Below are 69,805 nucleotides of genomic sequence, written 5' to 3'. Positions count from 1 at the left end.
CACTTTTTTTATCACTCACTCTTACCCCATCTCGTGCACCATTCTCTCCCGTCTAGTCATTTCACTAATTGAGTGCACTTGCACGACGATCTTCCCGGCCAAAGTGCTAACTCTGATGGCCACTTTATCTTATCTGGGCCGCAGTTTCGCTGCGATAAAAGCACAGTAGCTTGGCATTAGCTTTCGACTTGGCAAGTCAGTGATTTAATGGCCGGGGAATGCATCACACTGGAGAACCCGTCCACATACCCGGGCTTCCACTATAATTCCAATGGGTTCGCGAGCGGCAAGTACTACCGCTCCGGCCAGCGGATCTCCACCAATCGCCTGGTCCTGCTCCTCCTGCTGTTGAGCAGCACGCTGATCGTGCTCTATGCCTATTGGGATGTGATGGTGCTCACCGCCGGCACACTGCCCCTGGCCAGAGGCACTAGCTCCGTTGATAGCATGGAGTCCGGACTGGGCAACGAAAGCCTGGCCGAGAAGCTGTATCGGGAGGTGAGGGTCCTGTGCTGGGTGCTCACCACACCCAAATACCACAAGACCCGTGCCATTCACATCATGCGAACCTGGGGCAAACGCTGCAATAAGATCTACTTCATGACCTCGGAGCCGGACGACGAGCTGCCCACCGTGGTGCTGACCAAGCCGGACCGATACGAGGTGCTGTGGGGCAAGACCAAGGAGGCCTTCGTCCACATCCACGAGCAGATGCGCAACGAGGCGGATTGGTTCATCAAGGCGGACGACGACACGTATGTTAAATATTTCGATTCAAGTCTAGAACAAGAGTGGCATTTTCAGGGGATTGATAAGTGTATGGGCACCATACACTTATTCGTCACCATACATGTACATACATATATATTGTGTGGACAGTTTTATCATTTTTGTGTGGCTCTTGTAACTACTGCTGGTGGGTCGTTTAATTGTGGCCTCAAGTTTAATTATGAACCGAACTAGAATAGATAGCATTGGCGTTATCGTTGAACTTATCAATAGCTACCTCTTTTTGGAAAACCTGCGCTACATGCTCTACCCGTATTCTCCGGAGATACCTATTTATTTTGGGTTCAATTACAAGATGGTTGGCACACACCAGAAGAACGAGGTGAGGTTAACTGCCGCTGTTGGGCCACTGAAATGGGATTACATTACATATTCACTGAATCCGATTCAATAGTCGTACATGTCCGGCGGCAGTGGCTACGTGCTGAGCCGCGAGGCTCTCAGGATCTTCGCCGAGGGCCTAAACGACACCTCCAAGTGCCGCCAGGAGGACGATCACGCCGAGGACGTCGAGATGGGCAAGTGCCTGTTCAACCTGGGCGTGAAGGCGGGTGATTCCCGGGACGAGCAGCTGCGCAACCGCTTCTATCCCGTAGCTCCCTTTGGGGCCCTCCTCTCGGGCAACGTGGGCTTGGACTTCTGGTTGTACACGTACGCCTACTACAACGTGAGATCGGTGAGTTTGGAAGCAATCTTATCTAGTCAAATGTAAAATCATTCTTCGTTACCTGAAAAGTTGTATGTAGAGGTGCATTCGCCACTAGTTTCCAACCGCGTGAGGCAGTGTTTTTTGTTTTCGTGTTGCATTCCTATTCCTGGTCCGCACTTGATATTACATTTAAAACTATCTTCGTATTTTTGCAGTGCATGGACTGCCTGTCGGAGTACCCGGTGGCCTTCCACTACGTGAACAGCAAGCAGCTGTACGTGTACGAGTACTTCAACTACCAGTTCCAGCTCTCCGGAAGAGCGCCGGTGGTGGAGCGGCTGCCCAAGAAGATCCGGGAGGAGGAGCTGGTCATCCCCGAGAGCGACAATCCGATGTCCTAGGCAGGGGCCAGTCCTTCCGTCACTCCAGGATCAGCAATCTCTAGTTTTCCATCTATTTTCAGCCTTTTTTTTCCTGCGTGCTTATCGTATATTTAATATATTATGGGTATAAGGCGGACGTGCCAAGGCTGCCAGATGCTGTCCTGCTGCGACTCCTCCTCCTTGCCCGACCCGATCCACGTCCAAGTTTATCTATTCATGCATTTATTATTGAGCAGCTTGTGGCAGACGGACCACACGATGGCAGCCAAAGGACAATGGTGGCCAGCAGGGTGTACCTTCACTCTTTGTTCTCCAACGAGGACTTCAACAATGCTGGTCCAGAAAATCTTATTGGTCGCCACTATATTGGTATCAAATTAAAACTTAAGTGTAATGAAAATAACTGCAATCTCTAATAAGTATGTTGAATGGTGAAAATTAGAGTTGCCAGCTTAAAGCGTTGCATTAATGCATTAAATTATTTGCTTTAGGCACTGAAAATAAACTTAAACAGCTTTGTTTACAAAACTATAACTGTACAGCTTTAAACGATTACCAACACTACAGAAAACATCTAGAATAAATAACAATGCTTAACGCAACTTTTTCCCCACCCTGGTAACACCTTTTCAAGGCATTGTGCAACACTTGTCTTAAAAAGCTGAACGCAATTTTTTAAAATGTAAATATTATTTGTAAGGACTTGGGCAGGACCAAAGTGACTCCTTTTAACTATTGATAACAATACATATTGGGAATATGTTAGTTGAATGCACCTCGAATCCAAATACAATTATGTAACTTATTCATATTGGTAAGAGAAATTAATAATATATGTATTATTAATAACAGAATGTGTATTTAATTTATGAAATAATATTTCAGTAACATTTTGCAATGGCGTTGGTCTTATTCGAATTTTGTACACAATACGGCCACATGATTTTGTATCTAAGTATGCCCTGATTTTTATCTCCACTTAATCAGCTGTTCGTAGGAGAATTTTCACTATTGCATCGCGTCTTGACCAAACAAAATCGTACTATTTCTACTTGTTTCATACGAGCTCCTACCAAAATTGTATTTAACCAACGGATGATTAGCGATGAAGTCATCCTGTCAGCTTTAAACACTATGGACAAATCGAAAGTAAATGCTGGCGAGAACCGGAATTCGAGCAAGGACATGGAATTGGAGAAGAAATTGCGCGGAAATTCTTGGAAGGAGGGCTTGCCCAATAAGAGGACGAACAAGTCGGCGGAACTCTCAAAAAGGTATGCCCGTAGGAATGTGGGAACTCAGACGCCGGAGGGTGATTGGGACATTGCCGAAGTGGAAGAGCAGCAGGAGGATCGGTCTGTTTCGGGGGACCACTGCCCACTCTCCATTTCCCCCATTTCCCCCATTTCGCTAACAGGAAAGCATCGGCTGGCCGTCTTGTCACATCTGAGCCTCATCAACGCACAGTTGAAAAACTTGCTCCGTAAGGTGAGCCATTCCATTGCGCAGTCGCAGGGCCATCGCCGGTCCAAGCCGCCCGTGGTCGTGTCCACTTTGATCCGCTCCAGGCGGCCACCCAAGCTGAAGCTCCAAGATGTGAGGAAAGTGATCGCGGGCACGGCGCGCCATCGCTTGCGCCAGATCGTCGAATTTACTATCTATGACATCTGAGAAAACTACTATGTTGATTTTGTGGCCATATTTTTGTGCTGATATTGCGACCCAAATCATGGGAGTTGCATACAATATTTCCGATTGAGATTCAGTAACTTCTGACCGTGTTTCCTTAAATGTGATAATATTCTGGTATAGCTGGTGCTTTTCCCTATATTAAGTGCTGGTTGGCGGTTGAGTAGCCACTTCACCATTAGCTTCACCATTATTCATTGACTTATCCCAAAGTCCACTTCATCGCATAAGGGCACTTAACTCTCATTTTTGCAGGCTGCTAATTAAGGTCATCGCTCCATGCGACTCACACCCAACATTTTTGTGTGGAGCACAGGCATTTCAATAAATCGTTTCCTGGGGCTAATTAGTATGTTTGACCACCTACCGGCCGACATTTGTGCTCCTTAGAAGTGTCGGAGGAGTCGCGACAAATGCGAGTGGCATACGAATGCCAGTGGAATCAGAATGGAAATGCGAATTTTCCCAAAATGCCGGCAAAAATTGGACTAAAACACTTGCCGCAATGCGTGGTGTGCATTTTCTAGCGATGGGCGGTGCTCCACATTGCCTCACCCGGCGACCCACACAATTTCCGCTCGTAAAAGTGGTCCTCCGACTGGTCTGGCCATTTCGGGCAGTGGCTGTTGGCTCCTGGCCACTGTAATTAATACCAAAATAATTGTATTTGGATAACACAAACGTAATCAAGATTAATTGAGTAACAGCAGGTAGTTTGCATAATTAGAGCGCAGACAGTGGACTCCCCGTCGCCGATTCAGTTGCTCCTCCATCTCCTGCTCCTCCTGCTGCTCCCCCTCGTCGTCCTGCTCCCCCCAAAAGCATAATTTGCAATTTCAACGGTCTGCCAACGCCTCCTATTCCTACCCTCGCCGAGGTATCCTGTCCTGTCCACCTGCCACGCCCCCTGGCTGCCCAGCGGCTGGCTGCCTGTCTCGCTGGTGGCTCATTGGTTGGCAGGACAGGCAGCTGGATGCCTGGATCCCACAGTGGCTGGCGGCGGGTTCCGGAGCACAGCGGTTTTACTTTGAAGTCGGACGCACTTTGGCGACCAACTAGGTTTATAGTTTAAGCGGAGGATCGCACCAGAAATATCTAAGAACTACAAGTTGGTGGACATTTGGTTGCTTACCGATTGACTGAAAAAATAATAACCTTAGGTATTTGCAACTATTTTAGGCTTAAAGACTTCGTACTGAAAAGGAGTCCATTTCGTTTTCGGTTTTTTTGTTTTATTTGGCTTTTCTATAAATCGACCCACCGTTGTGCAATACACATGTGTGTTTCTTGTGTGTGTGTGTGTGTGTGCGTGTGCGTGTGTGTGTCTGTGTGGCACAGGGGGCACACAAATCATTTTCAGTTTGTACAATTTCTATGTCAACTTGTGTTGGCTTTTCTTTTCGTTTTTCGGCACTCCCACTCCGCTCACAAGTTCAGCTTGTTGTGCCACTTTTGTTTAGCCGCCTCACACACACACACGCACGCACACCCACTCGCTGCGACACGCACACACATGCATGCATGCTATCGTTGTTGCTCGACTGCACTTCCGGCCTTTTCGGCTACACCGCCATTGACTGTTCAACCATGCTGCATGCACACACACATTCAGGCCCACACACACATGCACACACACACATGCACACACACACACACACAGGCGCAGTATCGAGTTCGCCGGCATATCCGGGCTTTATGCCAGGCAATGGACTTTTACTCGGACAGTGGAATCAGACCGAAGTAAGCCAATGCACGGAAACATGAGAACTCCGCAGCTGAGGAAATGAGCACAAGCGTTCATTATCAATCATTCGAGTATCAATATGAACTGAGAGGGTATTTGATGTTAGGAAGTGCTGCCCATCTGAGGCCTCCTGAAATTAGGCAATAGGCAATCCCCACTGTGCCTGCCATGCACTGTTGCCTCTGCTTTTCGCCCACTTCTGTTTTTTTTTGCTTTGTGCTGAGGGCAGGAGGTCCTGTCAGCTTTTTCAGCTTCAAGCCAATGAAAAGTTCTCAGTTGCAACTGCAAATTATGTTGCCTGGTGCTGTTGATTGTTGCCACTGTTGCTGCAGTTGCTGCAGTTGCTGCTGTTGCTGCTGTTGCTGCTGACAGTGCCTGATAATGGCGTACAATGTTTATTTACTTGCTTTAACATTTTTGCTGCTGTTCATTTTACTTTATTTTGCCCGGCCACTCGCCTCCTTGCCCCTCGCCGCCCCCTGCTGCACATGCAACATGCTGACAATGAGACACATGAGCATTTGGCGCCTGATTGCATGCCCCACTCTTGCCCAGTGCGAGTTGCACTCTGCACTGAGAGAAATCCAGGGGAGGTTGCATTGTCCTTAGATTGCATCAAAGTATTATTCGGATAAGTATCATGATACAAATCAAAAAGTGATGGGGATGGTTTGCGTTGGTAATTAACTGTTATTCTTTCATCTTTGTGATCATTTTTATGGAAGTTATGATGAAAACTACCATTGGAAATACCGAATATTTGGCAAAAGTCGTTTTTCCGATTTTCCGACAAAAAATAATCAGTATTTTGGCCACAACTTTAAAAATAATTGTCTGAATATGGAATGTCATACATCGTTGAGTTCGTATTCAAATTCCCAATCGAACTGTGTTGAAAAATAAGAATTCCATTTTTTTTGATATTTTTTGCAAATTTTGATGATGTTAGACCTTAAAAAAATGACAAAAAAAACAAAAAAATTTAATTTTTCCAAATCCATCAAAAAGTGATAGGGATGGTTTGCGTTGGTAATTAGCTGCTCAAAACTGTTATTCTTTCATCTTTGTAATCATTTTTATGGAAGTTATGATGAAAACTCCCATTCGAAATATCGAATATTTGGCAAAAGTGGTTTTTCCGATTTTCCTACATAAAATAATCAGTTTTTTGGCCACAACTATAAAAATAATTGTCTGAATATGAAATGTTATACATCGTTGAACTCGTATTTAAATTCCCAAACGAACTGTGCTAAAAAATGGGAATTCTATTTTTTTTTATATTTTTTGCAAATTTTGATGATGTTAGACCTTAAAAAAATGACAAAAAAAACAAAAAAATTTAATTTTTCCAAATCCATCAAAAAGTGATAGGGATGGTTTGCGTTGGTAATTAGCTGCTCAAAACTGTTATTCTTTCATCTTTGTGATCATTTTTATGGAAGTTATGATTAAAACTCACATTGGAAATACCGAATATTTGGCAAAAGTCGTTTTTCCGATTGTCCAACATAAAATAATCAGTATTTTGGCCACAACTTTAAAAATAATTGTCTAAATATGGAATGCTACACCTCGTTGAGTTCGTATGTCAATTCCCAATCGAACTGTGATCAATAGGAATTCTATTTTTGTGCTAATTTTGATGATACAAAGAGAACCTGGTAATTTTTAGGAAACTTCTTCTTTCTGCCAGTGTACTTTTCAGCGTGCGGAAGTGGGAAAACTGCAATGGGTGTCCCTCGATGTGTGTGTAAGTGCTGCCATCTCCGTCGTGTGCAATGTTTGTTTGCTTTTTCGACTTTGACTTAACTTATTTGTTGCTCTTCCTGTTGCTGTTACTGTTATTATTGTTGCAGTTGTTGTTGTAGTAGCACACACCCACACATGTGCTCACCTACACACACACACACACACACACACTGACAGGATGCTGCCTCTGCCGCAGTCGACGCTGTAAAGTGTCGTGTTGGATTTGCGTAATTTATGCTCTATTTGCCTTTCGGCTTCATTTCACTTTTTGCCACTGCTCCTGCCACTTCTGCCCAAGTATTCACAGCAGTTGCAGAGTCCCCTTCCCCCTTTCAGCCCTCTTTCAGCCCCCTTTCAGCTCACCCAACCCATTGGGCGGGTGTCCTTCGCAGGACACACTAAGCTGCGTGGGCTTTTGGCTTTCGACTAAGCCAACTGTCGACGACAAAACGTGACCCTACGGTTGAGGATCGGGAGTTTCGGTGTAGGGTTTCACTTGGTGCAAAATGCAACTCAAAATGATATGCAACTCTGCTGAAATGAAATTTTGTGTGGCCTATTATTTAAATTTGATATAAACTAGATTTCATTTAAGTTTAAAGATCCCTAAGCCTTTAAAGTGCTACATTTCTTCAGAATTTTCGAAACTTTATTTCATTTTAATTGATTCCTAGCTTTGCTCAACGTACATTCTAAAATGTATCTTAAAGATACATTTTCAGCTCCTACTGGAGTAAAGCGGAGTAAATATATATATTTTCGCAATAAAATACATTTTTCACATCTAAGTTGACACCTGAGTTACTCATCTGGGCTCTGAAGTCCTGGCAACCTTATCTGGCTTGATCCTGTGCCAGTGCCACCCATCCGAGTGTAGCGCAGCCAGCAGGCGCTCCTCGGAATCCTGCCATCCTGCCATCCTGGCATCCTAGCCACCTACCTTTCGGTCCTGGCTTCATTATTTTTATAGCATTGCTCAATATGAGAACTCAATAAATTCTAACTCGCACAGTGCGGCGCATTTTCAACAGGCGATTAGTTTGCGAAGGTGCCAGGACTCTCTTCCGAGTCCCGAGTCCTGGGATTCGAGTCCTTGCTTGCGCAACAGTTGAGTGGGTGGAGTTGGTGGTGTGGTCTGGAGTGGCCCCTAATAGGTTTTACATAGCACACACGTTGCGAATAAATCTAAATGCAACAGAGCCAGGAAACTTGGTGAAAAATCCTTTGGCAAATAAAATTTACATGGGCCAAAAGGCCAGGCGGACTTTTTTCGATTTCTCTTCTTGTGCCTCGGCCCATGTGAATTTATTTGAAAATTTATTGAGTTTTCGTGTTAACCATGCATAATTAAGTTTTTCCAAGTGAAAAACTGGCTGGGCGTTGACTTGGCCCCTCTGTTTTTCCCCGATTTCGCCCCCGATTTCGCCCCCGATACCAGCCCGATTTCCCAGCTTTTCCGGTCGACTTTGAGCCCGTTGTGGGCAGGGCCTTGAAGATAGGCTTTTGGCTTTATTTACGAGCCAAGTGCATGACTTTATCCAGAACCTTCAGGCGCTGTGAAATTGTTGTTTATGCGTTTGCGGGCGGAAGATGGTGATGGGGTGGTGGAAATCAAGTTATCCCCGGCTGTCTTGGCCTGAAATTATTATTCCTGATTGCATTTATTTGCTTTATTTCGTTGCCGGCAAGTTCATCTATAATGCATGCATGTCCTTCCACCCATCCTACTCCGATTTTGCCAGCCAGCCATCCTGCTGCGTTCATCCTTCGTCTCTGGTGGCCTTTTTGTTGCTTAAGTGAAATGCATAAAAATCAAATAATTTTCCTGTTTTTCATTCGTACTCCCGCTACCACTCCGGCTGCTCACTTCTACTTTATTTCTTTTACATTTTTCTTAAATATAAATACACACTTTGTGCTCTCTTGAAGACGAGGAGAACGCGGTGCGGGGTGCGGGGTGCATGGTGGGGGGAGGGGCTTTTCCGAAGACAGCATTCGAAATGTTCAAAGTAATTTCCCGACTATAGTTGATAGTCCCGCTGCTCCGGCTCCCGTTTCTGCCGCAGCTTCAGCTTCAGCTGCTGTTCCTGTTGCTGCTCTTTTGTGCGGCAGCCTTAAACTATGCAACACATTTCCTTCAAGTAGCTTACCAGAGATGCACTGAAACAAACTCTGGCCACTGAGTGAATACCATTCCAAGCGAAAAAGCAGCTCGAGCTAGACAGAAACTGCATGGAAGTAGACAATCCACTCAATATTGAAATATACTAGACATACTTGGACGCCCTTGAAATAAGCCTCGAATAGCAACTATTTCTCACCGTGCAGACGCTGCTGTCCTGTCCCAGAATTGCAGCCCAGGTAAAAGGTAAAGGGGATGCCATAAGGAGGAGGAGGAGGAGGAGGAGGAGGAGAAGGCCCCCAGCCCCATTGGCATGCAAGCCGATTTTAGCAGCAAAAGAGCAGCACACACACTCTGCGACCTAATAGAGTTGAAATTGAAGCTTAAGTTTCCTTTTTTTTTTTTTGGAGCGAGGCAGATGGCAAAAGGGTTCCCGAGCAGTCCGACAAAGGACTCTTCAAGCTCAAAGGCATTCGACTGGCTGAAGTCCTTCTCAAGAGGGCGACATGGAGTTGGCAGTGCTGGAGGAAATATGCTTTGTGTGCTGCGCCAAATGAATGAAATAAACATTAGAGCCGCAAAATTAATGGCAGTATTTATGTGCAGCTTGCAAAACAAATCCAAGCCGTATGATAAATAAAATGGAGACCGAAATATCCAAAATGGCTCGCTCCCTACTAGAAAGCAAATTGTTTGCCTTTGGTTTCCATTCCGTACGACTGGTCTCAATTCTTTCAAGGCCTTCAGTCCGATTTCATTTAAATTTACTTCAGTTCGACGGCGAGGGGCGGGCGGGAATGGTGCTCAATCTTGTGCAATTTGTCAATTTTACAAACTATGACTGATAATTGAGTACCCTGCAGAAGTATATGTATTGTATTTCAAACTGCAGCAGTCCAAAAAGGACTCCCTGGCTCCGTCTTTTGTGTTCTGTTCGATTTTGCGATTGGCATTCGCCATTCATTTGGCTTGTTCTGTTTATTCTATTTGGCAAGCTGACAATTGTCCGTTTCGAATGGCATTTTCCATTAAGTGGCCCTTTTGTGGGCTCATTTAGTAATTACCCCAGCCTCGCTCGCTTTTATTTACCGCGAAAAAGTTAAACCCGAATGGTCAAACTCTTTACCAACTAGTTCTTCTCTATTTATTTAACTCCAATCTTCGGCTTCAAGTTGGCATAATTCTGCGTCATTTGGGGCTTGGGCTTGTCACACAGCCAAATCGAAATGTTATTTATATGCCGTACGTGAGCCGCCTGCTAGCACTTCCGCTGGCTGTCACGGGGCATGGGGTCGACCTCTTAATACCCTGCAAGAAATGGCCAGCTATGATCTGTGTCGCACAAAAATCGCAAGCATTTGGCTGCCCGAAGCAGCACAAATTTGTAAAATCATTTAAGAACGTGTCTAAAAGTATGCTGCAATAATATGTTTTTGGTCGGAAGCACTCAAATGTGTTGCAACGTTGAGTTACACAACTTTGCTGCATACTTTTAGACACCTGGGAAGCTCGCAGTGATTTCCTCGGAACAAAGTTCTTGCATTGAGTGGCGGAAGACCGCCTTGAGGATCCTTCATTTTAGAGACCTTTAAGTGCGCTTTTGGGTATTGTGTAGTCGCTACGCCCCAACTGCCATTTCCCGGGTTGCTCTGCATTTGAGTCTCTGGTTTTGGCTTCTGTGTTTCTCTTGATGACGACAAATGCGAGCGGAATGACGACAACGTGCACGGCTTATCGCTGCCATGGAGAAGGGGTGGGGGGTGTGTGGGGATCCACCCGCTGCCCCCAACGCAGTGGTAAGTCTTTTGTTTGTGATAAGATTTTTACGTGTCTACAAATTGGCCAGCGGCTGCCATGACATCTCGCTCAATTATTGCTTTTCGCCGCTTTAAGTCGGCCGGTTGCAAGGAAAACGGCGACGGGGTGTCCTTGGGTTGTCCACGGGACACCTGCAGCAGGCAAAAAGCCCGTCTTTAATTTCCCTTTGTTGCCCCTTGCAGCATTTAATTAAACACATCGGCAGAATGGGCGCAAGGCAGACTCCAGTGGGGCCATCATCATGCACTTGACTGCCCTTCAATGTCACTCCGATTTCTGGAGCGGGCTGGGAGCTCCTGCAGCCTGGATGCTGCTGATAAGTTCGGAGTGGAGCCAACTGGTGGAACCTGCATGGCTTCGCACTCAAGCCTTGCTAAATTATTCACACTCTAGCAAAAACAATAATCATACTCGTACACATTTTGAAGTTGCTAAGTAAACAAGTGTTTACCCAAGGAGTTCTAAAAAGGGGAATTCTTGTATTTTGAGTTATTAATAATTATTTGGATTTTTCTTCAAATTGATTATTGTAGCCTGTTTGGGGCGTAGCGGCAAAGTGCTGCAGTTGAAAGCAAAGTGTAATACTTCGAATCAATACTTTTCTGTCAGTGTTCCATTTAGCGCCATGAAAACCCCTCGCAGGTCTGGACAATCTCTTTTGAAATGTAGCCAATATGCCTGACTGCGATTATGGAGTCAACTGGCTTAGAAAGGATGCCTGCAGTTCCTCCATCCAGTGCTATCCACTTATGGACCTGCACGGGACTACAGGTGCAACGCCACACTCAGCAAAAAAGGCTTGTATTTAGATAGTTCATGAAACTGAACTTTCTAGCTGTTGCATTCTGTAGTAATTATGTTAACTTTTAGTTCGCTTTGTAGAGCAGCGTGGATGAAATGACTTTGGTTTTCCATTCTGCTAGCAGCTTGTTTTTCCATGTGTGTCAGTGGCTTTTCAAGCCATGCATTGTTTCCCGCGGAGGCCATAAAAAGAGTCTAGTAATTGATGCACAGCCAGGCGGTTTTGGGTTTTTCTTTGTAGCAGTTGACAGCCACCGCAGTGGCTGCACCACTTTTCACCGATGCACCACGAAAGTTTTGCCGCCGCTTTTCACTTTTCTTCTGTGGTTATTTTGCCGTTCTTTGAGCTGCGCTGCCGCAGTGTTTGAGCTTTGAGTGCATAATAAATATGCAAACTTTGTGATGGCTCTAACATTTTTTAGTGGCTGGCTCCTCGGCTAATCAATGCGGCCAAAATCCAAGCAAACGTGGCTGCCACTTGGCCTTTGCCCCCAGCCGTTCACAATGGCAACCACGGGGGGGGTGATGAAAGGACACAACGCCGAGCGCCACCCACTTGTGATGTTGCCATTTCTATTTCTATTTTCCAGCTTGCACTTCATCGTCAACGGGCCATCAATGGCAACGTGTCGCATTACTCAACATGGCTACGTGACTTAAATGCCATGGCGCCGCTGTCATTTTGCGGTGTCCCGCCCCTCTAGCCGTGCCACGCCCCCGCCACGCAGCTGCCCCTTTGTCAGTCGCCGGGCCAAGATACGAAACCCTCGCCACATTACGTAATGAATGAAAGAGCCACTTGACAGCTTATGCAAACAACGAAAAGGAATATTATACTTAGAATTATCTACAGCGGGGGTCGCATTTATAGTGGCTACAGCGCTAAAGTAATTATATTTTAATTTGAAATTTATGATAATCTCTAAAAACACTTTAAAATGCACTAATACTGATGGATGTTGGATAATATGATACGATATACGAATAAAGATCTTGTAGTCCCAACAAATTACTACTACTCCTGATGCGCATTCTATTTAAATAGAAAACTGTCACATTTTTAGTGCTTTTTCAATGGCCACAGCTGTGTTTGTGCGCATTTAGATCTGACGAGGAAATTATAAAAGAGATGGGCACGTGACGAGGGCAAAGGTGATTCAAACAAAGAAGCATTGAAATAAAAACTAATTGTAATCAAATTCCAATTAGGACGTGACTTATGGCGATGGTAGCGTGAAAAGCCAGTATAAAATAAAGCTTAAAACTAGATGGGCATTGAATACATCTTAATCAAGTGCTGTTTAGTTAAAGTAATAATTATAGACAAGTAACAAATAATTTTGTTACAAGTAAACGTTGGTCTTTTGGCGGCTTAAAAGAAATTATGCCCAGGTATCATTTAAAGTACTACAGCTCTTTTGCATCGAGTTCGGTAATAATATTGCCATCTCTGGCCGATTTCCCCACTCAACTTTCACACAATTTTCATTGCACACTTTTCGGCTTGACACACGCAGCTGTTGCTCAAGTTTGTGGAAAGCGGTGGAAAGCGGTGGAAAGCGGTGGAAAGTGGGAAAAGCAGCATGACTATGAGACAGTTTGCTTGGCTTGCTCTATAACTAATCTCGTTTATCACGATGGTCGTGTCACGCTCGCGTCGTTTGACCCACACGCCCACAACCTCTTTAGTTGGCTCCCACGTACAAGGATGCCTTCCTCTGTCCCGTTTCCCATTTCCCATTTCCCACTGCCCACTTGCCGGCTCCCAACTTTCGATTCCCGACTTTCCCAGATCCTAACCAAGTCTGGAGCGGCGACTGCAGTTGGGTTGACCATGTGTGACTTGGCCACGTTCATTGTCATTGTCAACATCTTGCCGCCAACGGCGACACGTAGCCACCATCCACCATCCACCAGCCACTCGCACTTGGGCCTCCCAGCCGAGGGCTCCCACCCACCACACTTGGCGCCACCCACTCTAACCGCAATTTGCATTGGCTGCTGTCAAACGCAGCCAGGCGACTGCCAATTTATGAATGGGCCAACAAGGCAACCCTTGACCCCTGAATCCGTTGGCTGTGCATGCCGTGCAGTATTTTATCCATTTTTTAAGCACAATAAAAATTGAATTAAATATAAATCAAAACTCTCGCCTCTCGGCCACTGCAAACAATAACCAAGGCAGCAGAGCCCCAAAAACTGACAGCAGGAAAACAATGAGTGAAAAGGTCTGAAATGGGTTTCCACGATGGGATGTAAAAACGAGAAAGCTGCCAAATATCTATAAAACTTTAAGTTTTAGCTTGATTTTAAACGTATTTTTAGTAAATTCTTTTTAGGGCCAGCCCTTGATTATAACAAATATACTCAGTTTTTCTAAATGTTCTTTTAGTAGCGTAGTACTTGCCTGCTACCATAACATTTTAATTAAAAATATAATTTATTGATTCAATATTAATTTAATGTGTAACTTAGAGAGCTCTTCGCCTAACTTATCCCCATGGCAATCCTTGATATAGTTCGTACAGATCTATATTCGTTTTGTGTGATTCTTGTAGTTTATGGATAGTTTTCTAAAATCGAGCCAGCTGCGCATATTTTAAAGTGCTGAAAACATTTTCGGATATTATAAAATTGTGTGCGAGGTGATGGGAACCGGGATTTTCCGGGTGCGCCATTAACTGGGGCCGTGAAAAGTTTTCAACTTTTCGCAACCGCAAAAATTGCCACATGGATTCGCACACGGTTGTCTCCGCTCGAGTGTCAGTGTGTGTGGGTGTGTGTGGGTGTGTGTGTGTGTGTGAGTGTCTCGGATGACCATGCCACGCCCTACGGCTGGGCTGTACGCCTTCCGCTTCGGCGCGACTCTTCAAATTGGCCACAGAAACCAAAAAGTGTCAGAAACGATTGCAGGCAACAACAAGAACAGCGCCAGCAGAATGCAACAAAATTGTTGCCACTCGTTGAACAAACGCCACGCCCCGCTGACTCCGCCCCGCCCCCCGCCCTCACTTACCCCCTGAGTCGGTTTCCCCTGGCTGTTTATGCTTTCTTTTTGGCGGCAGGCGACAAAAAATTACGAAAGCAATTGCATTTGCCTCCCTTTCCCATCCCACCAACTGCCACGCCCCCACGGTGGATTGACCCGCTCCGAAATAAATATCGCTGAAATACATACATACGTATTATACACGCGCGCTTAAAGGGCAGAAATGGGGTTAAAAAGTGATTTAATTTAATAACATTTGCGGACTTGGTCGTGACCTCTTGTTTCTTATGCAGTAGGAGTGATACGTAAATCAAAACCGAAACCCTAACAAAAAAAGGCAATAAACGCACTTCGAAATATACTAATAATATTTACATATGGAACTAGATTACTAGTATTACCAAAACTTAAGCAAAAATCGTACTGAATTAAGCAAATAGCTTACCGGCTATTGTCGTCTTCCTAAATATTCATATTGATATTCATATTCATCCAAGTTTCAATTGTGAATTATTGTATTTCCACTTAGCAATTCACCTGCTGAATAGTTTGGAGTGGAAATTCCCAAGCACGAAGCACCCATGGCGTATACGTTATATGTTTATATGCAACATCCTTTTCAGTTTTCCAGCTTTTTCGCCGGCTTTGTGTTTTTGCTTTCGGTGGGGAGGTCAGAAATAATCGAATAATCGATATATCCGCCTCCAGTACACTTTACTTCCCGGTCGAGTGCAGTTGTGTGCGTAACGTGAGTGGGCGGGTGTGCGAGTGTGTTAGTAAACTGCTGTGTGTGTGTGTGTGGGTGTGTGTGTGTGTGTGTCGGTGGACGCACTTGCACCGGCTGCACTGCAAATGCGTTTCAATAAGCAGCAGCCACCGCCATCGACCGGCTGTCCTGGCTGTGGATGCGGCACTGAGAGAAAAGTCTCACCTAACTTAAAAAAATATATTTTTTAGCTCACTTTCATTAATCATTATCTCATTTTTTTACATTTTTTTCTCATTCCCAAATGCTGTAACAATGCATAAGAACTGATCTTATTTTCAAAACAAATATGACTAATAAAGTATTATTATAGTATTATTCCTTCAATTTATTTAACTTTGAATTAGTCGTAGATGTTGTTCGCGTACACTTCACATAACCTCGCAATTTTGCCACAGTGTAGCACTGCAACTGAAAAGGGTTTTCCACGGGCAGAGAAAATGGGCCGGGAGTCTGCAGCCAAAGCTTTGTATAAAAGTCATATCCATTGCGTGTTTTTGTCGCGTTTTTTCAAGCGTGCTGTAATTTTTTTATGTCCCCTCGTCGAGCTCAGTGAGTCGCCAGGCCCCCCTCCCCAAATTGCCCCCCGCCGCCACTGGCTGTGTGTTGTGTGCGGCTAGACGCATAAATATTCTGATTTGGCAAAAATTATATGCCTGTACGTGCAGCGGGAAAGCGATTCAGACAGTGCCCGGCCAGGCCCAATAATGTTGCGAATTGGTGGAGCTTGGGGCTTGGTGCTTGGTGCTTGGAGTACCAGGACTCCCAGGACTACTCCAAGCTGTAGCTCTCGCCCGCTGCTTTATGACAGCGCATATTTTACAAATGGGCCAAAAGCCTGTTGCATAAATTTAGCGCAACAGAACAGAAAGTCGCCGCGGCCAGTCCTTGAAAAAGTGCTCGCCTTTAAGCCGTCCTGCGGAGTATTCATTTGCATGTTTCGCTGCCAGGACGCCCTTTTCCACACCTCCCCCCCCCCACGGACACACACACATACACACAGAAAAGGGCAAGTTTAAAGGGGCGCCGGAAAAGCGCAGAGTTTCCCGCGGTTCGCTGGGTGTCCGCGTTGCCGTCTTATCGCTGCCCTCATTGCCGCTGTCCTCCTGGCGTCTTTTCTATTTTGGAAGGGTTAAGGGGCAGCGGCGTGGGGGGGGTGGGGCCTTTATCTTTGGCCAGCCTGCCCCACAATGGGATGATATATGAGATGGAGAGTCCTGCTGGCAATTTAAATGCCCCGACTTAATATCGATTATTTCGGGTGTATCAATATATATGACAACTTCCTGGCTTTGTTTGTGCTGGAAAAAATATAAAAAATGTTTTCGCTTGAAATAATAAGCCATGTATACAAGGAACAGCAGTGTGCGCAACACTGCGTATGCGCAATATTATAGCAAGTTTTATTACTTGACATGTGGTATTTATGACTACTACCATTGAAATTAAGCGTCGCCGAAAATGAATGAACGCTTTGAAATGATGCATATAGTGGGTATATATAGACCAGTTTCTTTGCTCACTTTAATCGACTTTCAGCTTGGCCGACCCAAAATGTAAATGGACCTAAGCCTTAATATTTGATTGTTTCCAGATTTCGGATTCAAAGTTGCGGCCCCTCGAGAAGGCGTCTCCTGCATTATTAATAATTTTTTAGATCTTCAAAGTTGCGCCAAAGATTTTCTATACCCCCCGACCTCGAAAATCCGTCCTTTTCCCCTCTCGTTTCGCTGTGATTTATTTGGCTCGATGATTTATGCCGGTCGAGCGAGTGGCTGTCCCTTTTCCTCCACTCCCATTGTTTCAGATCAGAGCGGCCCAAAAGCTGCCCACGGCTCACTGCGGGAAAGCATACTTTGTTGGCCAGAATCATTTAAGGTCGCAAAATGAACACGGTGCAGATCCAGTGGATCAAGTATCACTGGAGCTTGCCAGCAATTTCGACAGATGGCGCCACTGCAAAGGTGTCGGAATTTTTTATTATTTGTCTGCCCTATTTGTAGTTTATTTAAAGCCACTAGGCTGAAATGTTTATATTGCTGCGAGGCGCAACAGATGCCGCTGAATGTGAAAAGAACAAGGGATAATTCTGCCGGGTTTACTTGGGTTTGTTTATGCAGTTTTGATCATCTTTATGATCATCTTGATTATCTTTATTTATAGCTACATAACTAGAAAATAGAGCCTGATTACATTAACCTATTTTACTTCCTGGCCTAAATGCACATGTATTGCAGTGCCAACAAAGTTCCAAGTGCAATGGCTGCCTTACTCAAACAATAGCAACTGATTGGGTGTAAAACAACTCATTGCCAGGAGTCTTTCGTTTGACTTGTGTGAAAGTTGAGTATCGGAAGTGATCAAGTTTTTAAGGAGTGTTTATCGGAAGACCCATAAAGTCTTCAATGCACTCTCTTCAGCATTTTTCTAATGGGTTAAATAACCTTTTATAAGTAATCCCAATGCGATGCCGGGTCGTTGGCTCGCAACAAAAGAGGCAAGAGACGTGGGCGGCGGCGAGGGGCGGGGGGCAGCCACTTGCGCGCGTGTCAGTGTCAGTTACAAAGTCTCCGCCCCCCCCCCCGCCCCGCCACTCCCCCTGCACACAATCCCCCCCCCCAGCCAGTGACTCCGGCTTAGATGTGTCTGCGCTTCCGCCATTGTCGCGCTTATCAACAGCATAATTTGTCTTGGCGTGTGGCGCCGTCACTCCTGGCCACACTGAGAGAAAAGTGTCAGTTTCACGCTTCTTTCACCTCTAATTGGAATATGTAGCTGCGTGGTGTGCCGCAACTTTCTTACTTAGCTTAGTTGTGCAACACTTACGGCATATGTTGTGTGCATTTCGCACAGTGTAGCCAAAGCACATCTCCCTTTCGCACAGCTGTGTCTGCGTCGCACTCCTCGCACTCTGCGGCCATCTCTTTCGCTCTCGTCCCAAGCCAAATTGTTGTTTTTCTCACGCTTTTCCGGGTTTCCGCTGCGTCCTGCTGGAATTCTCCCGGCAAAGTGGAGTTTTCCCCCAGCGCCCGAGCGTCGGCAATGTCATGTGTATGGCTTTCTTCTCGTCTCCGGGTTTTTGGCCATGAATTTGAGCTCCTAAGCGCCGCCATCTAGTCCTTGGCCCCCTTTTCCCACGCCACTGTGTCTCCACATTACATACGCAAATTGGCAGCTTGCTGGTTTTTGTTAGTTTCAGTTGGCCAAAGCAATTGCGACTTCTTTGCCGACACTTTTGATGGGTTTATGTGGGATGTACCACGCGATGCGGCAACTTGTGCACTCGCACTCGACTCCGCGTATAGCCCCATTTGCGGCACTATGACTACAAGGAGGCAAGTGGCAAGTGGCAAGTAGCAAGTGGCAAGTGGCAAGTGGATGTGGATGCCAGTTATAAGCATAATCAAAACAAATTGATCGAGTTGGCGCGATTCAAACTCGGACAGGGAAAACATGTTAGGCAACTGAATTGGGAAGCATGCAAGTGTTTTCAAATATGGGCCAGCATTCAATTTTCAGTTCGTTAAAAATATGTATCGCCTTTTTTTAGCCAAACATACAGTTTATTTAACATACTCAGATGTTATTATATAGTGTTGCACATAAATGGCCATTTGTAATTACTTTGATTAGCTGCCCCGCTCACCGTCTCGTCTCTAATATATCCCTCTCTTTTTCCCCACGCCTGCTCTCTCTTTCTTGCGGACAGACGCTTACTCTTTCGCTCTGCCGTCATGTTGACTTTGTTGTTTGCTTGCTTAAGCAATGAGTGCCTTAGCTTCCATATATCTCTGCTGATATCTTCTATCTCTGCCACGTAGCCCAAGCCCTGGCCCGCCCCCTGATTTTCCTCCGCCGCCCCTCGTTTTCCAGCCCCCCAGCACCCCGCGCCGCCGTGGAACGTGTAATTTCCTTTCAAGTTTGGTGTCGGGCTGGCAATTTGGTTGATTGCTTAATCGCATCACGATGCCGTCGTTGCGAAATCAGCTCACTGCCATTTCCCGAGCCACGCCCCCGCCTAACACTTTTCCGCCCACCCTAAGCCCCTCTCCACCTCCTCCACCCCCCACCCCCACACACCTAACTCTCACAGAACACACACACAGACACACCAACCCGAACGCATCTATACAAAAGATGTCGCGTATAATTTAATGACTTTGTATGCCTTGAATTTTAATGACAACAACAGAACAGAACAGAACAGGGTTGCCCCGCCTCCTTTCCCGCCCTTTGCCTATAGCTGGCTGAAAGGATAATGGATCAAGTGGAGGCGGCAGGCAAACAACAAGCGACACCACAAATTGCAACAGACCAAAGAAGGGGCACTGAAAGAAAGGGATTATTATTGAGATAGGTTGCCAGAGTTGCCAGGGGCTTACAAAATATTATAAAAGGGATAAAAATACAATTTAAATGGAAGCTAAAATCTATGACTAAGTAAGAAACTTGATATTTAAGTCGTAATATTTAAATATATGTAGAGGCTTCCAAAAAGCCAGCATTTAAAATCAAAAAGCCTTACTAAAACCCTATTTCCACTCGTGGAAAAACAAAAGTAAGGAACTCAAGATCCATAAATACTGATTTGAAAAAGATGTAAAGCGGCCATTCGTTTCGCGCAGTGCAGCAGCAGTAGCAGCCCAGCTCGAAGACGCAGGCCAAGATGCAGGACTCCAGCGGCAAGGTGGGTGGCAGTGGGTCAGTGGCGGCGGAAAGGGGGCAGTTGGACCAGCTGAGGGGCAAACATTGCCATGCATGACACTGGCTCCCGTTGTGTAGACAACGAGATTTGTTTTGTTTGCAGCAGCGATCTGACCAAGTCCTCTCCACCATCCCATCCATTTCTTGTGCCCCATCCCGCCCGGAGACTCCCTTTCGCGAGTGGCCAAGATTTATGGCTTTATTTGTTCATGGCCCGCCCCGCATCCCCCGCATCCCCCGCACCATGTGTCCCTCTGTGTTAGTGTTATTTTTTATGCGGACATCGCGATGCGACTCAAAATGCGCAATGGACGGCAGGGGAAAATGTATGGCGGAGGGGGTGGGGCTTTATTGGGCGGACAGATAATAGCCCCCCAAGAGATGAAACTAGAAAATCGAACAGCTCGAAGGGAACTTTGGATGACCTGCAGTGCAGTGGCAGAACTAGGGAAAATAGTTGGGAAGCGGAATGTATATAGGGAATATGCATAAAAGGGTAGCAAATAATAGATAACCATATTCAAATTGAGTAAGAACTAACACCACAATCAGTAAAATCCTGTTTAATCACATACAATTATAAAAGATCGTTGAATAAATATTTCTAAATTGAATATGGTATTAGGAATTGGATAGGAAAAGCGCTCATTCTTTTATTTTTGATTTCCAAGCCGTAAAGCCAAGCTCAAGACTTGTTTTTCGCCAAGGACACATGTTTCTACTATAAGGCACTCTGCCACACACACACATACATGCACAGGGATGCAGGGCATTCCCTCGACCTCCGCTTCCGGTTCTTCCTCTTGTTTTCTTTTCCATTTCTTTTCCGCTCGCCATGCTTTTTCCCTCTTGCCGTTTGGCTGCTCTGACTTTTAGCCCGGCTCTCGCTTCCTGTTTATTGACTTGTCTCTCAATTAAGTTAGAAACACCCACCGACCGCACACTAACAAGCCTGCACACACACACACACACACACACACACGCAGGCGGGGAGAAATGTCGGATGACATCGGGTAGCCGTGTTCTTTTCCTGCCCGTTGTCTCTGCGTCGTTGTTTTTGTTTTCTTCTCCGCTTTTTTTCTACGCTTTCCTCCCAGCGTTTCCAATCTCAATTAATTTGCTCATAAATTTGTTGCCAACTTGCCGGCAGCCCCCCTTTTAGCCCTCCGCGCCCGCCGAGCTCCAATGATGGTCAGACTGCCTTGAGAGTTGTCGCTGCTCGTCGTCCTCGTTGTCCTTGTTGGGTTTGCTCCATGTCCTGGCAACTTACTTTTGTACCCTACAGAGCAGGAAGTTCGCGATGCGGCAGGCACATATTACGAAGTACGAGTATAGATGCTTTATTTGAAAGCAATCCTTTCAAGGTGCAGCTTGGAAGATTATAAGATTTGTATCTCAAACTGACTGATTTCGTAGCATATCGTATCATGTCCGCTTGAATTTCATTTATGTAATGATCCTTTTCCGCTGTCATACAGTAAATGAAACCATATGATAGTGCTATAAAATATATTATATCGAATTTTGTCTGCTTAATAGTTTAATCAGGTGCGGTTTGTAAATCAACCGCTTTGTAACCTTTTTATTGAGTTCACTTTGGAGTAGATTATTATTACTTTTATGAATTAGTTTTACCACTTCCACTTAAGTTACACAGGGTATTACAGGGTATAGCTTTAGCCAGCTGGTTTCCATTTTTGGTCTCTACCAATTCGGAGGAAACTTCGGCTGTATTTTTCTTGTTTTCCTTTTTTATTGTAATGCCATCTTATCTGGCTCGGCTTCTTGTTCTCCTGCTTCCTCAGCTCGGTTGATGTATTTGCCTTGGTTTGCTTTGGGGCTTTCCCGCTTTTCCCGCTTTCCCTCGCCTTCCACGATGGCCTTGTTTTTTAGCCTTTCCTTTATGTATTTTAATTTATGCTCGGCTCTGTCCTCCTTTTTTATATGTCCCGGCCAACGTTGATTTCTATCTATTGAGATTGAGACAACATTCTACTTAAGGACAACAGAGGGAAATGCCGGGAAAAAGAAAGGCGAGTGCGGGAAAATGTCGTTTTTATGGCGCTTAATTAACTTGGCTACCATTTTCTAATTGCTTTTGCTGTCTGATTGACTTTTGTTTATTTATTGTGATTAGAAAATTGCCTAAACAGCGGCGGCCGCAAAAAAGGTTTTTCTTTGCCCTCAATGGGGTGAATTTTCCGGCCCCAGAGTATGGGCACGTATTTGCTGCTCCATCCGGATTACGGATGACTTTGAGTAGCGCTAATGATCGCACAGCCCCACATCCACTTAAGAACTCCTTTATATCCCCGGTTTACCAACCAAAAAAAAAAGAAAACAAAAAGTGAAATGCTCTCCTTTCCGGGCTCTTTGTTTCAGTTCCTTTGGCTTCCACTTTCCACTGACTTTGAAATGCGCAGATTTATTGCGACAATTTGTTTAATGACAGGCATTTATTTTGATGGCGCCGTTTCGCATGTGTGTGCGTGTGCGTGTGTGTGTGTGGGGGGCGCAAAGGGTTCCAGTTCCCTCACAGACATCTAATGAGTGTTGGTCCTTTTCGGCCCTCCTGCCCGCATCCATGCGCCCGTTGCCACTGACAATTTAATTATTTTAAGCCCGGCATCCTTCTTCACACCCCCGCTGTGCGCGTATCCTGCGGATGTGGATGTAGATGAAGACATCCGAAGTAACCAAAGTTTTTCTCCGAGTCACTCTGCGCGGGCTGAAAGTTTTGATTCTTCTCCGGGGATTTTCCGGTGCGGAATGGAGTGGCTGGGAGAAAAACTGCAGCATCGGCTGTTGCTATTCCAAATAATTAGATGTTCAAAAATAATTAGATGTCATAAATACCTTTTGCGTGAATTCAAGTTAGACTACACCTGCATCTCGTCCAATTAGGCCCAGCAAGTGCCTTTCAATCGAGTTCCAATCCCTTATCCGGTTCAAATTAGCCACATATCATTTGCACAGCCCTTGCCTGTCAGGATCCTACGGAGGCGAGGTCCTTCGTCCTTTTTGTATTCTGAGCTGCTAAGCAGGCGGCGAAGGAGAACTCTGCTTATTTGTAAACGATCAATCATGCAGTGCAAATGTGATGACACCGAAAGGGGCGGCAGCTCGGGGGCGGGGCACGTCGTCTTTATGTCCTGCACATCCTACCCGCAGCGACAATTTATGCGGGGTACGAAGGCGCATATAATGATATATATATACATGTTTTTTTATACAGCTGGGTGTAATAACGAGCAGCAGCTAAAAAGCAGCTGCACTGCAAGTAAAGTCTGCAAGGCGTGAACTTATTACCTATTTGCCAAATTGGTTTAGAATGCGTTCGGTTAGAAGAAAACAGAATAAGCATATTGGTTTGCTTATTCCGATTCACACAGTGAATATTAGTTAGCTAGTATGTATTAGCTCCTGCGATTTTCAGTGTATAAGGAAGCTATAAGGAATGGGCTGAAGCAGGACAACCAAACAACTGAACAACCAACAACCGAGCAACCGACAACGACGATAGTTGTGGCACATATGAAGACAAGGGTCTGTCAAATACAAGTTTCTGGCGTGGCCCAAAGCCCACGCCCCCTTTCTCGGACGCCCATCCGCCCGTTGCCGCCCCACGAGCGCAAAAAAGCAATGTGAAAAAATGGAACCAAGAAAAATTGAAGATGTTTTTAAAGCCGGTACACAGGCCATACTGGCAGACAGGGTGGCCAAGGGGTGGTGTTTTGCCGGGAGGGCGAGGGTCAAGGGGTGGCAACAATATAAGAAGCCACACACACACACACACACACACACTGCTGCCTTAAATTGACAGTACACAAAACTGTCAAAAGCAGCAACTGAAATCGGGGAGGGGTGTGGAAAAGTCTGCGAAATATATGCGCGTGCTTTGTGGTTGAAATATTTTTTAAGCACCCCAGCTGTAGAAGAAACTGAAAACTTGAAGCCCTGAACGTATAGGCCGCTAAAAACACACAAGGAATACTTTGCGTTAGATAACTTATTTTCGTTCCCATCAGCATCCGCAATGATGCCAGTCACTGCTCTCATAAAAAGTGATAAACTTATAAGCAGGAACCATTGCTTCTCCGTAGCAAATCGCGAAAGGAATGAAAGTGAGTCCAGGAGCAGCGGCAACACTTCAGATTCGCTGGGTGGAAGACAAACATTTACATTAGTCTGCCAACTAGGCAGGAACTTGTTGGAGCCAAACACACGCATGCACACACTCTCCACAGACAGCGAATAAATGAAGTTGCTAACACACACTCCATAGCCCCACAGCCCCTCATCCCCCAAGCTGCGCAGACGACAGCCACTTTTTTGGCAAACAAATGCGAAAACAACGACAAACTACGCAAAAAAGTATGCTATACAAATATGCGATGTGCGCTGCCTGCTCGTCGGTGTGGGTGTAAGTGTGCGAGTGTGCGTGTGCGGTTGAGTGTTTACATATATTATAGACGGAAAAGAAGGCGGGCAGCTACTGCGTTTTAGAACGCCACATTAACTACATAACATTGGGCAAGCTGCGGAAGGCAACTACACAGGGAGAAAAACTACGCCTGCTTCGGCATTACTGATTAGCATAGTAATTGCATCAACGAGATGAACCGATTTTGTAACATCATATTTGGGAACACGAATTGGCGATGATAATGCGAATCAGGCAGTGCACCTAAAATGCAGGTAAATTGCGCTGTTTTTCTCAGTTTGCAAAAAGGGCTCAGCACGAAAAGAAGGACGAGTGATAAAAACTCACAAGGCAGCAGCAAAATGGTCGTCATCCTCAACATCGTCAACATCGTCGCTTGTCGCAAGAAAAACAAGCTGCAAAACGGAGCTTACACAGGACTAAAAAAACAGGGCGCAGACAGAAGGGATATCCTTAAAGCCCAGCAAGAACGACTGCCAAATGATCTACCAACTCAGGCGGAGTTTCGAAATCGTAGTGATTTGATATGTCCGATACTTTGGCCTAAAATTATCGCTGATACACATATTGCTGCGGTAATATTAGTGGCAAGCCTAAGCCCAGGTATCAAATCCCCTTATAAATACAAATACACCCGTTTCTGCCATGCCATCACCTGCGCACTGCGGTTGCCATGAAAACCCTTCTGGCTGCCTTCGCCTTTGAGGCGAGCGCCCTAAACGCTCCGCATCGGTGGCAGTGGCAGGCGAGAGGCGAAGTGGAGCAACTAATATTCCGTAATTTCAGCTCCCGCCTAGGTGCCCCCGTGTCCTGCGTCCTTCGTCCTCCGTCGTCCTGGTGCCCAGCCGGCGACTTGGGCTGGCAAATGCCTCGGTTGCCATAGACGCTCGAATTTGGCTCATGACCAGGTCATGACTGAAGGAACTTTTGAAAAGATCTTCATATTTTCGTATCTTATAAATAATAATATTGTTCATTAAAATGAGCAAAGCCTATAGCTTCTTATGCCGCAATGTCTGGTGAAAGTAATGTGTACTAACCTCAGCTAGTCCAGTCCCAGTTGGGTTTTGGGTACAATGTGTGTTTGTAAATTCTAGAAAACAGTGGAATGTTTTCCCCTTCACCAGTGGAAATAGCAAACAGCACCCCTTAACGTGGTCTTTGCTATAAAAATATACAAAAGCACAGATCAGATGTGCATGGCATTTTTATGCCGGCATTTAGCAATTTTGGCTGCTTTGCTCGTGTCCTTTGGCTACATGGAAATTCAAATTCTGATGTCCTCCCGCCCGCTTTTCCGCCCACTGACATCATCCCTTGTGTACTTTTATTCTGCCTCTTGCCGGTTGCCCATTTTTGTCAACGTAATGATGCGTTATGCTCAGACAGCTTAGCCATGGATGCGTTTTGTTTTCTTTGGGGATGGCTCTTTGTGGGGAGGCGGGGTTAGGGGTGGTGAGCTGAGGTGAGGGGGCGTGTCAAGCGGTTTGCTGAGTTTGCTTTTAATTTCCGTTTGATTTGCGCCACTCCCACGCGCTGGCAGCTGGAAAAACTTTGAGGGCGTTAATGAGGGAGCAAAGAAAAACTTTGACTGCATGCCACACAGATACCGTGAATGTGCATATGTGCACAGCGAGAAATGAGTGAAAACAGCAACAAATGTTGTGATTCAAACTACACTGCAATACCTTGTTTATTATTGCAGGTCTCTTTTAAGCTAAAACCATTTGCGTTAAAGTTCGAATGCTTGCAATGTTCAACTTACGTTAACCCATCTAATGATTTGTGGGTGTGAGTAAACAATGATATTTATTTTCTGCGTGTGTGCACTGATGCTGGCCAATAGGGTTTCAGCCAAATTTTAGAGCAATTTCATTTAGTTGCGGATAAGAGAAACACAAAGTAAGCGGCATGCCTTGGTTGGAAAACAAACAAAAAGTTCGGCCATGCCATAATTTCTATTGGGCCAAACTTTTGTCCAGCGCAAACTTTGTCGCTCCATCTCTGTCTAACTGCGATATCTGTCTCCCTCGCCGTTTTGTTGACTTTGATTGCCGGCTATAAAGTGGCATATTTGTATTTGGCTTGGCTGTATCACTGGCTGCCTGCTGCTGCTGCTGCTGCTGCTGTTTTGATTTATTAATTACAATTTATATTGTCGCATCCGGCAGTACAAACGTGGCCCTGACACTCGACAAGGACCGCAAAACAGCAAACGCTCCGAGTTTCCATTTTCCGGGCAGCCAGCTGAATCCGAATCCGAATCTGAGTCTGAATCAGAATGCGGATGCGTATGTCAATCCTGCAGGAATATCCACTTTCTTTGCCCAGCAAACAGCAGTCGATAGCGTTGGCCCAATTCATAAGGTAATCAGATTGTTGGCCAGCTCATCAGTCCGCTCCGAGGCAACTATTGTATGTGGGTCTTCCACAGGCCAAACGGCATTACTGCATCTGATTAGTCTGCATATCCAAAGTGGATTCAGATTCACAATTCCGTACAAGTTTGCGTTGAGCAATGAGACACTTGCCAAATACAAATAGGCGTCTTTAACGTTTCAATGGTTTTGCGACCTGATATTAGTCTGCAATATGAAGTTTTTTATGAAACAAACTACCAGATCAATTAAAGCCAAAGTTCACTTTTAATAGCTTGTAAAGTACAGGAAAAGGCATGGAAAGCAGTGCCTCAGATTTAATAAAACTGTTTTGGTCTCAAAAGCCACAGAAACCAAATAAGAATATCATTTTAATAACTGACACTGAGCTGTTAGTCCTGAAAAATACAGGAAACTGCATAAGAATTAATTAAAATGTGTTTTGGGAAAGCCAGGAAGTCTGAGAAAAATATTTCTATCTCTAAACTTGCAGCTCTGAAGGCTAAAACCAATAAAAGCATACTCACTACTTTTGCCTCGCCTGAGCGATCAAAGAATTTGAAAATGCTAAGCTCTTCGTTGGCTTTAGCATTTGGATTTTTCAATCGGCCAAATTTCGTGTTTGTCAGAAGGAAATGCCTCGTTTTCCCTCTTCATGTTCGACTTCAGCTCGCGGCATGCAACATGTTCGCCGGCCAACATGTTCCAATATCAATTCGTTTACCCCGCTTTTCCCACCCATTTTCCCACCCGATTACCACCCACTTTGCGCCTTTTAATGTTGTCTAAGACCATTCACGAAGGTTTTGATTCGTTTCAGAATGTACGAGAATGATTCTCGCTTTTCCGCACTTTTCCATCATTTCGAGTATCCCCTGCTGGCCAACTCATTTCGAGGCTTTTGGGTTTTCAAGAGGCGCAAGAATTTATCTACCAGACTCGCTCCATTTCTGGGCTCCACAATCCCCGTTAGTAACCCATTTATGGCCAGGGGCAACTTTAGAAAATTCTGGGTGACGAATACAGCATTCGAAGAAACTTTCCCGACTATCAGATACCCATTTTGTACCTTACTTACATACTTTTCATATACTTTTCATCGAATCTAGTACACCCTAAATATAACAGGTATAAAAACCAAATATAAATAAGTATCAGCCTACATAACGAAATCAGATACTTATATACTTGCTGCCAAATTGGCTTGCTTATCAAATATAATGAATATCGAACTATAATGATTATTTTACTAGCCAATTTAAATGCATTTAAGCGCATGATAGATTGATTTTAATTGTTGTAGGGTGCATTAGGGTGACCCAAAAATTGGGTTTGGGCCTGGTCCTTAAAACTCCTAACCATCTACCAACAATGGGGCATTGATCATCGCCTGTTGGTAGACTCTCGCATTTGTTTTCAGTGGTCTTTCTCGTCGGGGCTTTTCTATATTTTCTGACTTGGCCAAGATGAATTGCCCCAGGGATACTCTTAATTTAGTGGCGCTCCGCCTAAGCAAACTCCAGTGGCTGCGCTGTCTTTGTTTGCTTCTAATTATTAATCCGATTTATGCTGCTGGTTTGGCCTCCATTTGGCCACCGTCTGCCTTTGTCTCTCTGGGCCCATAAATGAGGCGTCCTGGAAGAAAAGTCACTCAGTCGCATCGACGCAATAGCAATTAAGTGATTTTATGTTCCTCTTACCACATTTAATGTCATATTAAACAGTTAAAATTCATATTCTTCGCATTTTGCTCATTTTCAACCATGAATTCCAATCAATTCATCCCAATAAATACAAGTTTCTGTTCATGAAACAGTAGGAATGTCCTAATGGCTTAGCTTCTATTTTTCGACTCATATCGCAGCGGCGAGTGGCAATTGCATTGGCTTTAAGCAATCAGCAGTGCATCATTTTTCGGACATTTATTCGAATGGCCGGCTTTTCCCAATTGTTGGCCACCTGAATTACCTGTGTGCATGTGTGTGTGTGTGTGTGTGTGTGTGTGCTCAGGTATGTGTGTGTTAGCCACGTTCATTTGATTGGGAACTGGGAGTCAGTCAATTTGCTGCGCGTTTGCATTTCAATTTGTTTTGAAAGGGCCGCTTAATTGCTCGAATAAGTGCTGGACAAGAGGAGTTGGGTTTTTGAGAGGCTTTTCGGGGGTCACGGATGCCAAAGGGGCAGTGGCGCAGGGGGCGTGGCAGCGGGGGCCCGCAATCCAGCTGGGAAATGGAGACGGCGATTTGCACTATTTATGATACCCAGCAGGGCATTAGGCGGTCGTCGTTGAGGGCCTCGCTGACCATTTAAAATTCCCCAGCCGTCCCCGAAAATTGCATGTCCATATCTATAGCGCCTACTCCATAAAGCAATCGGAATCAATCAAGCCGCGGACTTTAAACTTATGGGAATTTCAATTTATTCGATGCCAAATGTGCGCAAATGCAGCGGTTTGTTACGTGTGTTCATGAATCGCTCCCAAACTGCACCTTTAAATGTATTATTTGGTAGGAAACTATGAAAATTTGGAAACGCGAACTTGGCCAACAAGCTGTCATACAAAAATCAGCACTAGAAGTAATGAGGTTGACAGCGGATGCATTCGTTACTATTGCAGACGCATGCACACCCTATCCGAGCAAACTTACAATGATACAATTCTGTTTAGGAGCTTGACCATTTCCTTAGGCCATTCCATTCCCCTTTTCGACCACTCTCTTAGCCGCAATTATGGAAAACCCATCTGTCGGGACAGTTCACTTGTCAAATTCATTATACAAATGTATGGGGCTCGGCTTTGGCGAAGATGCCTGCAATAAATAATACCGTATGGGGAACTCCACGCTCATTTTTCAAAACAACATTGCCGCAAGTCGCGTGGAGTGGGGGCTTCCCTGTTTTGGGTGCCAGATGGGGGGCCGTAGTCATCGCCATCGCCATCGCCATCGCCATCGCCATCATCATTGTCATTGACGACGACAAATGTTGCCGTCTTTTAGGCGTTGACATTTGATAAATTAAACATTTTTGTACAGTTGCCAAGCTTAGAAGCTAAGCACTTCTTGGTGGCCAGAGCGGTGGGCGCGGAGTGCGGAGTTACCGAATTTTTTGTCACTTTGTTAAATACATTTTGGCATTATTTGTTGCCTTTGTTGCTATGCCCCTCGCGCTTCCCTCATTTCGAGTGTTGCGCAAATTAGAAAACACTTTTGACATTTGCCGTGCCGTTTGCTTTTGCCCCAGTTGAATGCCCCCGGAGGCGACTCCTGCCTTCCTGCCACGCCCCCGTCCCCGCCCCAGTGCCGCTGTCATTTTGTTAATTGAGCAGTGGCGCCCACGGCGAAAAACAACTGACGGATTGCAGCGACGACTGGCTTGAGCCATTCTGCCCACGAATTTTGGAGTGGCGGGCATTATGGAAATTGCGTCAACTGTTGCTCAGAAATTTCTCCGAATTTCACTTGACCTACTAAACGGATTACGAAGTAGTAAAATGAAAATTGATTTAAAGTCAGCCTGGCTGCTTTCAAGTGCCTAATATGCTAAGCAACTGTGCGTGCGCGATCCAGAGTTACTCCAAGATACTCGTACTTTACTGCGTGCGGTTGAGGTATAGGGGCCTCCTCTATAAAAGTATTCCCATTTTAGAACACAGTTCGATTGGGAATTTAAATACGAGTTCAACGATGTACAGCATTTCATATTCAGACAAATATTTTTAAAGTTGTGGCCAAAAAACTGATTATTTAATGTCGGAAAATCGGAAAAACGACTTTGGACAAATGTTCGATATTTCCAATGGGAGTTTTCGTCATAACTTCCATAAAAATGATCACAAAGATGAAAGAATAACAGTTTTGAGCAGCTAATTACCAACGCAAACCATCCCCATCACTTTTTGATGGATTTGGAAAAATTAATTTTTTTTGTTTTTTTTTGTCATTTTTTTAAGGTCTAACATCATCAAAATTTGCAAAAAATATCAAAAAAAATAGAATTCCCATTTTTAAACACAGTTCGGTTGGGAATTTAAATACGAGTTCAACGATGTACAGCATTTCATATTCAGACAAATATTTTTAAAGTTGTGGCCAAAAAACTGATTATTTAATGCCGGAAAATCGGAAAAACGACTTTGGACAAATATTCGATATTTCCAATGGGAGTTTTCATCATAACTTCCATAAAAATGATCACAAAGATGAAAGAATAACAGTTTTGAGCAGCTAATTACCAACGCTAACCATCCCCATCACTTTTTGATGGATTTGAAAAAATTAATTTTTTTGGGTTTTTTGTCATTTTTTTAAGGTCTAACATCATCAAAATTTGCAAAAAAATAAAAAAAAAATGGAATTCTTATTTTTCAACACAGTTCGGTTGGGAATTTGAATACGAACTCAACGATGTATGACATTCCATATTCAGACAATTATTTTTAAAGTTGTGGCCAAAAAACTGATTATTTAATGTCGGAAAATCGGAAAACGACTTTTGGCAAATATTCGATATTTCCAATGGGAGTTTTCATCATAACTTCCATAAAAATTATCACAAAGATGAAAGAATAACAGTTTTGAGCAGCTAATTACCAACGCAAACCATCCCCATCACTTTTTGATGGATTTGGAAAAATCCATTTTTTTTTGTTTTTTTGTCATTTTTTTAAGGTCTAACATCATCAAAATTTGCAAAAAATGGCAAAAAAATATAATTCCCATTTTTTAACACAGTTCGGTTGGGAATTCAAATACGAGTTCAACGATGTGTAACATTTCAAATTCAGACAATTATTTTTAAAGTTGTGGCCAAAAAACTGATTTTTTAAGGTCGCAAAATCGGAAATTTAGTCAATGGAAATGGTAAGAATGGGGAGAACATGCATTTAATAACTAGTTGTTTTCAATTAGGAAGGTGTTCAAGAGTAGGCAGTAACATTGTGCCTTTGCGAATTGGTTCCACTTAAGCAATATTGTTGCCTACTTTTGGTCACCATAACATTTGCTATCAGTTCAATGGGCTACTTGAGTCTGATTCGTTTCACAGTTCCTTTAAGATGATGCTAGGCATATAGTAGATTGCGAAAATGTTGTTTTATACGAGCCGCCGTCGATTGGCCCACAACGATCTGCAAAGTTGCGATATGGTGGTCGCTCAAGGACCCAGCTGCAGGGCACTAAAACCACTTGGAAGGACCTCCGCCCCGGAAATCCCATGGGTCGTAAAAAATATGGGCAGCATAAAAATACAAAATGTATTCGCCTATCTCAATATTTATTTGTATTCGCTGGCCATTTGCCGATGCTCTTCGATGCTGTTTTGTTTTTACAGCGCCCGTAAAATTGACCGCAAATGGGCACCCTCCCCGAGTCCTTCGTCCTTCGTCCTGCGTCCTTCGCCCCGCGACTCCGAAATTCCAAGGCGTCGCAACCTTGCACCGAAAGTTTCGTTCAATGTCCGTTCAATTACACGCACGATTTCCGCTTCCTGCGGCGACTGCCCGAGAAAAACCAGGGGGAAAAACCATACGAAAAAGTGGAATAACGAACGGGAAACTCTGCACCCAATACTTTTCGCTCTTTCACTTTTTTCAGAGTTTTTTCTTGTTTTTTCTTTTTTTTTTGTCTTCGGCATCGGCTGCGTTTATTTGACAAATATAAAACACATTTTCACCCCAGATGACGACGCCATCATCATTGTCCTCATCGTCTTCGCAGGCGAGAGCAAAGTCCAGACGAGCATTAATAAAAATAATATTTTGCTGGGGTAAAAAACAAGGACCTCGTCCTTCGTCCTTCGTCCTCCTGCCAAATCGTTGAGCTCAGCAGGGTGCCGAAAACACCCATCCCGCGTCCTGAATCGACAGTCCTTGGTCCAAGTTCTGTTTGCCACTTTGCAAATATTTGCTAGTCGCGCAAAACACTTTTGGCCGTGGCCAAAAAGCAAGGAGGCGAAAGGCCGAGGACCTGCAGGACATGCGACTACACTGGAAACATTGTTTTATACTTCACAGAGTGCACTCGATGCCGACAAGGTTTTAAGATATATCTTAATCACTTCAGTGGGTTTCCACAATGTTTTTAGAAAAACCCATATGCCTTTGATTAAAGTAAAGTAATCGAATAAAATTCAAATTCACCATAGTATGTAAGTTTTTGTTTTCTGTGCATTGAACCCCTGCCCCATGTTTCTTCCATATATTTTTCTTCGGCTTCCTGGGGTGTTGCATGTGTCAAAAAACTTTGCAAACTTCATTATGGTTATTTTCTCAACGCAGAACGTGGCAACCCTGCCTCACACACACACACGCACACATGCAAATGCAGCGGAACATTTTGCTAGCTGTTTTTTTTTTTCTGGGGGGGTTTTCTCGCTTGGCCAAGTCCAAGTTATTACCGTTAATTTTGTTTGCGCCAAAGTTTGGCTTCCCATGCTTACTCTTTTTTTTGGGTTCCATGTTTTTTTTGGGTTTTCCACGGCGCATTTCCCTTTAGACATCTGCAGGCAAGGACTTCCGGCAAAATGATAAATTATTTTGTTTACTTGCCATTCGGCAATCATTTCCGTCCCGAAAGGGGCACAAATCTTTATCGATGGCCAATCGGTGGGTGGAAAATCGAGGGGGCGGCGCCCGCGATTATTGTTTTTTAAATTTCATTTTCAATGCCATGAATATTCATGGCCGCCCACATTACGCTTTTTGCGGTCTTCGCGTGTCGGACATTCAAATGCATTCGATTGGAAATTTGGTGAAAAATGTGCTTTAGCTTTTTTTGTTTCTTCTTGCTCGGATACTCTCGGATATTTGAATGTTTGTATGGGGCGAACTCAACTATTTGCATTGATGAATATTCACAGTCGCATTTGGTTATTTTATTTAATTTTTAGGTTCACCCAATACTGGTAATTATTCGATTATTGAATTTTTAGTTGGGCCCCTGCTGAATGTGGAATATTCGGAATATTCAACAGCTCTCGCTGGCATATTCGAACATATTCTAATTTTGAATTTAAAAAATCCAGCATTTTTGGTTTGCCATCAAAAATGCTCCCTTAAAATATGCAATATTTTCCCAACATTTTAATGGACTCGCACTCGTATTTAATTGTTTTGCTTTTCCTTTTGTTCAACAATTGTTTCAAATGCGAACTCCATTTTATTCATTCGCAGCGAATAATGGAAAAAGTGAAACACCAATTTATGCTATTTCAATTTTTAACAGCGATGTTTATTTTCCAAGTTTTTCCCGTTGCCATTCGGTTGTTGCTTTAATATGCAATTGTGCTGGGCTAGTGTACACCCCTCCCCTCGCACATCCTAACCCAATTCCCGACTTGTTTCCTTGGCCCAGACATAAACCAAATAAAACTAGCCCCTTTCCCCCGAAAATCGCACCAAATTGCAAACGGAAAAGTGAATTACTTTGTTGTTGTTCCTCCTCTTTGCCGGCGAAAGAGACGGATAGCTGATTATTCAAGTTTTAATGATGTTACGCAGTCCAAGAAGAAGAAGAAGGAAAAGAAGAAGAAGAGCAGACCGGCTCGAAGGACCAAATCGTGGGTCTGGGAATCGCTGGTCGCCGTAGTTGTTGGCTTGGAAAGTGGTGGAGCCAGATAGCCAAATAGTTTTTACGCGTTCTCAAGAAGCTTTTAACGTTTTAATGGATAGGCGGCCTTAGTAGGGGCAGGGAACTGGGGCGTGGTGGGTTCTGGGGCTCACCCCCACCATCCCCAACACCCCCGCCATTTGGGGCTCAACTTTTATGGCCAAAAAGTGCTGACTACTGGCCATTTTCTCTTCGTGGCCAAGCGAACAGTTGCTGTTCCTGTTTCTGTTGACATGGAACTGTCGCCTGCCATGGTCGCTGCACTGGGAGAAATCACTTTGCATCATGCAAGTAACCGATCAATTTCCTGCATACATACATTTATAAAAATAATACAATAAATTTGTATAGCCATATAATAACCGTTTCTTTTATTTTATTGCATATTTCCAAATTGCAGTATTGTTCGAAATCTGAAAAGGAAATATATTATTTTTTCGCGCTCTTACTTCTTTGCTATAAAGGAATGCCAAATGTTTTTTCATAGAACACGAAGTTAAGACTCCAGAAGGACTTGTCTTATGTTCCTTAAGGTTCACTGCACACGTGGCAAAAGTGGTCATTATAGAGTGAGCTTGCTGCTGGCGAATTTCTCTCAGTGTGCATGGGGTTCCTCCGCATCTTCAGTGATTTCCATCTATTCAAACTTTGGTCGGCCCACGTTATTGTGGTTGTTGTTGCTGCTGACTGTGGCCGTATGTTTGTGGTAAATGCTAACAGTTTTTTGTGTAATTGTCAGCGGCAACAACAACAAGGACAACAACAACCGGGCAAAGCAACAACCGGCTGCAACAAACACACACAAACACACAGAAGGTACAACAAGCAGTCCAGCGACGATGAGAAATAACGTAAACAAGTAAATGAGCATGAGGAAAATTCCCGCAAATGTCAGCACTTTTCCATTGGCGAGAGAGGGTAGATGGCTTGCAAAAGATTATTTTCCACTCCACACCCCTACCACCGCCCACTTGGCCACTTGCGTTTATTGAGTTAACTAAACAGCAGCAACAACAATGCGGCAGCTCGGGAGAGACAAAATAAAACAAAGCCAAACCAAAACCCAGACCAGAAACAAAACGAACTGCGGCAACTGTGGCAACTCTGTCTGCGTAACGCTATTCCTCCACAAGGATTAAGCTTTTGGCCAGCGGCAAGCAGGTGGCTACACCGCATCCACCACTCACCACCCACAACAGCCCAAACGACCTTCTTCCGGGGGAGGAGTGCCCCTGCCTCCTGCCTCCTGCCCCCTGCCTCCCGCCTCTAGGAGGTGGTTACCTGGCTACAGATGCTCCTGGATTATCGCTGTGCCTTCGGAGAAACAGAGTGGCACAGCATAATGTGTAAGCATGTGGCCGGGACTCACCTGGCTATCCCAGGGATACCCATTGTCCTTGCACGCAAAGGATCCTACCGGCAGTGCAATCCTCTTACATTCAATATGGGTGATGTTGTTATGCGTAGCCCTTATGTGTCTATAGGAATGCTATAATATTAAAAATTAAAGTAATTTATATTTTTATTTTTCAATTTAAAATTATTTTCCACAAGGGTGTAAAAACACAAATTCATTATTCAGGCGTGTTAAGAAGGCCACTTTCTATACATATTCCATATGTACATACGTGTATGTACATGCATCAGACCTTTTACCGTATAACTTACAGCCAGTGTTGGAAAGGCATCTAAAGTGTGGTCCAGTTGACCCCGATGACCTGTGGTCGGTGGCCAGCGAGGGTATCCAGAGGCCACAATAAAAATGTTCAGGTGCGATGGTTGCGGCTGTGGGGGATCAGACCACCCCCGCCCCCTTCCGTTGATGAGAACGGGCGGTGGCTAAGAGGGGCAGGGCGGGGGCTGCTAGATTATTCATCTTAGATAAAAGGAATCTTAAAACGCAACCGAAACAATGACAACCGCTGACTGCGCAGCTTAACGGGTTTTCCTTTGCACCTGTTGTTGTTGCCGTCGTTGTTCTTGTTTGCTAAGCTACTCTATTTGTTGTTGCTGGGCTTGTTGTTGGGGTTATTACCATTGCTGCCACTGCTGATGCACAAAAGCGGCTTACAGTTTGACAAGAACTGCCTGCTGATGCAGCTTCGAATGCCACCCACTAAACTGATTGTCAAGGCAACTAGTATTTCGGTGGAGGAGGGCAGGTGGCGGAGGATAATGCAGACGGAAAAACTGTGTTGTTTATAAGACCTATAAGTTATAGATCACCTGGGAGCTTTCTGCAGTACTTAGATAATAGCGAAACAAAGATAACATCGAAATACATACTCGTATGCAACTAATGTGAGAAATATGATGTTGGATGCACTTTAAAATACTTCTTGGAATTACGAGTAATGCCAAAGATCATTATACTCGTATTTGTGTATGATAATGTTATCATTATTCGCGCCCCATTTCGCCCAGTGCACTCTGTGACACAGCATCGTCTACTTAGTTAAGTTGTTATTTTTATTAAGGACCGCCCTAGGCGAGTGCTTGGGAGGCGTGGCACAGGCCATTATGACAACTCAGCCGCTGGACGAGACCGCCATGAAGATTCCCAGCAGTTACAACGAACACCGTCTCTGATAATGCCCTTGGGACTGGATGGTTGTAATGGAGAGAGTGCTGGAGAGGGGGCTTCCAGTTGGAGCTGGATGGCTGGGGGCTTCAGGTGGGCTGGATGCGGGCGTGCTGCAGGGAAATTGGGGAAAAGCGTTTGGAGCTCCCCTCGCTTTGGGGGAATCGGACTGGGGCTGGCGGGCAGTGGTTAGGGGGTTAGAGGGGCTATTTAGGAGGGGCCAGGTCCTGAGTAGCATGTAGCAAGTTGGAGGGGTTTGGAGCTGGCAAGTTGCATAAGGCTAAGCAGCACTGCTGGCAAATGAATGCCAAACACTAATCAAGTTTAATGAGCGCAGTGAATGAGTAATCGAGTGTCCTGATTTGATCACAAGACCCCTCCCCGCCTACAATCCGCCTTTTTTCGCACCCCGACGTCACGAGCTGATTTGATTTACTTTGCAGATGCGATTTTCGCACTGGCATGTGAGTATGTGAATATGCCCACTCAGGGAAGTGTGCAAAAAGTGTGTCAAATTACTCACTCTTGGCGGAATCGTGGAGTGCCAGTGAACACTGTGGCTAATGACACATAAGTGAATTGGTTTCTCTACAGGAATCGAATAATAACGGAGTGTTGTAAAACAATTATATATTCAATGCATTTTATGCGAATAATCACTTACCAGTAATATTCATAGCCATGCCAGTTTAGCATGAAATGCACACAATCTGAATAAACACATTCACTCCACTCACTCACTTATTCATTTGTCGCTTGAGCATCATTTGCGAGTAACTGCTGCTGCTCGCCTATTCATTCGCCCAATCAGTGAGTCATTCACTCATTTATTCACTGGCAGCTGGTTGAATGCCCGCTAGGCATTCGGCGCGTCCTGTTCCCGTACCGCTGTCGATGTCCTTGCCATTGTCCTTTCTCAGCTGTCATGGGTGGGCGATGGGCGCTGGGCGTTGGGCGTTGGGCGTTGGCGTTGGGTGGGCGCAATGAAAATACCTGCAAGGAAATTATACGAAAACTGAACAAGCCAAAAACAACGGAAGGTTGTTATTTTAGAGTTCAAGTTAAAGTTAAGCAGCGCCCGCGGCATTCGACGTTCTTAACGCTCAGCCAGGACTTCACAGCAAGGACTCGCAGTAAGTGGGCGATGGAGGATACAGGGATCCAGGCATCCAGGCATCCAGGGATCCAAGGATTCCGGGATGAGGACGAGGACAAGGATTGGGTAGATGCGACAGCAATGAAGTGCACTCGAGATGTGAATGGGCTGGAGTGTTTTGGGTGCTCTGTTTGTGTCCCATTTTCTCTGTGTGTGTCTCATTGGTGCTCGGCGAAAAGCTGCTCACTGGCAGAAAAACTCTATTACATGCCAAAAGTTCAAAACGGATTGAATACTGCAAACATGTAGTCGCTTCGAATATTTGTATGGGATCGAAATGCAAGCCAGGTAGCTCAATGCAACTTGCAGTAACGTACAGCTAACGAAATTGCTTGCAGTGCATATCCATCCAACTAGGATATCCTAGCCCACGTAATATCAAGCTGACTCCCCCCGCCACTCGTTACTCGTATCTTTGTGGAACAATTTTGCCTGAATGCAAGCGGCAAAATGGTTGAATGGGCGAATGAATGAATGAGTGAATGGGCATATCCCTGCCAGCCTCCTCGTCCTGCCTTCGGCGTCCTGCGAATTTTCCTATCTGCTGGCCCATTCGAATGGCGCTGAAAAGTTTCCCTCACTTTGACTTAAGTGCTCCGCCCTCCTCAAGTGAACAATTCGAGTGTTTGTGTGCCGCTGTTGCTGGTGCAATTAGTGAAGAGCGCACTATTATTATTATCATTATGAATTTTAAGCAATCAACTGCGAGAGCAGCAACAATTAAACTTAAAGTTGCCGACTTGGCGAACTCCTCGGCCGCCCCTCGCAGGCCCTCGCCAAAATGTAAACAGTTGGACCGCGAAAAGCTATGGAAATTGAATTGGCGCTCTTTTTTTTTTGTGTTTTCCCGTGTTTCCCGTGTTTTCCCGTGCTTTCCTCGTATTTATTTTGTTGTTTACCTATGATAATTGTGATGTTTATTTATGGGAAAAGTCAAAAGTGGGGAAAAGACCAAAAACCAACGTTATGTTGGCGGTAAATGTGCACAACTTTAGGTAAATTTGTTCTATCAAAGTGAATTGTTTTTACCTATTTTATTTTTATTCACTTCTGCCTTTATTCAACTGCTGTTCTTTGTCCATAAGCTTTAATAGTTTGGCCAAAAATGTCGATAAAAAAGCAAAATAGTATCACTTAACCAGGGAAACTTGGCTTTCAGTTGACTTACCATCTGGATTTCGTATTAATTTAAAAGCCCATTTGTCAAGCCATTGTTGGGCGTTTCATCAAAATTTCAGCATTCTTTGATGTGTATTCGTATCTTTTAATTGGACCGAACAGAACGTGGCGACTTATGGCTGGTGAGAAAGGGGAAATTGTTGCACAATTAAGTAAACTTCCTTCGGTGCGGATATAATAAGGAGTTTTCCACCATAGTTTCCTTCGCTTCATGGCGACTTTCTCTACTTCTCTTTCTTATTTACAGCGCAATCAAATTTAACTGTTTAAACAAGCGATGAAAAGATTCTGCTCTTCACCCACACACACACACACACTCACACACACATAGCAGCATTCACACATATGCGACGGTTGGTGCAGTCATTGTCATTGCCAGAAAAGTGGGTGGTGGGTGGTGGGTGGGTGTGGAAAATGCAAAACAATTTCAGGCGAATTAGCGTAATTGTCTCGCCGCTGCTGTTGCTTCGACTTCGGCTTCTTCTGAGACAAAAGGGCCAAGGAGAAAGGAGAAAGTGGAAAGGAGAGAGGGAGGGGAGAGCGTAGGAGCAGCAGCAGGGCTCAAGCTACTTAATCCTCTAATTTGTGTGACTGTGTGTGTGTGTGTGGGCCGCGCCCCTTTTCTGGGCTTTCTCTGGCCCGGGCGAAGCAAAGTTTGCCCTCATTTATATGCAAAAATGTAAACCAAAAAATCAGCGAGAATGTTAAATCCAACAAAATGCATTTAACACATAAAAATTTGCATAGAAAGTGCCTTCGGTAAGCCCCCCCGCACCCTGCACCCCTGACACCCCGACACCACGATCTCCCATCCAGAAAACCCCATTCCATTCCCTGGTTCTGTATTCGCATACCGCACTATCTAAGTGCGAGCAGCAGAACAATTGAAGTTAATTTTATTTTTATTTTTACTTCCGGCACCCGCTACTTGACTATTATTACACTAAGCCTTAGAGTGTGTGTGTGTGGCTGCCACGCCCACTTTAAGTAGTTGTTTCTGCAAGCCTCCGGTTAAAATGCGCCCTTCTACGCGCTTCTCAAGGGGTTTAACTTACAGATAGAATCTGGCCATTTAATTAAGGCCCGTTTGGTATATATACTGATAAATAATATTATACTGATACTGACATGCCGATATCTTAAACTTAAAATACCTTTTCTGCCCTTTGGCCAAACTGCGCCCTTCTACGCGCTTCTCAAGGGGCTTACCTTACAGATACAATCTGCCCAGCAAATTAAGGCCCGTTTAGTATATACTGAAAAAATAATTTTATACTGACATTAACATTATACTGACATACCGATATCTTAAACTTAAAATACCTTTTCTGCCCTTTGGCCAAACTGCGCCCTTCTACGCGCTTCTCAATGGGTTTACGTTATAGATACAATCTGCCCATTAAATTAAGGCCTGTTTAGAATATATTATATATATATATACTGATTATTATATTATACCGATATTTTAAACTTAAATTACATTTTCTGCGCTTAGGCCAAAGTGCGTCTTTCTATGCGCTTCTCGATGCATTTACGTTCATTTCGCTATATAGCATTTCTAGGAACCTTTGGTATCCCAAACTTTGACTACTTAAACTCGGTGGCTGTTAAAGTGCGCTGCTCAAGATTTCAACTTGTTGGACACTTTTTAACGTTTCACTTTCGGAATGGCAATCTTTTCCCATCCCCATTCCCCGCTCTCTGCCATTTTATATCTGTCCGTTTCTTATTATGTATTTGTAACCAATTGGTTGCCAAAACCCCCCGCTCTGCATTCACGCTCAGTCAATTTTTTGTTGCCACTGCTGCTGCTGCTGCTGCTGCTGCTGCTCGTGTGTCCTTTGTGTTGTTGCTGTTATTGCATGTGTTGAGATTCTCATGGAAATTTGCATACAAATTGCGTCTGGCGCGTAGGAAGCCCTTGGTTTGGTGGGCGGTGGCTGGCTATGTGTACATGAAAACTGGCTGGAAAACTGGGACGTGGACGGGAACGGGAACGGGGACAGATGGGCCGACATGCGTATGGGGTTAACGAAGGGTTAACACAACACAAAAAACACAAAGCCGGAATGAAAAGAGCAAAAATATGAAACATGGCCAACAACGGCAGCACCTGACAACTGTCAAATTCTGTGGGCCACCGTCGATAAATAAAATGGAGCACAATTTTATGACGACGGCGAGGTTATAGAAAGCTTTGACAGATTCATTGCGAGTATGTTGTTATAGTATTAAAAGCACTGCAAACTGGAAGCTGCAAACTGCAAGCTGTTCATGCCTTTGATTGCTGTCATCTAAACTGCAAACTTGGTTGGGAATACAAGCGGCAAAGTAACCCGAACTTTAGCATTAAAGCCACGTATCTGTTCAAATCATTCGAAGACGCATAAATACGGAGTCAAACAGATCACGGGCGATGGACGCAGCATGGAGAACGTCAGCTGGACGATCAGAAAGGGCGAGTACGACGAGGTGGAGCGCTTCCTCCTGGTCGGATCAGATCCAGTGCCCCCTGCACTACGCCGCCTGCTTTGGCCAGCTGAAGCCGCTGAAGTTCTTTGCGCGGATCGGTGCCGAGCTGGACAGGAATCACACCGCTCCTGGCGGCCATCTGGGAGGGGCACACGTTCCTGCTCCAGATGGGCGCCAGTCGCATTCGACGGCTGCTGGCATCTACTGTGGATTAAGCAAAGGAACTTAGTTTTCTGTTTTGGATAGTGGAATGGCTCTGCTACAATGCACTGTTTTATTGGTTAATGCTGGGAAGTATGTACAATTAAGGTCAGTGACAAACAGCAACAAATTGGTATCCGTTGACCAGCGGAGAGCATTTACCAACTGCTCTGGGCCCAGCCGCCCTGAGGAGCCCAACCGCCGGAGGAGTATCCGCCGCCGTAGCCGCCGCCGTAGCCGCCGCCGTAGCCGCCGCTCGATCCGGAGCCGGAGATGACCTTGATGATCTTAACGGTGCCAGCGCTGCCATAGCCACCGCCGCCGTATCCACCGCCGCCGCCGCTGTAGCCGCCTCCGTGGCCGCCACTGTAACCACCGGAGGAACCGCCGCCGTAGCCACCTCCATAGCCACCGCCGTAGCCTCCGCCATGGCCTCCTCCGTAGCCACCGCCAGCTCCGGAATCGGTGATCACCTTGATGACCTTAACAGAGCCGCCGCCGCCGCCGCCGCCACCGTAGCCACCGCCGCCATAGCCACCGCCGCCATAGCCACCGCCGCCATAGCCACCGCCGCCGTAGCCACCTCCTCCGTGGCCACCGCTGTAGCCGCCGCTATATCCTCCGCCTCCTCCGCCGGAGGACCAGCCTGAGCTGAGGGCACCGCCTCCTCCGCCGCCGCCCAGGAATCCCGCATGGGCCATACTGCACACCGCCAGCAAGCAGACGAAAACCTGCAAGAGATTGGCAGGAAGCGCTGAATAGTCGAACTCACAACAGGGTACACAGAACAAAAAAGGTTTCAAAAAAAATGGTTTCACTTTCTGCGAAAGTGTTAATCCGCGGTTGGCGCACCTTCATGTTGGCGAGTTTGAAAAATTGGTTGCTTCGGAAGAACTGCGACTGTGTCGGACTGGAAGGGCGATCTTCGACTGTGGTCTGCAGCGTTTTGGCCGCCGCTTTTATGGCCAGCGACTCGGATGCTCGGTAACCAGCTTGGCTGACTTAACCCTGCCCTGCCCCAACTGCTGCGGCGCACAGTGGTTCGAGCCTCGTCCAAACCAGCTGGTAACTCACTAATCATGGAGGCTGCCAGCTCTGGCTGGTTCAAAGTACATCATCGCAGCAAAACAACGCCAATTGGAGCCTCTTAGCCACTTCAATCAGGGTCCATACGTTCTTAATGGATTTCGGCGGATATTGGTGCGTTGAGGTTGCAATACAACGAATTTTAGACGAAGGTGAGTAATTAATACTGCGATTTCCCTAGGTACCCGAGCTTATATAACTATGTTATATTTGTTTCTTACTGCGCTTCATTTTCCAATTCATACACTGAGGCGGAATAGGGTAAAGTAATTTTTTAATTGGCATTTCCATATACGTATGCACTTACTTGATTTCCCCGCAATACAGCGAAATGATATCACTGTGTGGAGTCTGCTCGTGTTTGACACACTAATTGCCGGTCCACGCGATGGTCCGTTTTGAGTTGCGGCATCATCATTACCATGACCATTACCATTACCATTACCATCACCGTCACCGTCACCGTCACCATCACCACCGTCGTCCAGTTGTCTGCATGGGGGCAACGGCCCTGACCCCACCCCATCCCCATAACCTCCACGCCATCCATGTGCCAACCCAGCCAATCTCCACCCGCGGCTCCAAGCTCCAAGCACCAGGCTCCTCCCTGGATTAGCTGCGGGCTAATTTATGTCGCGGACTGTACTGTGTACAGTGTTGCAACCCAGCTCGGCTGGAGGAAACCCTTTGCAGAGATGGAGACGGAGCACTGCACTTGCGGGCCAAAATCGTTTGATGGCGCATTTTCAGCTCGTTATGCAATTCATCCGAATCGACACAAAGTTGCAAAAATAATAAACAATAGCTGCCAGCAGCATGATCCAATAAACAGGTAGCGATCGCACCACCGCTAGTGGTGGCCATTAAATGGGTGGTGTACCTGGGCACTTTAATAACCAGGTACTTTACTTTGATAGAAGTGGTCACGCTTCATTATGCCTTCCCTCCATTAAGTGCCATGTCGCAAGATTATCCGGCACTCGGTGCAGAAACTGTAGCATTCGATATACTTAGTTGTAGATGCTACGAGTACCTGGAATGCAATCTTAAGAGCACGGCCAGATACTATTGTACCTATCCGTCCCACTTTTGCGCCCATGATCTCGCATGTAATTATTGGTTTCATAAGTTTTTTAATCAACCCTGTGTTAGCACTGTTGCCAAACATCGGTCCCCCAGTTCTCGCACCCAAGTGGGTCCACAAATCAATCTGCGTTTTGGAAGCCACATTTACGTTGAGTAACCATCAGTACGCCGCGGTATCTCTGTGCCCAACTCAATTTCGATCTTGATTAATCCGGCCAACGCGATCGCGGCGCCATTAACTTTTGGCCCGCAGTGGCGTTGGGTCAAGCAGAATGCTATTAATTGCCGCTCCATCAACTCGGCTCGGTTGCAGCAAAAGCTGGAGCTGGAGCTGGAGCTGGAGCTGAGGTTATAGCCAACCTTCACTTCTCGATCCGATAGATGAGCCATACATTTCCCGCTGATTGTCGGCGATTTCGTGTTCGGCTGGAATGGCCCACGGCGTCACGATGGTCGGACTATCGAGGAAAAGCAATCTAGAGAATATTTCGAAGGGGCTTGAACATATTCTTATGTTTGGAAGTCAGTACTGACCCTTTTCAAAGCTGGAGCACAGCGGAAAGCCAAGGCTTTCTTGCTTAAAAACTGTTTAAAACAATGTGGCTTTGCAGAAAACAATTACCCATAATGCATTTCAGTTAGCACAATCGGAAGGCATTTATTTCTGATGAGCATTTCACTATCCACGTTTTATTATGATTTATTGGCGCGCCTGAGCGCTTGCCAATAACAATTAGCGATTATTTGACGAGGTCGGATGTGTATTTATGGCACTTTTAATAGAAAACAACATGAATCCATGTAACGCAAGTTAGGTAACCATTAACTCAATTATATTTGACATTTGGAAAATATCTATGCGCTGGGAAAGCCGAAAGCCGAATGCAAGTCGAATTATAATTATGCATGGGATTAAGTGTATACAATCTTAATTAGTCACCATCTCCAACCGAGTGTCCATTAATTAAGGCATAAAATATGCTCACAAAAAATAGGAGCTCACGGTTTTGTGAATACAAGCAAAACACGCAGAACCGAGAGACTTAAATCCGTTTTCGGCTCATAGCAAACTAGTTACGGCACCATCAAATACAACAATTTAATGATGGAAATTCAAAACAAACCCGAGACGCATCCGCAATTAAGTATTTCGGTGGGGAATTACTTATCTCACAGCATGGCCAGAATGGACATAATTACCAGGCGATAATGGATTCATTCCCTTTGGGAGTTGCTGCTTGCCACGATTTGACCTTGAGCTTAACCCACTGTGAGCCCAGTTTGGATACGCTACGGATAGTTTCCGAAGTCTTAAAAATATGAAAAGTTTCAATATAGCAACGTAAGTCCAAATGAACAATGTGGCTGTCAAAAATTAGTCACATAATCGCATTCAGCGAGAAATGCAAGGTAATTTTATACCTATAGCTTATATAATATAACAATGATATAATATCCCATTTCTATTGCTAGGCTTGCTACCTTAAAACTGGTTATAACTATTTCTGTAATTGCGAGCAAAGCACAAATGTGGCAAAATGGGTTAAGTGGAAAGCGAAACTGGCCAACAAAGATGCTCTTCAAAAACCCCCGGCCATGAGTAATCAACTATTGACTTCCCCTTCGATAGACAAAGAATGAGACAGTGCTGGAGTCTCCATTTTTTCTTTGTGTATTTCTCTGCCTTGTGTATTAGCAAAAAAAGTAATGGTCTTAAGCGCACACACAAAACGCGTGCACTACCTTAAACTAACTTCGAGCATCGCAAAAGGCCAACATCGCCGCACAACTCCGACAACAAAAACAAGCGAGTTGACATCAGCGACTGGGATCCGCTTGGCTGTCCGGGAATCTGCGAGGATCTGTTTACTTCCATCCGTAGCCACCGGAGGACCAGCCGCCGTGGCCACCGGAGCCGATCACCTTTATGATCTTCACATCCTCGACGTGGTGGCCGTGGCCATGGCCGTGAACCTCCTCCTCGATGACCTTGATGATCTTAACCTCGGAGCCGTGGCCGTGGCTATGGCCATGGTCGTGGCCCGCCTCGCTGATCACCTTGACGATCTTCACCTCCTCGGGAGCATGGACATAGCCAGCAGAGTAGCCGCCGGAGTAGCCACCGGCCCAACCGCCGCCGCCATAACCAGCCTCCTCGCTGATGACCTTGACGATGGTGGGGGCGCCAGCTCCTCCGTATGACCAGGCACCGGCATCACCTAATCCGTATGACCAGCCACCGCCTTCTCCGATGAATCCGCATTGGGCCAGGCTGAGGCAGGCAATCAGGCAGATGAAAACCTTGAGACGGATCACAAATCAATATGCTGCGCCCTGATCGGAGCCACCAGGAGCACCTACCTTCATGTTGTTGTCGGTTCCACTTGGGGTCAACGGGCACTTGGCGATGGACGAAGTGGCGATGGACGATTGGGGAGCTTAGCTCGGAAACTGATGACACTGCTCTGCCCTGCGGCTACTATTTATACGGCCCAGAAATGGAGCACTCCGAAGAGAAATGATCGCCCCCATCTTCCGATGCCCACTCCAAATGTGACATTCGCTGACCCAAGAGCTGTATCACTAATGCGCCGATTTTTCCAAGACTCTTAATCAGCAGCGGCGATTAATTATGTGAAGGTCCCAAGGAAGGTGACCCTTGGCCATTCACTTTCACAAGAGCATAGGTAAGCAGATCAAAGAAGTGCGAGTGAGTGACGAGAGATGATCACATTTTTCCTTCATAGTTCTACAATATATTTTGAAAATATTTACGGGAAAAACACTAAAGGCATCACTAAATAAAATAACCAAAGTGCAGATGGCTTGTCTTCAATACATCTTTAATTATATTGATCAAAGTCGAATCAGAAAGTGACCTGGCAACCCTGCCGCAAACAGTCATCGAACATCTGGTTGCCCGGGCGGAAAATAGCTCAACAGGTGTTCCCTGGTGCTTTGGTTTTGCCACACTACCGGTTATCAAGATGCGCGATTTGGGACTAGCGTTTTGCGATTTGCTCGCTTTCGTGCACCAAATTGGCAAGACAGTTTAGACGAGCGAATTATGCAAATCAGCGAAAGAAGGCGAATGCGAATGCGAATCCGAATCCGAATCAAAATTCCAGCAGCCACCGCTGTTGCGTATGCACATCTGCTTAATTAAGTGTCAAGCTCGTTTTTTACGCTGATGAACACTTGGCCAAAAGCCAGTTGCCAACTTTCTAGCCGCTTGGAACGCCTGCGCCACGCCGCTGGCATTGTACTCGTTAGCATTGTGCATATTTACCTTTGTGATTTTGCTCGCCAGACGTCGAATCACATTCTGTAATGAGCCCAAATATTATCACTGCGCTCCAAGTTGCCACACGGCGTGCGTAACTAGATTTTTGGCCTTGCTTGCATCACCTTTGCAGCTGCTGATGAAGTGTTGTTGCTATGATCGGCGCATTTGCCACCGACGCCGGCGACTCTTGCGTTGCAAGGCGCCAACTGGTTTGTGGCAGCCAACAAATGATCTCAAAGCCCGACTCATCGGCGGCTCAGCTACCGCCATTGAAAAGGCTTTTAATTGTGCCGTACAATTTAAGGTTTCAGCGCTTTTAAAATATAATTCCCGTCCCGAGTGCCATTAGGCCCGATTTATAGCCGTTGTCCTTGTGCTCGGCGCTCGATATGCAAATCGGGCTCACGCATGAACGCCCAAACATATGCAACAAGACACGGAGCGGGCTAAATGCGATAAATATGTTGATGTGGTCGTGTTTTTCCGCTTTTGCGCATTTTCCGCTTTTGCCGCTCTTGCCGCTCTTCCGTTTTTTTCCCATCCGCATTCTTCATTAAAAACAATGAAAATTGAATTTAATTCGCTTGTCGGGCCTAATTATAATTATGTTAATGGTGCATGTATTTCCACAAAATTTACACAATGTTTGTCCAAATCGTCAACCGATTTTCCCACTGACCAGAGTGCCATTAGCCAGATAGTATCTGCGAAATCATGTTCCATTCCATTACATATCGCGACATGCACTGCGGATTGGCTTAGTTGGCGATTGCTAATTGGCAGTGCTTTAAACTGATTTTAAACATGCATTTTTCATGGCCCAGCAATGTGCAATTAGCGTCAGAGCTCGCAGTGCATCAGGCAAATTATGTTCACAAGACTCACCTGTTATATTGGCAATGTATCTCGGACAGTAAGTTTTGTAAATTACTGCCACAAAGCTTTCGCTTTGACCAGGGCTTACGCCTAAGTGCAAATACGTAATGGAAACTGATTCGATATTCGTATTTATTAGCGAGCTAAGCCGTCTTTTAGGATTAGTTGCAAAGCACGTAATGTGCAACTGATTCAGGGTAATAGTTTAAATTTTTGCCGCTGGCCAAAAATCAGTCGCCTGTCGCTAATTTGGCCACTTCAGTTCAAGCAACGATACGAAAACAATGAGCTGAGCTTTAACCAAACCGAAATCGAGGGGCTGAAGAAAGGGGAGTGGCATTTCGGTTTTTGGGCAAGTTGGTTACAGCGATTGAATTTAATTAGCTTATCATGAAAGCGTATTCCACATAAATTTATCAAAATTGCTTTACACAGCAGCAGAGACAGTGGCTTCCGCGGGGCGTGGTGGGGCCCAAATTGCATTACGACCCGCCCATTAAACTGATAAAAACGAGATCCTGGAGTGGCGCTGGAGCGATGGGTGGTGTTTGGGGCGGCGGGCTGGCTGAGCGGCACTTTAAAGTTGATGGCTCGAGAGAGAATCTAAAATCAAATTTATTAACGCACATTACAACGCGCTCAGTTCATAGCACACACCCCCACCCCCCTTCTGTGGGCGGTGGGTGGTGGGTGGTGTTTGGTGGGTGGTGTTTGGTAGGCGGTGGGCGGTGTATAGCTCTCGCTTCGGGTTTTTCCGTGGGCGCAGGGTGGCTGAAAAATAATACACAGGCGTTGCCCTTTGTTTTCCGCCAAAGCGGCCGGAAATGTATTTATTTCACGCCAACGAAAGCCCAGCGAGTGTAGTGTCTAAAAATCGGCTTTAATGAGAATTTAATTAAACAACATTTTTTTTTTTCAATTTTTGATGATGTTACCCCTTGAAAAATATGCCCAAAATCACAACAAATTGTACTTTCCCAAATTCGTCAAATACTGATGGTTGGCGTTCGTAATGAGCTACTCAAAACTGTTATTATTTCATCTTAGTGATAATTTTTATGGAAGTTATGACGAAAACTCCCATTTGAAATATCGAATATTTGCCAAAAGTCGTTTTTCCGATTTACCGACCTAAAAAATCAGTTTTTTGGCCATAACTTTAAAAATAATTGTCTGAATATGAAAAGTTATACATCGTTGAACTCGTATTCAAATTCCCAACCGAACTGTGTTCAAAAATGGGAATTCTTTTTTTTTTTGCCATTTTTTGAAAATTTTGATGATGTTAGTCCTTAAAAAAATGACAAAAAAAAAACAAAAAAATGAATTTTTCCAAATCCATCAAAAAGTGATAGGGATGGTTTGCGTTGGTAATTAGCTGCTCAAAACTGTTATTCTTTAATTTTAGTGATCATTTTTATGGAAGTTATGATGAAAACTCCCATTCGAAATATCGAATATTTGGCAAAAGTCGTTTTCCGATTTTCCGCAGAAGAGTACGAGTATCTTGGAGTATCTCTGGATCTTTTGGAGTAAACAAAGATTGCGGGGCACTATAGGCTATCCCATAAGGTGACAATCTACTGAAGGATTATAGCTGCTGTATGGAAGTAGGGGTGCCAAATCTGGGGCTCGGTATTCAAATAGAACAGCGTTTGGTACCCATTGATTGTTTGTGCTTCAATTATAATTATTTCAGTTCGCAGCCCAATCAGAAGGCAGCCCAGCGGAACCCTCTTCACTTTACCTTGGCTTATTCCGCGCAAGTGGCTACATACGTGCACATGTATCTGTTTCTGTATCTGTATCTGTATCCGCATCATAATAACCGACCATTAAGCCATGATTACTGCGCTGCCAAGGCGACACCGCATTTGACTTGCAATCGCCCGCCGACGCGACCCCGCCCACAATTTCCAATGGGCGCCTTAAGCCGCTTGGCAAAGTTCGGTCGACTTATTTCGCCTTATCGACGAGGCCTTTGAGGCATCCACTTTGATAGCTGGCCAAGTGTGTTAATTGATAAGCAATCGCTAATCGCGCGCCGGCACCGGCGACAAAAAGAATGGGTGGGTGGCCATAAAAGTGTTTTTGCCCCCGATGCGTTTCGCTGTCTGCCGTCTCTTTCGCCCACTCCCGCCGTCCCTCTCGCACGCTCAGGCGTTCGCCTGTAGTGTCAACGCGATTATAATGATTATGCCGCTTCGCAGGTTTCACTATGGCGTTCGCAATAATAGCACTGCAAATTGGGATGTTCCATAGCTGTGGCATAGCATAATCGAATAAACGAATAGCTCAAAATTCGAGTTATTATATATACAATAGAACCAGCTCTTCATTCGATTAACATAGTTTTGAGTATTGAATAGAAAATATAAACAAATGGGTCACCTTGATAACAAAACCCATGCTAATGCCTTTCATATTTCCCAAGGATTCGAGGAAAGTATCCTGCAGTACTTCGGTAATATGTGGCCCAACTCTTTTGTTAACTTGGTTCAGCTAGCCAATTGGCATCCTTTCAAGCCATGTGAGTTGCTGTGCCCTAGTGGGTGACCTCATCTGTATTCCAATGCAGATCTGAGTGGCGAGCCCACCGAGCAGGAGCAGTATATTAGGACCCCAGATGGAGATGGGTTCCAGGAGGGGTTCCGCCGGCAATTGAAGGCATTTGCGCGTGAAATTACATTGAAAATTTAATTGTGCACACCCACAACGACAAAGTGCAGCAGGTCACAGTGCATTAGACACGCAAAATTTGCCAATAAATTCAAATTCAACACCCTGATTTTGCGCCGCCTGCCGGTTTCATAGATAACAACTGAGATTATCGGCATAATGACAGTCGGACACGAGTCGGGAATAATCATTCAAAGTCATTGATCTGAGAACTCGTGGTAACGAAATGCATTCCAGCACAAAATAGCCCACAGTACTTATAGATACATTAATCTTTGTTTCAGTAAAAACAGTTTCAGCTGTTTGGGCTTTTAAAAGCTTGCGCTTCGCCAATAAATGCTGTACTGTACTGTACTTTCTGCACGCAATCATTAGTTGATTATCTATCGATCTGCTGGATTTTCCAGCGATTTCCACTGCCACGCCCCTTGCCTTCGCACCTGCGCCCACATGCGGTATGTGGTCGCGCATTTCTCCTGTTGCGGCTGGCTAAAAAAGAAAAACCGAGGCGAAACAGTAGAAAAACCAGAGCTGTGGAAACCCCCCAGCTGATGCAATTTTCCTGTGCGAAAATTAACAAACAAACAAACACACAGACGAGTGTGGCAAATGAAAATGCGCGCGCGAGAATTCAATTTGTGGAAAAGAAAATGGTGTTGGATGAGTGACTGCGGAGGGTCGGGCTGCAGCATGTTGTTGGGTTAGGCCATGGTTTAGTCGGCTGCCTGTTTACTTGAGGTTTTCCCTGCAGCCAGCAGGTTTTCCTTCCATTTTCCGCCGACTGCCGGCGTATGAGGGCCAGCCGGAAGGAAATGCAAGCGAACAGGCAAATACTCAGCCCTTGGATGGATGGGTGGGTGGTGCAGTGGAGCAGTGGAGCAGTGGTGCAGTGGCTCGGTGGTTTAGGCTTCGGTCTCGCAAAGGCAGCGCGAATGTCTTGGCTGAGACCGAAATTGGCACAACCGGAAGTCGATTGAGTTCGCTGCTGCCTGCGGACTTGTCGCCAATCAAACGGGGGGCAGACATGGGTTAAGGGCTCCGAATCCGGCGCACAGTGTTAAGCAGTTTAGGGGCTTTACTCAGCGACTGATAACCCTTCGTTCCCTTCAGCAGGAAAGAATATATTAGCAGTTTACGCAGATGGTCTCAGTCCAGGTAATGCGGCAAATCTTAAAATTCAATGGAGCACTTGTGACCACCTAATCACTCATACTGCAGGTTAAGAACTCAAAGGGCGCTGGGGGGAGTAAATTCCCAATTATTTATGCGAATGTCGCGGTCTAATTTTAGCATTAAAAGCGTTAAGCCGAGCGGTGTAATGATGTTTACCTCGTTTTCCACTGAATATTTTATTTTTACGCCGTCATTGCTAACAACTAAGACCCCTTTTGAATGCATAGTTGGCGTCACCAGGACAACGGTGGGTGCCATTCAGCAGATCCTGTCACAATGCACATGTGTACCGTACCACCCTGACGAAGCCCTGCATCTCTAGATTATTAAGTTTGCTCACACTGAGCAAAAACGTCTCTCATCGAGATGAGATACTAGTGACGATTGCCCTTGCAACATTTTCATTTTCTCCCGAAAATGCATGTCGTTGTGATCGGACAACCACATTTCTTCGTCTTCACATGTTAGTCGCCTTCCTCGGGCGCGCTTCGTCACTACGCGGTCTTTCGCCTTCGTAACCCAGACTCACGCAAATTTAAATTGCCTAATTATAGCTCATTTTTACCAGTGCATAGGTAGTTGGTTCAAAGAGCTGCTGGAATTACAAATGTTGGCAATCTGTTTGGCTGTGCCACGCCCCCGTCCGCGCAGCCCGCCCCCGAGTTGTGCGCTCGTAGGACCAAATATTTCCATTATTAATGTCTGTTTATCTGCATGCGACGATGTCAGCCGTTCGCCAAGCCACCCATAGATATATACTTATTTATATACATAAACATACATATACGACTATACATCTATATGGGTACGAGTGTAAATATGTGCATACACACACCCGATCTGTGGGTGTCTTTGTTTACGCTGCTTTATGGGCTTCGATTAATTTTGCGCGTAAATAGCTGAGGGGAGGTGCGGAAAAGTGGGGGTTTTCCGCGGCAATTTGTTGTTGTTATCTGCGGGGCTATATTTAAACATAGTTTATTAGTTGTTGTTGCAGCGATTAAAAGCGTGGCAGACACCCCCCCACTCCCTTCCTGGCCAGTCCGTCCTCTTGGCTAAAATATTGCAGACATTTAGTTTGAAGATGGCCAAATTCGAGGGCGGGAAACGCTCGCGAAAAATGAGCACGTTCAATCAAGAGAATTATTGCGAATCGCTGTGCTCGGTTATCACGTTATCAACTCAATTATACTCAGCTGATCCAAAATCGATGTATTATGTCTAGCATGCAGCTGTATAATCAATTTGTATAATTATCTCTTATCATATGTTTTATTTTTTTGATACATTACCATGTATACCCAATCATTAAATTGTTACGAAGCTAAAGCTAGTGGTGCCCATCTCAATATAAAAACAGTGAATTACAGTATTACAACTGAAATGAAATATTCATAAGAACAAAGCTTCGAAACCACAAAAACTAATATTTTTGTAACTAGTCATTGTACATACATTTAAATTCGCAAATATGTTTGTGCATACGAGTGGTCGTAAAGTTTTGACTAGAAATCTTCATAATCTCTAATGAACAATTAGTGACGAAGGCGTTTTACAAATCCCAGACACTTGCATAAGATTCAAGTACACAAACGGTAATGCGAATTGGCGACACATTTGGAAATGATTTCACCTCATGGCATTTGCTTTGTGCTGATGCATTCCCATTTCCCATTTTATTGAGGAAAGTCTGCCGTAAAAAAGTGCCGATTGTAAATCGCCGGGGTAGAATTTTCGCAGTTAATCGCGAGTGCTTAGCGAAAGTTATTTTAGTTTGTTTAGCTGTTAATTTTCCTGCCAGTCGGCGGAGTTAGTTTAAGTATGGCAAAAACTAAAGATAAACAACAACTAGGGCCCTCCGGTTTGTGTAATTTGAAGTGCAAACATGAAAGCGAAATCGGCGATCAAATTTGCCCAACAAATGTATTCGTGTTTAGGCGCAAATTGCTTGGATAGTGACGCACCCCATTCCAAGATTAGGCGTTCTTGATAAACATTGCTATAAACACGGTCCGCGGGTAAACAAACAAAACATTGCTAAATATTAAAATATCAGATTGGCGCAGACACGAGTATATTACTTGCGCACTGAGAAAAACTCGGATGCCTTTCGGAACGATGCGACTTCCACGCAACAAAGTAACGGACTGGAAAAAAACCTTTTGATTTCACTGGTTCTTTGAATAGTGATCTATGACTTACGGTCAATACAACTGCATAATTTTATTATATTTATTGTATTATATTATCTAAAAAAATCTCAAAAACTTGAGGCTGGAAAAGGGAACATTAGGGATACACACTCCATTAAAAGCACTAGTTTTTGGAATTGCTTGTGAAGCAATACAGTTTGGTTCCGGAATCAAAAAGTCACCAGGATTTTTCCATCATATAAGGCACGCATCCATATTTCTATTTTGAGATCCAAGAAAGGAACTAGTGTCCCGCATTCAGCCGAATTTCTCGCAGTGCAGCTATTCGCACATATGCTAGAGCTTTCGCCATCGAAGTGGGAATCGCTCTTATCTAATGAGTCGATAATCGCACGACTGGCGGCGGCGAAGGAAGTGCATCGACGAGCGGTGTTTTCTGGGAGCTTTCCCGCTGGCCGTGGAGCCCGGAGGCGACTGGCCGACGTGACCGGCGGCACATCGGACGTCCACGGGCAAAGCTTCCCGCGGGTTCTGGTTCAGCTGGCTCTATGCGGCGGGGCTCCCACTCTGGGATTCCACTCTGCGATAGTGTATATAAGGCCCCATGCGAAGTGTGCGTCCCGCGCATAGTGCGAAAAGCTCCACTCGCGTTCGCCTCGCATTCCAGTCCGCACCCGGAGTAGTAGTCACTCGTCACTCGACACTCGTCCCGATTTCCCGTGAGCAAGCAGCATGTGGTCGAAAATTGGCATCGCCGGAGCCCTGCTCGTGATGGGTGGCATCCTGTCCTCCAGCGTGGTGGACAACTTCGCCTACGTGGACCGCTCGCTGCCGGTGGCCATGCCCAAGGCGAAGGCCTTCCAAGTGAAGCAGGAGTGAGCATCCCAGACGGGGGCCTCGAGTGGCTCCCGGTGGGCTGCCGATTAGGCGGTGCCTTCACTGGCCAGCCAGCTACTCCGGCTTGTGTTTGAGCTACAAGTTGGAGGGAGATAGTGCTTCCACCTACGTGCCCACAGGAACAACTTGAGCACTGCAATCTAATTTATACATTTTTTTTTACACTATGTGACTAATTTAGCAAGTTAGAAGTAAGCAATATTATTAGGCTTAACTGTCAAACGAACTGGTTAATTTGTGGGTCATTTGATTTGGCCTTCGAGCCGGCAATTATCGCAGTCAATAATGAGGTATTGACATCGGTGGGCAATTAGTGACAAAGAGATTACAACCCTTTTATTTGGTGGCCCTTTCAAAGCCAATTAGCATGACCATTTTTGTTTGATGAGTCCTTTGGAATGCCAAGTAATCTGTGCCATGTGTGACAGATTTTGCGAATGTTTACATTGGAGTGCCCTTCTGAGTCACGTTTGGATGATTTATTTGTTTCAAAAATGTTCCGAATTCCATTTCCTGGCGTTGAGTTGACCGAATCATTCAACAGGATATTCAACGCATAATATTCTTTTGAATTGTGTTCTTGGAACTATTTTCTTGCGGTGAGATTTTACTTGGTGAATTTCTTTATGTTCTGCGTGTGCTATTTTGTTTTATTTTCCTGGTCCTAGTTGTCCAGATCCTTCACATCCTTCGACTCGTCCTTCTCCTTGGCTTTCTTCAGATTTAACTTGGCCGCCGCCGCCTCCTCTGCCTCCTTCCTAACCTTGGCCCTCCTCGCCTCCAGCGCCAGGCGCAGCTTCACCTGGGACTCGCGCCTGAGGATGGAGGGCACAGTGATTAGTGGGGCACTCTGCTCTGGTGACTTTGGCGGGCTGCTGGCCGCAGTCGTTGTCGGAGTGGGGGTAACTGAACGAGCTGGAGCTGCAGCTGCAGCTGGAGCTAGAGCTGGAGCTGGATCTGGAGTAGCAGCTGGAGCTGGAGCTGGAGCAGGAGCCGCAGTAGGCACAGCAGCACGAGCAGGAGGAGCAAGGTGCTTCGCTACTGGCGGCCTGCCAGGATGTAGATAGGTTTGATTGGGCCTAGGAGCGCGTTTTTTGGGCTGTGGTGGCCGGACGGTGGGCGGCTTGAAGGGCAGTGGGGGGGGCTGGAAAAGCGCTTGCTGATTGGGAAACAATTTGTTGACCAGTATCTGACCCATGGGTCCGGGAAAGTAGTGGGACAGCATGGCCGGCGAGGGCTTCATCATGAGCATCTGGATGGGCACCATCTGGTGCCAATTGCCGTACTGGGCGGCACTGAAGGAGAGCAGCTGTGCGGCGGTAAAGATCAATTGCCGCTGGTGGCCATCGGCCTCCTGCCTGACCGCCTTGAAGTACGAGGATACCTGATTGTTGACCAGCGAGATGGTCACGTCCGGGCCAAAGAGTTGCAGCTTCTCGCGAATATGGGCGCTGACCACCAGGGGCTGGGACTGCGTGGTGGGCGTGTTCAGCGCTCCGCTGATGGGAATCACCACCTCCTTGACCTCCACTTTGAGAGCAGGCTTGGGAGCTGGAGGCGGCGGGGGCGGGGGCGGCGGCAGCGGCGGCCGCGGCTTGGGAGCTCCATCATGGAGATCCTTGCGCAGCACCCAGGGCTGATGGGCCGGCTGGACAATGACCTTGGGATATATCTCGTTCTCCAGCGGATTGATGCAGTGCGCCAGGAAGTTCGGTGGCGGCGGCAGTGGAGGCGGCGTCTCGGCGCGACGACGCTTGGCAGGCCGTGGCTTAGGTGGACCTGGCTTCGGGCCACGCCTGCGGCCCTTTGTTGCCGGCTTGGGCGTGGATTCGCCCTGGGATTCAGGATGCTGGGCCACTGGAATGGGGAAAAACGGGCGGCTGATGCGGCTGTTCAGGAGGATCCCATTGCTGGCCGCCACGGACGCAGGTGGCACATAAAGATCCACCAGCTCGATGATGGTATTTGGTTGCTCCACCATCACCACCGAGGTGGGGGCCTTTTGAAGAACATTGACATTAGTGTTTTCTGCAGTATATGCATCCTTCTCGGCAGCCCTGAATATTTGTGGTAATTCATTTGAAGGATTTAGTTTGGTCTGGGATACTCCGGCCAAGTGTGATGCAGTGTTCAGCTGCTGGAATACTTCAGTTTTGGGCGCCAGAGTGTCTTCAAAAGTGTCCATTTTCTGGGCTATTTCATCCATGGCAGCCACGGTGCCTTCGGCCACTCCATCCATTCCGGTAACAGGAGTCTTTTTCGGTTCCTGGGACATTTTGCTTTGGGTGGCGCCTGGAAAAGAGACGAGGTCAGTTTGGCAGAATTATGGTCGGGAATCCCGCCCTGCAGCACCACATATTAATTTGCATTTGGTTCAAGCCTCATTTGCTTTTATTCCTGCTGACTCTTCAACTCAAACCCACTACCAATTTCATTCGCCTTCAACAAATAGGCACACTTCAAGAAAAAGAGTGTCCTTTCCATAGCATGGCATGCAAATGTGTGAGGGGCCAGCAGTTCGTTAAGAACTTGATGATGTGATATGCGGTGCGCACACTCCCAAAGAAGTCCACTAGAATTTTTACCAGTGCACACACACAATCTCTGCCCCTGTCCACAAACACGAAAAATGACTGGCAAGCCGCAAATACTTTGTCAGGCTCAAGTTGACAGTCGTCCTGGCTCCCCAATCCTGGTTTTGTTCCTGGCGCCATAGGCTCATTCCGGCCCGCCGCCCACCGCCCACCGCCCACCTCCCACGCCCACTCCGCCGCCTCTGCCCCACGCACTTGACACTTTTTTGCGGGGAGCCATATGCCGGGCACCCCGCCCCTCCACCTCCGCCCCTCTTTGCGTGTGCGGAGGCATTTGGCAGAACAGATTGTTGAAGATTTGATTTCGGGCAGCGCGCTCTCCCACTGGACGCAGCCCTGCCCCCCACTCCACTCCACTCCGAGCATCGTCCCACCATCCAACCAGCAGCCACTGGAACAATCGTTAATCTAATGAAAGATGACATTTCATGTGGGCCTGGAGATGTTTACGTCCCAGCAACACTTGAGCGGGCTGTGGCATGTGACCACTGGAGTCCACCGCCACCGCCATCGCCATCGCCGTCTCCACCGAAATGGCTCTTCCAGTTGCTCGCATCTCATCCGATTTGCTGGGGGCATTCATCATTCCCCGGCTTTCGGCCCTCGGAGCTCTGATGAATAAGCGGCTAGTTAGGAAGGAAGATGGCCAAGCGGAGCTGACCGCGATCAAAGGTCAATTTGCAAGTGGGGCCCGACTCATAGGCGAGATATCTGCCCCAAACATCAGTCAGCCAGTTAATATGCGACCCAGTAATTAGAGATATGGATTAGTTGGGAAGGCCAGCAGTTTTTCAGAAGTGTAGCGCTTTATTCAGCATTCATTGGTTCCCAAGATGAATATTCAATTATTAAGTAAAATTAGTGCTCGATCAGCCAGCAGAAGCTTGGCGAGAAATGTGCGTGCAACTAAGATTAGGCCCATTAAAATATAGTTGGCTATTGACCAATTTCTCGGGGCCAAGTTAGCTAGCTGCCACGCCCACCACTCAGTGGCCCAATAAAATTTGATTAGCCAAACAGTGCGGAGCGGCTGGTCGGATGAGGGCCAGGCAAATCCTTGGGAGGCCCAAGGATATCACAAATGATGGGGCCAAAGGGCTGGCAGTGCGACCCACAAATTTCCGGGGGACATGTGTATTGTGTATTCATGGGGACAGGACATCAGGCAGCTCTGGGTTAATTTACATTATAAACTTTGAATATTTTATTGTTTGCCAGGCTAAGGACACCAGCTGGCGCCCAGCTCCCAGCTCCCAGCTCCCAGCTCGTCCTTCTTGGCCACATTATTGACACTTTTGCGGGAGTGGCTTCTGCGGTCAGCAGATCGAGGTCTGTGGCTCCGATTTAATGGCGGCAGCCACATCTCTGGCCAAATTATGACGGGCAAGGACCTGCCGCCCTGCTCGTCGCTAGGATATCCCGCCCACTGGCCGCCCATCATTAGCATGGGCTTTTGCTTGTTAAGCTTTGAGCATCGGGTTACTTAATAATCTAACAATTTGCCTTGCAGGCTATATCGGCCACAGATTTCGGCAGGGAAACAGGTGCCTATCAAATTGGACTTTATATTTGCGAAATGCGAAATGCCCATTGTCCTAATATCGAATAGCACAAGCTATAAAAATGAAACGGCTTTAATTATGCGTTTTATTCGGCCTTTCGCGTTTAGAAATGAGAGCCAAACACCGCATGTCAATTAGTCCAGAATATTAAGTTGTTATTTTGAAATTTGTGTTCAGTTTAATGGGAGTTTCTAGCTTGGCAGATACTCTGAGCGCTTTTGTAATCCGAATGCTATTTGCATTGTTCCACGCACTGCAAATGAATCCGTACGCAACAATCTGAGAACTGTATCTGGGAACTTATGAATTACACACATGTAATCTATCCGAGATACCAGATGAATAGTTTATGGCATTGAGTTTTTGGCGTTGCAAGAGCCACGTATATTTTGCTCAAAGGGTATTTAATCCTTCGTTTAGTTTCGTTTCAGTAAATCGCAGTTGCAGCTGCATTGATTTTCCCGGATTTGCCGGCTATTGAAAACTGTTCTTTATGGGTTTGGAACGTTTTTCCCAGAACCGGGCTTACGCCAACTGATGAAAGTTTTGCTGTCGCCGCTAATAAGCTACGTGTCGCATTCACCTTCTGGGTGGGTGAGTGGGTGGAATGGGTGGGTGGTTTTGGGGTTGGTGGTTGGCTGGCTTTGCAGCGCGGCTTTTGGACTAATAAAAACAAGAGACAGTTTAAGCCGGCTCTTTGTTCTTTTGGCTGCTTTGAACCACATATGAATAAACTGCCACTAATCCAGCATCCAAAACAAAAAAAGGGAGTAGGGAAGGGCGATGTGAGGGGGGAAAATTAATAATTTATAAATGTTGGCGGGGCGTCAGGGATTAAGCGCGGGCTTTTCAGCGCCTTTTGCTTGAAACTTTTCCCCGGGGGGAAAAACTTGGCGGGGAAAACTCATTTAAAGAAATGCGGCGCTTATCGGCGCCCTGGCATCGAAATTAGCCAAAGCAAAAAGCGCGCGGAGGAAAGTGGGAAAGCGGCGGGAAAACAGGGACAAAGCGTATGCAGGCACTGCAATAAATTATAATGCAAATCCGCCTTTGAGATCGCAACAACAACGGCTACAAAATGGGCATTAAATGCCCGCCACTTGACTGCGCCACACATTTTTTTCAACATTTCACCATTTTTTGTGGCCCACTCCGCCGTCCTTGTTGTTCGTCCATTTAGAATGATAAAAATCGCTGGCAATTTCTGCGCCGGCAGTGAAAAAGATGGGAAAATGGAAAATGGGGAAATGGCTGGGTTAAACGCTGCGTTTGCCGGCAAACGGAAGCTTTTCACTCACCAATCACAACTGCAAAAATATTCCAAATCTTGATGCAACTCGAAACTGTTTTTCCGTGCTCCGTCGACTTAGAAACTGGAACTGAAAGCGAGTAGGTGCCCTTAGATCTGGGCAAGTTCGACTGACATCCCGCCCAGAGTCGACTTATATAGGGAAAATGCCGAGCAGCTACTACAAAAATCTCGTTATTTCTATGCATCCATCAAAAGCTGCTGTGTGCTACTTGGAAGATGCCAAATTCATCCGTAAGCAATAGTATTATGTTAATTCTTTAAGTGAAACAGACACAAAAAATACACAGTGATTGGCGGAAATTTAATAATATCCTCGCTTTCTTTAAACTCGTAACTTTCAGTGTTCCATTCCCCTGCCCCACAACTTAAATGACATGAAAAAAACGTTGTAATCCGAACCCAAAAGGGGAACTTCTTCTTGTGCAAATTTATAAACATATGTAAATGCTTAGCCGTGTTTAAGGCCCCAATTCCGCCTCCTTTCCAACCATTTAAGCTGCCGCAAAATGTTTGAAAATTGCACTTAAAGGCGCAAAAGTTGAAATGCGAACTGCTGACAAATGCGTTTCGATTTCCATTCACAAAAGGGGGCCAAATATCTCAAAGTTGGAAATTAAATTAAATTTCTTTATTGGCACTTTTTTCCCGCATTCGTTTCATTCGTTTGCTACGCATATGCATATGCAAAATCCGAAGAGGGTGTCCTTTGGTGGGTGGCCAAAAAGGGGGTGGCTGGGTGGATGGGTGGCTGGGTGGACAGCCAAAGCAATCAGCAGCAATAAATGATAAGCTTCGAGGCAACAAAGCCCAAGCCGAAAGACGCACATGAGCACAAAGAGTCGTCTGGGAGGCGGAAATTCCGTTTTCAGGGGAGGATTGGGGGCGGAAAGTCGAGCAAGGAGCGTCTAAGATGTCGGAGCCCAAGAAAACTGTCGGGCACAGGAAAAGTGGTGGCGAGTCTCGTCGAAGTAGGCTTTCAGCGCTCGCTTTTCCTTGGTCAATATCGGAGAGGAAAATCGAAGAGGCAGGGGGGGCTGCTTCTGCTTGTCTGGGGCTACTTTGCAACATATTTGCCGCTAACGAAGCGCACGATTTCCAATAATGCCCAGAATGCGTCTTGGAGATGCGGATGCTGCTCCTCCGCACCCTCGGAAGCGATTGACTCGGGTGGCTTGGGCTTTTAACCCTCCTACCAAGCTACTTCACTCTGAGCAAGTTAGTTCCTTTGGAATATTCTTAGCCTGGTTTAGGGAAACCGAAAACTGAAACTGCAACTTTGCATCTTGTATCTTATAAATATCCCACTACTAAATTATATTGACGAAGTAGTAGCAGCGGATTTTTACATTTTTACAGGGTATCCAACCCGTGCAACCCTCCGTTTCCACACACATGCGAACACAATTGCACGGGGTGTTTGGCGAGGGCATGTGTCCTCATAAAACGTACGCCAAATGGACACAAACACTCGCCTCCCACTCCGGAGATGTGACTTGTTGGCCGGACTTGGCCGTAATGAGTTCCCTTGTGGCCGGCGCGTATCGCCTTTTTTATGGACCCATTGCTGGGCGGGGTCGGGGGCGGGGGCGGTGGCGGCTAGTGGGCGTCAAGGTGAAAGCCACTTAAAGCCAAGGGCAGGGCTCCACAACTTCCAGTTATCATGTGACAGTAATGAAGTGACAGACGGCGGCGAGCAGATCCGGAAGCTGAGCACCGTGAAACGAGAGCATCGAGGACATCGAGGACAACTCCACCGCAATGCTTCAAGTGCGAAGCCTCCGCGGAGGGGGGCTTAAAGCCGTTTAAGGGCCTTGGGCCTCGACATTTGGCCAGGCTGGCCCCGTCCTCCGTGGCTGAGCATTCACCCTGCGGTTCTCGGACAGCGGCCACATTAATTATTAATTGCAGAATAATTGCGAAATTGTGTTTGGCCAAGTTAATTTATGCAATAAAACCGCCGACCGCCGAGCGCCCCTCTCCGTGATCCTTTCCGCTTTAAAGTCGCTCCTCCACTCCATTTGCCACTCTTCATTCCGTGTAATTCCTCCGCTCATTTGGAGCAGGCTGCCTTTCTTCCCAATTTTTTGCCTTTTCGCCTCGCTCGGCCCCAGCTAATGAGCCACTGATGGTCATGAGCCGGCGACCCTGTCCCCCTGTTCCTGTCCCCAATAACAAACCAGTTCCGGGACCGCCTCCTTTTGAGCCAGAGCAATTACTTAATCATTTGCCTAACGACCGAATAGCAGGCGAAGGCAACAACAGCAGAAATTAGCAAAAATTAAGTTCACTCTTCAAGTGAATTTCGGGCCAGGGATCGGGATGGGGATCGGGCAAGGGATTGGCAGTGGAACTGGGACTGGACGAGCAGAGGTCGACTCCATGTGGCCGGATTGCGGTAAGCTGTAGTGCGGTTTTAGCCAGTGCGCCAAAAGTGCGGTCAAGGCTGAAAAGTATGCTACGTAAAATATGCTAATATGTTAAATTATCCTTAGCCATTCCAATTTATTCCGGCAGTATTTTAAATGGATGGCAGGTGACTCACGACGGCTGCTAATCCAGCGAAAAGGCATTAAATTGTTCTTTTTACTTGGCGCGTTTCAATGGAATATTTAATATATGAACTGCAGAATGTTAAATCCACAAATTCGCGTGATTTTGTCGTTATGATCGACTGTACAAATGAATAATCAGAGCAAAAGATACACTAAAAATGAACTTACAGATACAATAGGGATAGCTGGAAGATCCTCTAGTTTACAAAGCATCTAAAGTCCTTTTCTGCTTGCTTTACTTGGTCGTCCTTTTGTCGTGCAGGAAAATATCCCGCCTGAACAGGGGAAAGTCAAAGAAAAGCGGGGCAGGGCGGAAAAGTCAACACAAGCATTTTGATATTTCAGATATTTTTCATTCGAAATTCCTTGGCCGAGGCCAACACAACAGCACCACGCTCGTTATTTCTCGTTATTATTTTGTAGTATTCTTCTGCTCCTTGAAGCTGGGAAACAGTTTCCACATTAGCAAAAAACTATTAGAGGTCAAAACTGGGCTGTATTGGTTATTGTGCCGAATCTGTTGGCAGTCGTAAGTCGCTGGTGGTAATAGGTATCACTTATCTCGTTACATTGCATATTTCGCCATTTCTCGTATTTTGTATGGCTGCTTTGTACTTAACCCTGGTAACCCTGGTTTCCAGTGTGTGCACTTGCATTTGTGCATCTGTGCATCTGGCAGATACTCGTGCGCGGCTGTGTGTATCTTACGGATTTCGGTTCGGGCCCAGGCGAGCATATAAATCTATTATCCTTTAATTTAGCCACAGAAATAATGAAGCATGCAGAGTCTTTTGTGTATCTTTGTGCCCCTGTGTTTGTGAGCCACGCCCCCTGCTCTGCCACTCCCCCTGACACACATAAATTCAATCAACGGCAATTTGCCGGCAGAGTTGCAAAGGCGTCGACGTCCGCAAATGTGCAATTTATTTATTGTTGCTATCGCAAAAGCCCGTCGCGGTGGCTTTTCTACCCAGTAATTGGCTGCTTTGGTATGTAATATTATCGTGTTAATAGTTCGTGTTTTCCCTAGTGCGAAAAGTCATTAACTTTCCAATAACAAATTACTTAAATTACCCGTACTCAAATAGGTTGAGGTATATTAGATATAATAAACATGGGGAGCACACAGTTATGTATAAAAACAAATGTGCTTTTTATTTTGGATGAGTGCCATCATCCAACTAGTAAAAGCGATTTTCCCGAGGGTATTGCCGCCGCTCCCGACTCGACTTAGGCTTTTCTCCAGCTTGTTGTTATATCTGCAAATTGAATTTTCGTTTAGCATTTGTGCGATTTTGGCAATTCATTAAAATGGGTAAGTGGTGTGGGTTCTCCAGCTGCAACTTGCGCCCGCTGCAGGCAAATGGAAATGCAATTTTCCCGACCAAAACCAAAAAAAGGGGGGCTGTCGGCGGCAAGACACAAAGCGACGACAAAGCCGGAGCGTTAAATTGGCAACACACATGCCGGGGTAAATGTGGCAGCATCTGGCTTGGCAGCTGCCTTAATTAGTTAATAAGAAAAGCGAGTTTCGGCGCCTTGGAGCCGTGCATCCACGCGCTTTCCCCATAACCCAGTTGGGATACCCGGATACCAGGATACCCAGATACCCGGATACCCGGATACTTGAGTACTCCGGCACGCAGTCCGATTTCCCTGGATCCGGCTGGTCCGATTAACTCCGGGAGTGGCTGGCTAATCGCATCAGAGGGAATTATCCCGGCCAACGATTGATTTACGGGCTCGGGGACTCGGTAAGCTGAAAACTGAAAACTGAAAACCGAAAACTGGCGAAACTCTTTTTAAGCTGCTGCAATCTTGGCATGTTCGCAATCAATTCCATTTGATACCGCGCCCTTTTTCCTGCGGGCACGCTGCCACGCCCACTCAATTGAGTTATGATTTATGGGCGGGCAACAGGTGCTGCTGGCCCAGCCGGACACCTTCCACATCCGGAAAGCACACTGCAAGGAAAACGTAGTTGTTACGCCACGTAGTTGGCTAAAAGGGAAATTGTTGCGAGGCAAATTTACTTGTGTCACAATCCCAAACGAAGTTTAGCACTAGTTACCATCTGCCCGAGTATTTCTCCGAGTGCACGCCACTGCCACTCCCCCTGCGAGCCGCAGGCGTAAACTTTTCGCGCCTCTCGCGCCATAAACTCATAAACTGTCCCCCGCTGACGTCGCACTTGGCATTCAGGACGGGCCAGGACACTGCTCCGCGGCAGCGCGGGGTTGGGAGGGGGGATCTGCAGTTGGATTCGGAGCCGGATTTCCACTGCCAACTGATTAAAATGCGTTGCAGGACTGCAAAAGGCGCTGAGTCGCCGCCGACTGCGCAGCCAGCGCCGCTGCATTTGCATTTATATTGTTTTGACCCGAGCATTATTATCATTTCTCTGCGCCCACGTCCACGCCCAGTTTCCCTGCGGAGCGCCACTTTGTGGACACGTAGTCCTCGTCGCTCCTCGTCCTGCTCCTGGTGCCTGCCTCCACTGATCCTTGATTATGCCACGGGCATAAAGCCAACTTTGGCCGTCCGCGCCCCGCGGAAAGTTCTGCTTAGCGGCTGTTTTATGGCTCTTTGCGAGCCCATTCAGTGGGCCAAAACTTTGAGACGCTTACCGCTAAGAGGGCGTCATAACGAGATACATGCTAGATATTCGGATTGTAGCCGAAAGCGATTGGCTGGCGCTGATTGGTTCTCCGGGTCAGAAGGTCGCCCAGTTGCCCAGTGAGGGGATAATGCAAACTTAATGGTAAGGTGATAACTCCAACTGGGATGCTGAAACTTCACCATGTGAGCTGCCCCTAAAACGCAGATTTCGTCCTTACCTATATTCCTTCCGGGCAAGATCCACTACTGAATGTAATCATGTATCTAAGGTATAATTGCAGGTTTCAAACTATGGCAGCCATAATAGCAAATGGCAAAAATGGAGTTCCCAAACCAAACTACTTTTTTATTATACTCAAAGTTAGCAGTGCCTCAAATTGCATGCGTAGCTTGAAATATGTTCACATAATCAATCATAAATACTACAAATTGACAGGTGACTCTGGGGGTCGGCAATTAAGCCTCCGTGTCTGTTACATTAGCCATCTTCAGTTGGGTGCTTATCAGGTTGATCTCATACCTCCTATTAATTTCCACAAAGGACTCGCCAAAGTTTCCACGCCGACAGCCCCCGCGACAAAAGCAGCCAAACAAGTTGCAAGAGCCTTTTCCGCAGTATGAGCCCACCAGCACCATTCCATCTGCGCAAACAGTGATTTCGCATCCGTATCTGGTGGACCTGGCATTCACCATTCCGCACGATCCGTTGCCCATTGTGAAGATCAGTTTCGCCCTGGTCCAGCAGCAATCTGCGTTTGATTCGCCGAAGCTGGACACCCAGACGACTAGGATGAGTAGCACTGAAGCCGAAACCGCTCGCATGGTGCTCCACTTACTGAACTTATGGGAACTAATGGCACAGGAGGGCTTTATATAGGCAGCCCATCTCATGGCCTTACTAACTTGGAAGCGCACTTAGTCGTACCCCTTACTCGCACGGTGCAAAGTATGCTGCGATCGCTGGAAGGAATGTGACATTATGATTAACCACTGCTCTTTTTATTGGGCATGCATGTCTTTAACAGAGCAAGCGGTACCTCACCGTCGAGACACTGGGCTACATTGCATTATCTTTTAAGATTGCAAGCCCTTGAAGTGAACCATTGTACGTGCACGGCTGTCTAGCTGATTTTGAAAGCAAACACACTCTTTACTCACTCACTTTGCTTAAAGGGTTTATAGTATTACTTATTCTTTATAGATTAGATCATATCACACCTCTGCTTTGAACCAAACTTGGTTAGCATACCAATCGACTTGGAACGGCCATACATGTTGAAACCGCAGCTCCAGCAAGTTGAAATGGTAAAAAGAGGCTTTTCTTTCCCAAGTCGCCAGCCGCTTTATGCATTTCCCCAACGATTTTCCACTCGCCAGCATCTTTTTTGGTGGACCCGCATCGAAATGGCGCCGTGGACCAAAAAGTGGATGGAAATGGATGAAGGGAAAATCGAAGGAAGACCGCAAAAAATTTCAAGCGGACGTGGACGCTGACTGATTAGAAAATGTTGTAAGACACAAGGAACTGAAGGAGCGGGCAGCCAGAACTGAAATAACACACAAAAAATGAAATAAAAGAAAGGAAAGGAAAGGAAGTAAGTTTTTGTGCCGGGGAAGAAATGAATAAAAAAGAAATTCATCAAATTTCGTGAGCGCTGGAAAAACGGCAGGAAGCGGCTTGTCAGCACGCGTACGCCGAAAAAATATTGTTGAAAACAGTTAGCGAAACAATTTAATGATGAATGATGGTCAATGTCGAATTCCGCAGCATTGTGTAGCGGAAGGAAGCCATCCCCGGGGAGGTCCGCCATGTCAAGGGGCTCCTCCGAGGCGCATCCCCTTGGCCAACCAGATCCCAGCAGCTCAAAGGAGCCCCAAGCCCAAGTCCCGGCCATTTATTAAAAACGTGTAAAAAGTGATTGAAAATCCGCAAAAGATGCCGGCGCAGCCTGTCATTCGCCTTGAAAAGGACATTCTGAGGATACCATTATGGTGGCATTGCTTTGATTTGGAACGCTTCGATTTGTAATCCCCAACGAAATTAAGCGTGTGCTTGGGACACAATTAATATCTCCTAATTGGACTGGAATGCCACCTCCTATATTTAAATGTGTTTTAATGGAGACACTGGGAACGAGATTATTTTATATGGGCTTAAGGAATTTACACTTCAATAATCTGTTGTGTGCTTATGTCCCATTTAATTGGCTGTGCTTCACTTAAATATTTATCTTAAGTTACTACGAGCTTAAGAACATAGCACACATTTACATCATTTTGAACCAATATCTTGATTCCAATGATTCCAATATCTAAATAAATTACGATTACATTTCATTGAATCGGTTGGCTATCGATACTTTCTATCGATTGTCCGAAAACGTCACGCCTACATTCTTTTCTTTTTAATTTCTTAATTTTCTTCGCAATTTTGACCGATATTCCAGAAAACTATGAAACTTTTCTTTCGCACTTCTACTAGCTCAGTAACGGGTATCTGATAGTCGGTGCCGTTGACTACAGAATTCTATCTTTTTTTACATTCTTTTGTAATTTTTCTAATGTATGTTGTAGAAGTTCCAAAACATTAAAAAATGTCCCAAGGCTGAAGTTCTGAACTCCATAACTCAACTCATCTTAATCGGATTTTGAAGTGGCATATGAATAAATTGGTGACGAATCAATTGAAGGTGGGGGAGTACTCTATCCATGGCCATTTTATTATTAGTAGGACTACTCGTACCATAAAATTCTTATGGACTTGTTCCCACTTTTCTGGTTGGGATCGCAAGCGAATTCAATGTATATGTGAGAGCCTTGCCACGAAATAATATATTTATATAGAAAAAGATGTTGTTTTCAAAACGAAATAATTTTCTTAAAAATGAGAGTTCCTGTTCTCGGAAAAATCTGAAGCAATCTGCGGGATACCGATTGCGAATCATTATTCGGGACTTAAAACGGCATTTATCACATTGACAAACTCCCGCTCGACTGGTGGCCCCATTACTTATCCGTATCCGACCCCCGATCTCCATCCGATTTGTCCTCCGATTTCTCCGATTCAGTCCGGTATCAGTCATTCGTCATTCGTCATTCGTTCATTTGGCAATCAGAAATGAATTTTTTCCTATCTCCGTTTGGTGGGGCTTTGTTTGTTGTTCTGGAGCGCCGTCTTCGTTGCCCGTCAATTGGCATTTGTCAAATGACTTTGGCTCCGGGTACAGTTGCCTCGGCAGCTCCTTGGGCCTTCCTCCTGCGTCAGGATAAGGATATGTGTGTGCTTATATGTATGTATATGGGGCAGCAGCCCGACAAGCTCCGAATCTTTTGGCATATCATTTGAATTTGTGCGAATTTGGAATGGCCGTTTCCTGCTGGTCATTTATCTGGGCCTAATGCGCTCCATGACAAGCGAAAGCATTCCTCTCCCATTCCGAATCCGTCTCGTTCCACCTCATCTCATCTCATCCAGTTGCTCCAGCTCTCCTGCCCCCGATGATTAACAGGTTTCCGGGCTCCTCCGGACTGATTGTTGTGGATGCCACCGATGCCATCGATGCCACCGATGCCGCCGATGCCGAGGCACTTAAGCAGCCGCGTCCGCAGGGCACGGCGATGCCATAAACTCGGCCAGAGCCAATTAAGCAGCACTGAGAAAAGTATCTGAAACTTCGCATTTTTCATTCGAATTATTTGATACATA

General features: G+C 45.8%; 8 protein-coding genes across 8 annotated transcripts; 4 read left to right on the top strand and 4 right to left on the bottom strand.

Annotated features, from left to right (window-relative positions):
* Positions 1 to 190: 190 nt before the first annotated feature.
* On the top strand, positions 191 to 2,310 carry LOC6550405 (glycoprotein-N-acetylgalactosamine 3-beta-galactosyltransferase 1). Its single transcript, XM_001977700.3, has 4 exons — positions 191 to 755; positions 1,003 to 1,111; positions 1,184 to 1,465; positions 1,654 to 2,310. Exons 1-4 carry the CDS (start codon positions 208 to 210, stop codon positions 1,837 to 1,839), a joined length of 1,125 nt encoding a protein of 374 aa, XP_001977736.1. The 5' UTR covers positions 191 to 207; the 3' UTR covers positions 1,840 to 2,310.
* Positions 2,311 to 2,780: 470 nt separating this feature from the next.
* On the top strand, positions 2,781 to 3,575 carry LOC6550473. Its single transcript, XM_001977699.2, has one exon. It carries the CDS (start codon positions 2,917 to 2,919, stop codon positions 3,490 to 3,492), a length of 576 nt encoding a protein of 191 aa, XP_001977735.2. The 5' UTR covers positions 2,781 to 2,916; the 3' UTR covers positions 3,493 to 3,575.
* A 16,593-nt stretch (positions 3,576 to 20,168) lies between these two features.
* Positions 20,169 to 42,238, top strand: LOC26526879 (myotrophin). Its single transcript, XM_026981946.1, is given in 4 exon segments — positions 20,169 to 20,189; positions 41,934 to 42,049; positions 42,051 to 42,134; positions 42,136 to 42,238. Coding segments are annotated over 4 exon segments (324 nt in total).
* A 14-nt stretch (positions 42,239 to 42,252) lies between these two features.
* LOC6550472 (acanthoscurrin-2) lies at positions 42,253 to 43,158 on the bottom strand. Its single transcript, XM_026982281.1, has 2 exons — positions 43,077 to 43,158; positions 42,253 to 42,955 (listed from the first exon to the last, which is right to left on the bottom strand). Exons 1-2 carry the CDS (start codon positions 43,080 to 43,082, stop codon positions 42,383 to 42,385), a joined length of 579 nt encoding a protein of 192 aa, XP_026838082.1. The 5' UTR covers positions 43,083 to 43,158; the 3' UTR covers positions 42,253 to 42,382.
* Positions 43,159 to 46,050: 2,892 nt separating this feature from the next.
* On the bottom strand, positions 46,051 to 46,763 carry LOC6550471 (keratin, type I cytoskeletal 10). Its single transcript, XM_001977697.3, has 2 exons — positions 46,758 to 46,763; positions 46,051 to 46,697 (listed from the first exon to the last, which is right to left on the bottom strand). The coding sequence occupies exons 1-2, from the start codon at positions 46,761 to 46,763 to the stop codon at positions 46,263 to 46,265; spliced, it is 441 nt and encodes a 146-aa protein (XP_001977733.1). The 3' UTR covers positions 46,051 to 46,262.
* An 8,420-nt stretch (positions 46,764 to 55,183) lies between these two features.
* LOC26526009 lies at positions 55,184 to 55,686 on the top strand. The gene has a single exon (XM_015155943.2). The coding sequence runs from the start codon at positions 55,296 to 55,298 to the stop codon at positions 55,440 to 55,442; it is 147 nt and encodes a 48-aa protein (XP_015011429.2). The 5' UTR covers positions 55,184 to 55,295; the 3' UTR covers positions 55,443 to 55,686.
* Positions 55,687 to 56,124: 438 nt separating this feature from the next.
* Positions 56,125 to 58,637, bottom strand: LOC6550470 (formin-like protein 7). Its single transcript, XM_001977696.2, has 3 exons — positions 58,505 to 58,637; positions 56,475 to 57,752; positions 56,125 to 56,393 (listed from the first exon to the last, which is right to left on the bottom strand). Exons 1-3 carry the CDS (start codon positions 58,635 to 58,637, stop codon positions 56,125 to 56,127), a joined length of 1,680 nt encoding a protein of 559 aa, XP_001977732.2.
* Positions 58,638 to 66,419: 7,782 nt separating this feature from the next.
* On the bottom strand, positions 66,420 to 66,936 carry LOC6550469 (protein Diedel). The gene has a single exon (XM_001977695.2). The coding sequence runs from the start codon at positions 66,919 to 66,921 to the stop codon at positions 66,556 to 66,558; it is 366 nt and encodes a 121-aa protein (XP_001977731.1). The 5' UTR covers positions 66,922 to 66,936; the 3' UTR covers positions 66,420 to 66,555.
* Positions 66,937 to 69,805: the final 2,869 nt, after the last annotated feature.

The sequence above is a fragment of the Drosophila erecta genome, unplaced genomic scaffold (genome assembly GCF_003286155.1).
Source record: "Drosophila erecta strain 14021-0224.00,06,07 unplaced genomic scaffold, DereRS2 tig00000126-arrow-pilon, whole genome shotgun sequence".
Taxonomy (NCBI): Eukaryota; Metazoa; Arthropoda; class Insecta; order Diptera; family Drosophilidae; genus Drosophila; species Drosophila erecta.
The sequence above is the reverse complement of the archived record's forward strand: the minus strand, read 5'-3'. Positions and strand labels throughout refer to the sequence as shown.

What these genes read in the sequence shown, in the direction of transcription:
- LOC6550405 (XM_001977700.3), top strand. Translation starts at nt 208, where the DNA reads ATGGCCGGGGAATGCATCACACTGGAGAACCCGTCCACATACCCGGGC. An exon ending in ATCAAGGCGGACGACGACAC is followed by an intron (nt 756 to 1,002) that starts GTATGTTAAATA and finishes ACTTATCAATAG; the next exon opens with CTACCTCTTTTTGGAAAACC. An exon ending in CCTACTACAACGTGAGATCG is followed by an intron (nt 1,466 to 1,653) that starts GTGAGTTTGGAA and finishes GTATTTTTGCAG; the next exon opens with TGCATGGACTGCCTGTCGGA.
- LOC6550473 (XM_001977699.2), top strand. Translation starts at nt 2,917, where the DNA reads ATGATTAGCGATGAAGTCATCCTGTCAGCTTTAAACACTATGGACAAA.
- LOC26526009 (XM_015155943.2), top strand. Translation starts at nt 55,296, where the DNA reads ATGTGGTCGAAAATTGGCATCGCCGGAGCCCTGCTCGTGATGGGTGGC.
- LOC6550470 (XM_001977696.2), bottom strand. Translation starts at nt 58,637, where the DNA reads ATGAATGCCCCCAGCAAATCGGATGAGATGCGAGCAACTGGAAGAGCC. An exon ending in CGCTCAAGTGTTGCTGGGAC is followed by an intron (nt 57,753 to 58,504) that starts GTAAACATCTCC and finishes TCTCTTTTCCAG; the next exon opens with GCGCCACCCAAAGCAAAATG. An exon ending in GCACCTTGCTCCTCCTGCTC is followed by an intron (nt 56,394 to 56,474) that starts GTGCTGCTGTGC and finishes CTCTAGCTCCAG; the next exon opens with CTGCAGCTGCAGCTCCAGCT.
- LOC6550469 (XM_001977695.2), bottom strand. Translation starts at nt 66,921, where the DNA reads ATGCGAGCGGTTTCGGCTTCAGTGCTACTCATCCTAGTCGTCTGGGTG.